The sequence below is a fragment of the Chenopodium quinoa genome, unplaced genomic scaffold (genome assembly GCF_001683475.1).
Source record: "Chenopodium quinoa cultivar QQ74 unplaced genomic scaffold, ASM168347v1, whole genome shotgun sequence".
NCBI classification, from domain to species: Eukaryota; Viridiplantae; Streptophyta; class Magnoliopsida; order Caryophyllales; family Amaranthaceae; genus Chenopodium; species Chenopodium quinoa.
This window is the reverse complement of record NW_018742359.1, coordinates 2,605,003-2,677,091: the sequence shown is the minus strand read 5'-3', so window position 1 is coordinate 2,677,091 and position 72,089 is coordinate 2,605,003. Positions and strand designations below refer to the sequence as shown.

The 72,089-nt window shown below is 39.2% G+C and overlaps 2 protein-coding genes across 2 annotated transcripts; one reads left to right on the top strand and one right to left on the bottom strand.

Moving 5' to 3' along the window:
* Positions 1-25,773: 25,773 nt before the first annotated feature.
* On the bottom strand, positions 25,774-27,781 carry LOC110696317. Its single transcript, XM_021873614.1, has 5 exons — positions 27,621-27,781; positions 27,464-27,479; positions 26,966-27,265; positions 26,745-26,861; positions 25,774-25,992 (listed from the first exon to the last, which is right to left on the bottom strand). The coding sequence occupies exons 1-5, from the start codon at positions 27,779-27,781 to the stop codon at positions 25,774-25,776; spliced, it is 813 nt and encodes a 270-aa protein (XP_021729306.1).
* A 17,755-nt stretch (positions 27,782-45,536) lies between these two features.
* Positions 45,537-46,897, top strand: LOC110696301. The gene is made up of 2 exons (XM_021873592.1): positions 45,537-45,792; positions 46,041-46,897. Exons 1-2 carry the CDS (start codon positions 45,537-45,539, stop codon positions 46,895-46,897), a joined length of 1,113 nt encoding a protein of 370 aa, XP_021729284.1.
* The last annotated feature ends 25,192 nt before the right edge of the window (positions 46,898-72,089 follow it).

Below are 72,089 nucleotides of genomic sequence, written 5' to 3'. Positions count from 1 at the left end.
AAATATCTTTGTTCAGCCCGAGTCAAGACATGGCTGACAAAGTAAACTAGGTGCTGGCTTTTTCCTCTTTCTACAAGCAATGCTGACCCTATCGTCTGTTGTGATGCGAATACGTACATTTGCAGTTTTTCTCCTACTTCTGGGCTTGTCATCATTGGCAGGCTGACTAGATGCTCCTTTAACTTGGCAAATGCCTCCTTTTCTGCTTGCTCCCACTTGAACGTACGATTTCCCATTAAGAGCTGAAAGAATGGCAGGGCTTTATCTGCTGACTTGCTGATGAACCTGGTTAGGGCAGCCAGTCTGCCTGTCAACCTCATGATATCCTTGATGCGTCAATCCCTCTTTCGCTCACCAATAAACCTAAAAACTTGCCTACCCTCAACCCAAAGACACACTACTTTGGGTTCAACTTGATGTGGTACTTGTTCAGCGTGTTAAACGTTTCTTCCTGATCAGAGACATGGCTATGTGTTGTCAAGCTCTTTAGTATGGAATCATCTACGTATACTTCCACATTTCTTCCTCTCTGGTGCACAAAGACTTTGTCCATAGTTTTCTGAAATGCCGCCCCTACATTCTTCAAACCAAAGGGCATTGCCAGATAATTGAATACTCTCCCGTCAGTGATGAAAGCAACTTTCTTTCTATCTGGCTTGTACAGGCTGATCTGGTGGTAACCCAAGAAGGCATCCATGAAACTCAAGAGTGCATGCCCACCCGTCGAATCTACCATCTGATCTATTTTGGGCAGAGGATAGCAGTCCTTTGGGCAGGCGCAATTCAAGTCTGTGAAGTCTACACACATGCTCCATTGTCCATTGGCTTTTTAGACCATTACCACGTTTTCCAGCCATTCAGGGTAGTCACATTGTTCAATGCATTTCGCGGCCAGGAGCTTATCCACTTCATCCTGGATAGCTTTATTCTTCTCAGCGAAAAAATTTCTCAGCTTCTGCTTTACTAGTCTCGAGTCTTCTCTGACATTCAAACGAGGTTCCATGAACTTTGGGTCAATGCCCGGCATTTCATCTGTAGAGAATGCAAACACACGTTCTTTCTAAGCAGAGCTATCAAGTTAACTCTGACATTAGACTCGATATCCTTCCCAATATTCACTATCTTAGATTCATCTCCCTCAACCAATGCAACTATCTCATGCTCTCCCTCTGGTGTTAGACGGGCTACGTCTTCCTTCTCAGGCTCAAAATTTTCCATAGCTAGCTTCTGACTTCCTTTTGCATCCTTGTACTTCTGCCTTTTCCTCTTTCTAGAGATCTTTTCTTCTTTAGCTGCTTCTTTCAGAACCTTAGGCAGAGAACCATAATTCACTAGATTTCGCAGAGTTGTGATGTAGCACTACCTAGCCGTTTTCTGGCAACCTCTCAGCTTGGCCAAGTAGCCTCTTTCGTTAGCATACGTTATTGCTAGATGCAGCATGGACATTACTCCACTTATCTTGGGTATAAGGGGTCTACCTATTATCACTTATAAGGAGATCAGGAGTTGATGACGAGAAACTCTGCCCTCACGTTTCTGGCCTGAGCTCCCTCTCCCACTTGAACTGACAATTCTATGATTCCCTCTAGTGTCATCCCTAAGCCATCGAGCCCTTTAACTTCATAGTTCACCCTCTTGAGGTCTCTTTCATCTAAATGCATTTTGCGGAAAGGTTCCATGAAATTGATATTGGCTGAACTTCATCCGTCTACCAGATCTCTCCTGACTTTCCAATTTGCAATCATTATGGAGACTACCAGGGGATCATCGTGAGTGTAGATGACACCGTGTTGATCCTGCTCGTTAAACACTACTCTCGGCTGAGAAGGTGGCGGTGGCCATTTGTTGCGCTCATTGTAGTTTACTTGGTGAACCATATCTCTGAGGTCAGCTCTAGCTCGACTAATTGTTCCTCCATGCATAGGCCCACCACTGATCACTAATACGTCCCCTAGCTCTCCTTTATCCTTATCTTTTTCTTCACATTTGTCTCTTTCATTCTTACTATCCCTCCATCGCTGATTTCTGGGTCTTTCGTTGCCTCGATTTTCTATCCTGGCCAGAATATTGCTTGAACTGATTCAGATACCCCCTTCTAATTAATGACATCCTCAATATTGTCTTTGAGATGATACACTCTTCAGTCATATGACCCTTGTCTACTAAAATATATGTTGAGAACATTGTTACCTTAAAGGCAATAATAAGGAAGTTGTTCAATGGATAGTTCATTGTTGAACTGTGATGATTGTAGGTTGTCAAGTTGAAGATCTCAAATCATGAAAATGAGTGGAAGCCATCACTTGGACAATAAATTCTAAATCACATATAATCCGTAACACTCTCGAATCTTATCATCTTATTATGAAAGTTTTTTATAATGAAGATGCTAAGATTTACAAAGTAATCATAACTAAACCTTTGCAATATTTGAACCATGACATTCACAATTGCATAAAAGAAATCAAGCATATTAGATATAAGTGTGATTTCTATAAATGTATTGTAAAGAGTATTACTCTTAAAACATTTTGGGAAAACCATTTATCATAAGATGAAACGGTGGAAAATTTCATAGTGGGATAAAATTTTATTAATTATTCCACAAACTATTTAATTGTGGTTTAGAATTAAATAATGAGTCTATTCAATTTGACGACATTCAAAATAGGGTATCAAGACAAGTCTTGGATAAAGAAACACCTATTAAGTGAACATTGAATGTCATATCGAAATTATCCCTAATCGAGGTCATTTGAAACATGGACGGCTAATGACCGCGAGAGATTAATTTGTAGTATGATTTATAGCACCGTTTCTTGTACTATAAGGACAAGAATGTTATAAATCATTTGCACAGGTATTGGTTTGGAACTATACTGGATCGATCGATGAAAATAATTTAAGAGATTTAACAATCTTCATAAGTATATTACCCATTATGGCTACTGGAACCTCTTTCCTCAACCATGAGTATTGTAAGTATTCTTGTTTGATTACTATTTCGTTTTGATGTTGTCAAATGTCTGGCGTATAAGGGGATAATAAAGGCAACACTCAACGGCTAGGGACTCTTAGTAAGGGAAGTTAAAAATGCAAGACTGGGAATGTCCTCGTATTAACAATAGGGAACATGTCTTTGTTGTTTACAAGGCCTCTCGAAGAGCGTGATTGTGAAAATGCATGGTCGTGCTCAGATGGATTTTAGAATCATCTGTTTATTGACGGTAGAACTCGGAAATCGAGAAACACTTCTGGCCTTAATAAGGATGATGTAGAATCTTACCTTACAGTTCATGAAGAGGCATTAAGTGACATAGGAAACAGGCTATACGCAAACATCACACTTTTCCGGAAGGACAAGTGGGAGATTGAAAGGAACGATGTCTTTCGAACAAGAGCATTATTCCGATAGAGGGTTCGGAACTAATTAGGAAAGATAATTATTCAGTGATGTCAAGTAATCGGAATGCCTAGCTGGAGGCCGCTATCAATTAGTAATATTAATGAACAATTAATATTACAGCTTGCTCTTCACTAAACCCTTTGGATCACACCCAATCGTGTAACCGAACCAAGGCAATGAATTAATCCAAGGAATTAATTGAGTCGATAGAGATTTAACGAATTAATATGTCGGATTTCGAGTTTAGAGCGTTGAAGCCGAACGTCGAACGTTAAGTCAATTTATGCAATCGACGAGACGAGAAAATAAGTCAAATGACAAGTTATCGTAAAAGACCTAGCATCGAATTCGCCAAACCAACCGAGGACTAGGAAACATTAGCTAGCATGGATGCTAGCCATGGACTAGCCTCGGCCGCAAGCCTAGCATCCATGCATGTGCGCTGGCTGGGCGTGTTAGCCGAGCTAGCTAGCTAGCAGCGCTAGCATCAACCCCACAAGCATGCGAGCAAGCCTAGAAGCAACCCACTAACGCCTAGCAGCTCTCGTGGGCTTGCGGCGTGATAGCATGCCCGGCCAAGAGCAAGGCCGCCAGTTGCGCGTGCCTTGGAGCCCAAGGCTTGAGGTCGATCTTCCTTACGTTGACCAAGTGTGAGTTGGTGGGTTTATGCTTGATCTCCAAGGATGGGTTTGTGGTCCTTACCTACTCACTCCCTCATGTTGACATTTGTCATTTGACTATTGCATAGCTTATTTAATTTAATTTGGAACTAAATTAAATGCTTACTTTCTCGTTTCACCAACTATCCCACATGGAAAGTTTATGGAAACTCCTGGGAGAATTTCCCTATAAATACCCACCTTGGGTATTAGGAATACTCACTTAAGTTGGTGAACTCTAAGGAATCTCCCAAAGTGTGAGGAAGTCTTAGTTCGTAAACTCTAAGTAATTTTGATCTAGCCCCGTTTAAGCTACGGGGTAGGAGTGGTCGGTGGACAATAGGTCGTTAGTTTATTATCCTAGATCAAAATTACAATTTATAACTCCTATCCTAGCTCTATCAAATTTTGCTTTAGATAGCGGTAAGGTAGGGTCGATTCCCAAGGAAACGGGGGTTTAACACAATTAATACGAAATCGAGGAGAAATTGCTAATAACAAAAGGTGGTATTTGAATTTGTGTTGAAGAATTCTATGGACAAACTAACTACTATTAAGCCTAGAATAAACTAGAAATAAGGGAAATAGATTAAACACTTTTAAAAACAAATAAATGGACAAGATTATAGAGATAACAATGACAAAAGCACTAGGGAAAGGGGGATTCAATCATGAACAAAGAGTACTAGTGAAAACCGAAAGGAAACCGATTCTAGGAGTATAAACTCTACCTAAAATAGTTCATTCTCATGCAACTACTTAAGCAAGTCGACGAAATCATTCACACCTAGATTAAATAATTCTCATGCATTCAATCAAGGGCTAGATTCTTGGGATTAGAGGTCCACACACTAACTCCAAGCATATTATAGCTCAAATCATCAACTCAAGAATAAGTCCCAATCAATAATCAATAGATATTCAAATACACATGATTTTCACCCCCTTCCCTAGCTAAAAACCTAAGCTAGAAGGAAGGGAATGGCCATAACAACTAACATAAGCATGTATTCAATACCAACACAACCAAACGTAATTCTAACTTGAAAGGAAAATCAAAGAAACTAATAAAGCTTGAATATTTATGGAAATAAACTCAAGTAAGAGCAATAAAACAAAGAAGATCAAAAACTAGAGAAACAAAAGTAAAGATTGATATTATAAAGATTAAAGATTACCAAATCATCAAAGTAGTAGCAACAATCTAGAAGAAAGCTTGAATATTTGGTTACAAAGATTGAATCTTGAACACTAGTGTTTTCTCTCTCTAGAAACCATGAACTTCTCTCTCTACCAATGATTTTTGGGGCCAATGGAATAGTGGATGCTAAGAAAATCAAGCAAGGGACTATTTATAGTCTTCTACCAAAAGGAAGAAAAAGGGCAAGGGAGAGGGCTCTCCGAACAGGCAGCCGCGCCCTCTCCAAGCTGGGTAAATAGCCTCGTAAAACCCAGAAAGCCGCGCCCGCGGGCCTAAGTGTCGCGCCCGCGGGCTTCTCTGCCGCGCCCGCGGCACATATGCTCCGCGCCCGCGGCTCGCCATCTCCACTTTCTTCTGCTGGCTTCAGACTTTTCCTGTCCGCACCCGCGGCTTACAAGCCCGCGCCCGCGGCCCATCAGAACAGCGCGCCCTCTCCATCCTGGCATCTCCACTCCTTTGCCAAGCTCCTTTGGCATCTCCACTCGAGCTATTGATTCGTGAATCGCACATAAGCGCTGGGAGCTGTCAAAACACATAAAAAGGAGGTAAAACCTAGAAGAAAATACAAAAAGGGGAGGAAAAATATGGGAGGGGGCTAAAGTGACTAAAATCAAGATAAAAGGGGTTAAAATAGGCATAAGTAAGTGACAAATTCGGGGGAAATCGGTAGTAAAAAAAGGGTTAAAATGGTGGCATAAATGCCACACATCAAGGGGCCGGTTCGGTGATCGAGGGTGTGAGATGTTGGAGGTCTTGCATTTGCGAGGCTTGAAGTTTTCCAAGTCCGAGCTCGATTAGTGAGTGAAGCACGCGTCAAGGGTGAGCTTCTTTTGCTTTCTTCTCTTTATGTGTTTATGTGTTATTTATTTGCATGCTATTTTGTTATGTTGTAATTATTATGCATGCGATCTGGTTTTCAGGTTTTGTTTCCGCGCGATGTCGGACACCGTAAAACCCAACAGCGGTATAAGAGCCTCTTGCAAATAAGTTTTACAACTAAAAAATTAATTTAGGTGATTTAAATGGATTTAAATATCTTGTTGAGCATCCTAATTAGATTAGGACTTCGTTTTTAATAAGATTATAATCGTATTTATGCTATTTTTGGCCTACGAACCCCGATTTTGACCAAAAAATAGTGAATTTTGGGTGGAATTGACGTTTTTAATCATTCCTTACCCACAAAGTGTTTAAAAATGACTATCCAGAAGCCACAATCCACCTAAAAAGTGGTTTTTCGAGGGGTTTTTCGTTTTTGACGAATTTTTTTTATATATTTAAACCTTGATTAAATATGGCATCCAATTGTTGGATTAATATTCTGCAATTTTACTCCTTATTAAGCATGTTTATGAAGTCATATTGGTTGCTTAATTTGGTGAGCTCTTAATTTCACATAAACTTGAAATTTCACATTCTTGCAAATAAATTGCTCGTAGTGTGAAAGTTTATGGTGAATATGATTTTTAAAGCCCTTAAAATATTAAAGATTCAATCTTTAATGGTTTAAATGGTTGAATCTTAACTTGCTAAAATCCATAATAAACAAATATTTGGTTTTAATCATTTTGGAAGTTGATTAAAATCTTAAATGTTCATAATTGTGCTTGAAATATTGTTGTTCTTCATATTGGAAGGCTATATTATTCAAATGTGCATAAGTAACTGTTGGATAAATTATTTCATTGGATGATTGATTATTTATTCAACTATTTTTGTCAAATCTCATTATTAATTTATGTTGGTTAAATTAATTTTGAGAATAGCCCTAAATTTTTGTTGCATCAAGTTGAGCCAAAAATAATTTAAATAATGGTTCTTGAATTAATTTTGGTTTGTGCACTAAAATTGAATTTAATTAAGTTAGACTTGTTTTAAATTACACCATTATTAATTCTAAAATCAATTTAGAATTAATTTTACGTCACACAAAAATCGAAATTAAATTCCGAAGCACACAAGGCAAAAATCGAAGCACAAGGCATCGAGCACCAAGCTCAGCTAGTAAGGCTGCTCAAGCAGCCCACATGTTGCTGCGGAGCCAAGTGTGCGTATGGTGTGAGGCTTGGTGCAGGGAGGGCTTGAGAAGACAACCTCATGGTGCTACAGTAGAGTCAGCGTGCGCGCATCGCGAGGGAGCTGGCTGCCAAGCAACACCCAACAGCATCTCGGCATGCAAGGCCGGGGCTGCTAGGCAGCGCCCAGCGCCTGCGTGCATGCGAGTGGCTGGGGCTGCTAACCGTGGTTAGCCTATGGCCTTAGCCAAATGTTAAAGGCCGGTTTTTGCTTTGCAATTAAGTTTGCTATTATTTTTTTATTTTTGCATTTTGCTTAAAAACGAGGTTAACCTCAATTTTTCATGTATTTGCAAAAAATTATTTTGACAAAATATTGGGTTAACCGGCTTAATTATTTTTAATTGGATTAATTTTAATTAAGTTGGATGTGGAATTTAGTGGGAGCTTCATTAATCGCTTTGAGCTTAAATTAGCCTTGGTTGTGCTATTATTATTGCGTTAATTCACATTATCGGATAATAATTTTACAAATTTTAATTAGGCGCGTTAATTGGATTAACCACCTAAGTTAGTAACTAGTATGCGCTCATTTGATACATTGTTTTGTATTGTTGCTTTAATTATTTATAAAATGCATTGGCCATTCACTTTAGAAGTGAATGGATGAATGGAATAGATATTCTAATGCAGGTTTTACATAATGGCAACAAGTGGGGCCCTTGTAGGATAGTAAATACGTCCTGCGTTCAGTTTTGTATTTTAGTAGTAAATCTAAATACAGACTACGTGCCGTTAGGTATTTTTGTAATTTAATTATTTAGATTATTATTCCTAGTTTTTCTAGTAGTTGCATAACTGGTGGTGATGTCTTAAAGACGGCGTTTCTAAGAAAACAAAGCCAAGAGAATGCAATGAAGGCCCTTGAAGATTTGAAGATTCAAGTTTCAAGGGGTTATGCTAGTTTGCCTAATGCATCTTTATTTATGCCTTACATATTTTGCTTATATATAATTGCAATATCAAATGTATGTTTAGGATTTCGAATGTTGAAGGATTAGTTTAGTTCACTTAAATCAACCAACATAAAAACCCTAAGTCCCAAACAATATTGAGTTAAAATTGTCATTCCAAAATGACACTTACGGGACTAATGAAAATAGTAATGGGCTATGCCAAAGCAAGGAATTACTACTTTCTTAGGAAGTAAGGTATGTTAATGGGTTTGCTAAAGCAAAACATCATATAGACGTTAGTTTTGGTTAAACTCAACGATATCAGTAAGGAGTCCTTAGATGTCGTGGCAAAGGAGATAATTGTCAAGGAAGCATTCGATGCGACAATTTATCGAACCAAGAATAGCTTAGAGCAATTAGCAATTAGATTGCTTACCTTAAAATATTAAGTGTTAAGACAAGCCAAAGCATGCTTAATTACTTAGTGATTTTTGGGATCTTGGAATCATTTAATTCAATCATATGGGACAAATTTTAAATTGAATAAAGCGTTAATAAGTTGATTGAAATTACTAGTTTTGCATGTATTTCAAAGCTTAATATTATGTTATTATCTTAAGAAATGGTTATACTTTGCACTTATATTTGTAAAATTCTAAATCAAATTATACAGTTTCCAATGATTGGTAAAAGAAAAGTTTGAGAATGGTTCTCAAACAAAGGAAAATGCATTTATAAAATACAACTTCTCATAAATGACTTTTGTGGCTAAGTCTGTAAGGACGGTTGGATATCATGTATTCAAAATACTAGGTAGTTTTGAAAAACATGAAGTATTGAGTTGAAAACTCAAATTGTCAATAGTTGAGAACCAACATATATTTTCGCTTTATACACTAATGAGTAAAACCTTGGTGTAAAATCTCGGCCGCATCGTCGCGTTGCGGACGCATTTTAACGGATTTCAGAGCTGCTGTTACGAGATTTAGCGAGTTGTAATGGAGTTTATAGAACAACGAGATTTTCACCACGACAACCGAGTTTTGACCGCGACAACCCTTGAAGGAATTGTCTGCATTCTAAATTTCAAAAAGGCCCAATGAGTACAATTACGGATTTTTTTTACTACTCTTTCTGAGCTAAGATTCCCCTTGTTTCCCGCAAAGGCTCTAATTTTTGTTTTTGTTTGGTCAGATAAAATAAGATGAGGGAAGAAAAAGAAATTTGCATCACCCTTCACCCCTTTATCGGTTTATCCCTAAGACCCAACATTCTTGAGAGTGAATAAAAAGAGAACAAAAGCAAGAAAAACTTACTGTATACAGATTTAAGAGCAAAGAGCCAGGATAGAACATTGGCGCCGGCCGACAAAAGAACCATTCCACCGTGTTTTGCTTGAGCTTGAGGTTGAAGATGAGTTTTATAACTTTAAACTTTAGAGAAAAGAGAGAGAAATGTTGAAGGTTCAATGGGCACTCAAGAGGGGGGGGGTGAATTGAGTGTTAAGTAATCGTTGGCTAATTTTGCTTCTTTTCGGATTATGTGTGAGGAACCAGTTGTGCTGGTTCTCGTATGCAGCGGAATATAAATAAGCAATAAAGAAGACAACAAATTTAACGAGGTTCAGCCAACTCAGGCCTACGTCCTCCTATCCTAAGTTCTTTATTAATCTACTCCGAAAAACAAAGACAAAGAACACTCTGCTGTTTCCCTACTCCGGGAACCAGCAAACCCCACACTCTACTCCGAGTGTGCTCTCGACTTACACTCGTAAGCCCAATGTGTTTGAACTCACAAACACTCACCCAGCCTTTAACCCCTTTGTTAAAGACTCAATACAAGAATCAAGAACTCTCCTTTGATCTCACTTCTACGAAGCTAATTAAGAGAAAAAGTTTAAGTACTAGAATGCTCTTGTATATGACTTGATGAATGGGATTAGTGCTTAAGTATATGCTCTCAAATAATTGCTCTTTTTAATTTCTAGAGAGGCACACGAAATATGTGAAATAAGATGAGTTTATATAAGCTTAGATTCCTAAAACCTAGTTTCCTTAAATCACACAATCTTAGAGAATAAGATATATTGTAATTTTAGGAAAGTATTTATCTTATTTGATTTAATCACAAAGATAGAATCAATTAAGATAAATACTCCTAGTTTTTAGGTAACCAAGAATATTTCATCTTATTTCCAGCTGCACAAAATATTTTCAAAATAATCTTTTCGAAAAAATCTTTTTGTAAAATCTTTTTCCAAAACGGCAGCTCGAATATTTCGTACAGTGAACCTGGTTCCCCGACCTGGTTCCCTGAATTGAAACATGTTATGAAACCTGTTCCAACTTTGTACCAGATTTCATATCATACTTCAATATACTTTTAAGCACTTATATAACCCAAACATGCAAGCATACTACGGAGCATATTACATGAAAACCTAGATAACATATTAAAGCATAAATCGTCTTTTCTTCATGTAATCTTCAAGACTTGAATCTTCCTTGAATACTTCTATTATGAGCAAACAATCTTTCTTCGAAATTTCTTCGAAAGGCTTCTATGCTCCAAGTCTTGGAATCAACTCAACTACTGCACATGTAACATGGTTAATGCACAATAAAGAGTATGTGACTGCTTTTCCGCATAGCAGTCAAGGAAACGGTTCATACTGGTTCCCCACCAGTACATAGCACATTTATCATCTAACTGTTTCCTGTATATAGATAAGTTAGTTCAATAGATAACTCATATAATCAATAACTTATCTAGGAAAACAGTGTTCTATTATAGCTGGTTCCAACCAACTGTTTTCAACACTTATTAAAACCTGTTTCCCATAGCTGTTTGTCATCATTCAAAACCATCATTCAAAACCTAAGGGACTCAAAAAATTCCCCCTTTTTGATGATGACAAACTCTTGAAGTTCTTGAACCTGTGGACATGCTCAAAAAGAAAACCGTCAAAAGCTTCAAGGACTCAAAACTCTTTGGAACAAGTCAGTTAGGCTAACTGGTCCCCTAAACAGAAAATAGAAAATACGAAATAAAAAGACTCAAACTGACTCAATCTAAACTAGCTAAACCTCAAACTGACTCAATCTAAACTAGCTAAACCTTAGGCTTCAACTTCAAACTACTTCCCCCTTTTGGCATCATTAAAAAGTATCCACAAGGAAAAGCAATGTGCACAAGTTAATGTGCTTATCCATACAATGGCATCAACCACCATTCAAGCATTATGCTGCAAAAAGAGATTAGTCAAACAGTTCATACCATAGCAGAGTTAGTAGTTCATACAAGCCAACAAAGTTCAACCAAAGAAGCCCAAATCCATCCAAAAAGAAAGTGCATGGAATGAGAGAGAAGTAGACAGACCAACAAAATCAGTTATTTTAGAATAAAAATGAGGGTGAGGAAACAAGAACAGAAACAGCATCACTCCTCATCATCATTCTCGTTCCCTTCCTCCTCCTCGAACTTTGCAACATCTTCTGTATTATCATCTGATTCCTCTTCATCCTTGTCACCATGCTCTGCTTAAACCAAAATCATTATATTACTAAGCATATTCTTGTGATTCCCCAATCTGTTTCAAAACCACTTCTTGACCTGCTGGTTCCTCTATTTTTTTTTTTTTTTTTTTTTTTTTTTTTTTTTTTTATAAATCATGAGAGATCCGCACTTATTCATAAAGTTCTCCTTGTTGCATAACGAGTACAAGACTAGCATCACATCAATCAAGCAAAGACCTCCACCCTTTTGTGGTGTGAAAGGTTCTTGCTGGTACCCTTTTTCTCTTGGTTTCCGGAAGAGAATTAATGGACTGTTCCTCCTACACCTTCTCAGTGAACTTCTTTAATGAAGATTGAGTTACTCTACTTCGTACCATGGTCTTAACAATGAGTGTCTCCTCATTGTAACCAACAATCTCTATTTCATCCTCTTCACTCTGACTTTTCCGAATTTCCTCCAACTTCGGGCTTAAGGACATTTGAGCTTCCTTCTGATGTTCCCCCTGAGACTGAGCTGGTTCCTTGAGTGAACAGTAACCGAATGAACAATGATGAATTTAAAGCATACGAGAGAGAGAAAGAGAATTTCGAGTGATGATGATTGATGATCTGCACAAAGGGTTAGTGTATAATTTTAACAATGAAGCACAAAGAGAGAAGAAGGAAAGAAAAGAGTTAGTTGAGCCAATAAAAAGCAACTGTAAAGGATATTTTTTTTTATTTTTTTTTTTAAATTGAAATCAAAAATTTGGTAATTATCTTTTACCATAATTATCTCAACCAACTATAAATAAGGCATATGATATGTTTGCCTTTTATATGGGATTAAATAACTGAAATAAGATAAATTCCTTCCAAAAGGAAATATCTTATAGTAATCTTCCGAAAATAAAAGATATTATCGGATGACATATCAGAGCTGGTCTGCTGTTTCCCTTTGCTGGTACCTGTATAGAACCATGTCACGCTGTTTCTGGCAATTCAGCCTGATTTCACCTGTTTCTTACAACAATGATTCTCAATCCTTTTGAGATTTTGAACCATCTACACAACACTTGAAAGATATCAACATAAGTATGTACACACACTATACAAGAGAATACCATTCTAACCAATCATTGAAGGAAGTAATTGAAGCCAATACCTAAAATCTAACTAGACCTAAAAGGACTCTTAACCTACAAAAAGACTCTCTACACAAAGCCTTTGTGAAGATATCAGCAATTTGATCTTCACTTTTACAAAACAACATCTCCACCAATCCTTTTTCCACATTGTCTCTTAAAAAATGATGTCTTATTTCAATGTGTTTTGTCTTGGAGTGTTGCACAGGATTCTTTAAAATATTGATTGCACTAGTGTTATCACAAAAAATAGGGACACTTTTATAAATAACACCAAAATCTTTCAGCTGGTTCCTTATCCACAGTAGCTGGGAACAGCATGAAGCTGCAGCTATATATTCAGACTCTGCTGTGGATAGGGCCACTGAATTTTGCTTTTTAGAACCCCATGAAATTAGACAAGAGCCAAGAAAGTGTGCCATACCTGATGTGCTCTTTCTATCAACTAAGAAACCAGCATAATCTGCATCTGTGTATCCAATAAGATCAATGGTACTGCCTTTGGGGTACCACAATCCCAGATTTGTTGTTCCTACAAGATACCTAAGTATCCTTCTAACAGCCTTCAAGTGAGATTCCTTTGGATTGCTTTGAAACCTAGCACACAAACCAACAGAAAACACAATGTCAGGTCTACTAGCTGTTAGGTAAAGTAGAGAACCTATCATTCCTCTATAAAGAGAAGCTTCAACATCTTTTCCCTTAAGATCAGCATCTAATTTTGTAGATGGGGGAACAGGTGTATCATAAGCTTTGCTGTTCTCCATGCCGAATTTTTTCAGCAACTCTTTTAAGTACTTTTGTTGATGGATCATTATTCCATCATCCATTTGCTTAATCTGCAGCCCTAGGAAGAATCCTAGTTCTCCCATCATGCTCATTTCAAATTCACTCTGCATAAGATTAGCAAATTCATCACATAAAACCTGATTAGTAGCACCAAATAAAATATCATCAACATAAATTTGTACTACAATCAAGTGTTTCCCCTTGGTTCTTATGAACAAGGTCTTGTCTACTGTTCCCCTCTTGTAATCATTTGCCATCAAGAAATTGGACAATCTTTCATACCAAGCCCTCGGAGCTTGTTTCAACCCATATAATGCTTTGTCCAACTTGTACACATGTTGGGGGAACAAGGCATCTTCAAAAACAGGTGGCTGCTCCACATATACTTCTTCCTTTAAATATCCATTGAGGAAGGCAGTCTTTACATCCATCTGAAACAGCTTAAAATTCATGTGAGCAGCATAAGCAATTAAAATCCTAATAGCCTCTAGCCTAGCTACTGGTGCAAACGTCTCATCATAGTCAATTCCTTCTTGTTGATTGTACCCTTGCACCACTAGCCTTGCTTTGTTTCTGACTATAGTACCTAGGTCATCTAACTTGTTTCTAAAGACCCATCTAGTGCCAATGACTGATCTTTCCTTGGGACGGGGAACCAGGTGCCAAACCTGGTTCCTCTGAAACTGATTTAACTCATCTTGCATAGCTAGTACCCAATCAGGATCAGTCAATGCCATTTTATAGTCAGTAGGCTCTACATTAGACAGGAAAGAATAGAAAGCACAAAAGTTTTGAAAAACATTTGTTCTCGTTTGAATCCCCTTATTTATATCACTAATTATTTGATCAGTGGGATGAGAAGATTGATATCTATAACTTTTAAAATTAAGACTGTTTTGTGCTTTCTCATTAAGTTGGAAACCAGCATGTTCATGGATCTCTCCTTCTTCTGAGGAGCCAGGAGGATTCACATTCATGCTGTTTCCTCTATCATTACTTACCTCAGGTTCAGGGGTGGTACCTTCTTCTGTTCCCCCTGAACTCATTACCTGTCTATTATTTGAGGAACCATCAGGACTTGGTTCCCCTTCAGAGTCCTCATTATCTTCATTTTCTTCTCTAGGCACTTCATCATTATCATCTGGTGGAGTATTTGGTAGGCCTAGATCTGCTTGCACTTCATCCGTGGGACCAGTATACTGGTTCTCCGTGAAATCCATCAATCCAATCACTTCATCAGGTTGTACCTGCGCAATCTCATAAGACATGTTAAATTCATCAAAAATGACATGGACACTTTCCTCAACACAAAGAGTCCTTTTATTGAAGACTCTATATGCTTTGTTGTGAGAAGAGTATCCAAGAAAGATTCCCTCATCACTTCTAGGATCAAACTTATCAAGTTGATTCTTCCCATTATTATGCACATAACATTTACATCCAAAGACACGAAAGTATGTGATGTTGGGCTTTCGACCTTTAAGAAGTTCATAGGGAGTCTTATTTAACTTTGGTCTAATGAGACCTCTATTCAATATATAGCAAGCAGTGTCAACAGCTTCTCCCCAAAAACTCTTTGGGAGACCACTCTCAATGAGCATCGTCCTCGCCATCTCCTCAAGAGTTCTATTCTTCCTTTCTACAACACCATTTTGTTGAGGTGTTCTAGGGGCTGAGAAGTTGTGATTAACTCCATGTTCCCTACAATAATCAATAAAGTTAGCATTATCAAATTCAGTACCATGGTCTGATCTTACCGAGACCAGCTTGTAGGTGAGCTTGTTCTCCACTTGTTTCACCAATGTTACCCATTCTTCAAACGTTTCATCCTTTGTGTGTAACATCATTACCCAAGTGTACCTAGAATAATCATCAACCATAACACAGACATATCTATGACCTTTTCGACTTTGTACTCTCATGGGACCATACAAGTCAATGTGTACAAGTTCGAAGGGTCTGCTGGTACTCAAAACAGTTTTAGGCTTAAAAGAGATTTTGACCTGTTTCCCCCTTACACATTCAGAACAAACTTTATCAGCTTCATACTTAATGTTAGGAAGACCTACCACTAAGTCATGTGCTTTAAGTTTGTTTAGAAGTGTTAGGCTAGCATGTCCAAACCTCTTATGCCAAATCCATTGATTATTGTCAGAAACAGCTCTCAAACAGATGGACTTGTCTTGAGGGATTTTATCTAAGAAGGTGATGTAAACATCATGCTTCCTGGTTCCCTCACATACAAGTTCTCCTGTTTGTGAGTTAATTGTGTGACATAGGTTGGCTTGAAACTCAACTATATTACCTTTGTCACATAATTGAAAAATACTCAAGAGATTATGTTGCAAGCCTTCAACATAATAAACATCATCTATTGCGTTAGAAAGTGTCTTACCAACCTTACCTAAACCAGTGATGGTTCCCTTGCTGTTATCCCCAAAGGTGACACTTCCTCCGTCAAAGGCCACTAGTGAAAGGAATTGATCTTTATCCCCGGACATGTGTCTTGAGCAACCACTGTCCAAATACCAATAGGTGTCTCCCTTCACTCTAGCCTGCAAGAGCAAATCAAACATTAGTTTTAGGAACCCAAACATACTTGGGTCCCTTTTCAACAACATTAACATCTTGTTGATCCTTTCTTCTCCACACATATTTTACACCCTTGCTGTTCTTATTAGCACTAATTTTCTTAGCTGGACATTCATGTATCTTATGTCCATTTTTACCACAATGAAAACACACATGCATCTCTTTAGTCATGACATACTTGCCTCGTTGATATTCTTTGATCCAGGTGGTTTCTCTGGGAGACCAGTTAGTCCTGGTTCTCTGTCTAGTATAACCAAGACCAACTTTTCCTCTGTTTCCTCTTGATGAAGTCAGGTAATTTAAGGATTCTTGAGCATTCAATAATTTGTCCACATGTCTATGACTATCATTAAGTTCTTTTTCTCTGGTTTCAAGTGTCTTAGTTAACAATTCGTTTTTCTCTTTAAGAAAATCAAAGTTACTTTTTAAAGCTTCGAATTGTAGATTAAGCTTTGAAACCATAGAGTCAATAGACATGTCAACAACCACTGGTTGCTTGTCCTTTTTCAGTTGATTGATTTCCGCATGCAAATCACAAATATTACTTTCATACTTATCAATCGTATTACTGACATCTACACTGGTACCTGTAGGGGAAACAGTGAACTGTGCAGCTTTAAGTGAAGCAATTTCCTTGTGAGAGTTTTCCAGGTTGTAAGCCAATGTTTCAAAGGCCTTCAACAAGGAAGTTCTAGTACACGAATTTGCTTTACTTATAGCTACTGAAAAATCAAGAGTATCACTAGTGGTTGATAAGTCTCTAGGGAACCAGGAGGTCAGATCCTCTTCACCATCAATTGGTTCAAACGATCTTTCCTTTTCTAGTTCCACTTTACACTTGTCCAATTCAACCTCTAGTTCTGCTACTTGATTTTTTAGTTCATAACAGACTCCTTCTAGATGATCACAACTAGCAATAGCAATATTACATTCACCACGTTTTTCTTTTAATTCTCTTTTGCAAGTTATGTATGTTTCACTTAGTTTATAGCATTCATCTAGTAAGGAATCAATACAAGCAAGCATATTTTCTCTATCATATTCATGCATATCTTCTCTAATTTGCTCTAAGCTTACCTTGCGTTCATGTAGTACATCCTTCTTTGCCATAAAGCATTTGTTGAATGTACTGGTTCCCCCTCTGGTTCCTGGACCAGTGTTGTTTTCCTTGATGTTTGTAAAGGCAGTTAGGCAAACATCTGAGTTGGGTGATCCTTCTTCTTCATCTGACCCTGAGTCAGAGTCTCCCCACATGGAAGCTATCATGGCATTCTTGTATGCTTGTTTATCTCCAGATTTAGACTGTTTATCATTCCACTTAGGACAATCTCGAATAAGATGTCCTTTTTCTCCACACTTGAAACATCCTGTAGAAGAAGAATTAGAGTTAGATTTTTTGTAGTTTTTAAAATGCTTACCTTTGAAATTCTTTCTTTGATCTCGAAGAGATCTCTCAAATCTTTTTGCAATCATGCTAATTTCATCTTCATCATCTTCTACTGTTCCCTTAAGCGCCATGCCTCTTGCTGGTTCCTTCTCAGACTTAGAGTCAATCAGCATCTCATGAGTCATAAGGGAACCAATCAGCTGTTCCAGAGACAAGGTAGACAGATCCTTTGCTTCGTATACTGCTGTTACCTTGGCTGTCCATGCATCTGTTAAACTACGCAATAATTTTCTCACAAGATCCTCGTCAGATAAATTTTTACCAAGAGATCTAAGATCATTTACAATAGTCATAAACCTACGAAAGCAATCATTGATTTTTTCATTTTTATTCATGGCAAACAATTCATATTTAGACATGATTAAATCAATTTTAGACCGTTTTACCTCACTGGTTCCCTCAAACGCAAGTTCAAGGGTGTCCCATATCTCCTTAGCACTACTGCAGCCAGATATACGATTTGTTTCGGTCTCACCTATTGCTTGTTGTAGTATTGACATTGCCTTAGCATTCTTCTCCAGCAACTTGTAATCAGCAGTGACCAATTCGCTATCTTTCTTGGGAACCTGGTTCCCCTCAACATCTGTCTTGAGAATGATATTAGGACCATTTTTAACTACGAGCCAGCATTCATAATCAATACCCATGATAACATTCTGGATCCTGTTCTTTCCACCAAGCATAATTATTTCCATTAAACTTGGGTGACTTGTTGTCATAACCGATTGCACTTAATTCTTGAGTACTCATTCTTAACTCCTCTAGATGTTACTCTTTCGAGAAGCTTAGGCTCTGATACCAATTGAAGGTTCAATGGGCACTCAAGAGGGGGGGGGTGAATTGAGTGTTAAGTAATCGTTGGCTAATTTTGTTTCTTTTCGGATTATGTGTGAGGAACCAGTTGTGCTGGTTCCCGTATGCAGCGGAATATAAATAAGCAATAAAGAAGACAACAAATTTAACGAGGTTCAGCCAACTCAGGCCTACGTCCTCCTATCCTAAGTTCTTTATTAATCTACTCCGAAAAACAAAGACAAAGAACACTCTGCTGTTTCCCTACTCCGGGAACCAGCAAACCCCACACTCTACTCCGAGTGTGCTCTCGACTTACACTCGTAAGCCCAATGTGTTTGAACTCACAAACACTCACCCAGCCTTTAACCCCTTTGTTAAAGACTCAATACAAGAATCAAGAACTCTCCTTTGATCTCACTTCTACGAAGCTAATTAAGAGAAAAAGTTTAAGTACTAGAATGCTCTTGTATATGACTTGATGAATGGGATTAGTGCTTAAGTATATGCTCTCAAATAATTGCTCTTTTTAATTTCTAGAGAGGCACACGAAATATGTGAAATAAGATGAGTTTATATAAGCTTGGATTCCTAAAACCTAGTTTCCTTAAATCACACAATCTTAGAGAATAAGATATATTGTAATTTTAGGAAAGTATTTATCTTATTTGATTTAATCACAAAGATAGAATCAATTAAGAAAAATACTCCTAGTTTTTAGGTAACCAAGAATATTTCATCTTATTTCAAGCTGCACAAAATATTTTCAAAATAATCTTTTCGAAAAAATCTTTTTGTAAAATCTTTTTCCAAAACGGCAGCTCGAATATTTCGTACAGTGAACCTGGTTCCCCGACCTGGTTCCCTGAATTGAAACATGTTATGAAACCTGTTCCAACTTTGTACCAGATTTCATATCATACTTCAATATACTTTTAAGCACTTATATAACCCAAACATGCAAGCATACTACGGAGCATATTACATGAAAACCTAGATAACATATTAAAGCATAAATTGTCTTTTCTTCATGTAATCTTCAAGACTTGAATCTTCCTTGAATACTTCTATTATGAGCAAACAATCTTTCTTCGAAATATCTTCGAAAGGCTTCTATGCTCCAAGTCTTGGAATCAACTCAACTACTGCACATGTAACATGGTTAATGCACAATAAAGAGTATGTGACTGCTTTTCCGCATAGCAGTCAAGGAAACGGTTCATACTGGTTCCCCACCAGTACATAGCACATTTATCATCTAACTGTTTCCTGTATATAGATAAGTTAGTTCAATAGATAACTCATATAATCAATAACTTATCTAGGAAAACAGTGTTCTATTATAGCTGGTTCCAACCAACTGTTTTCAACACTTATTAAAACCTGTTTCCCATAGCTGTTTGTCATCATTCAAAACCATCATTCAAAACCTAAGGGACTCAACAAATGTAATTTAAGATTTTGAGTATTGAGTAGGAGATTGGTAAAAGACTTTAACTAGCTTCCACTTGCTAACTTTCTTGGGAGTCAATGAGTTGTAGCCCACTACTCAAGATTGTCAAGAATCACTCTCGTATTTCCGTAAGTATGCTTGTTTAGGCAATTTTTGTTATTTGTTTTTTAATAGTTAAACTTTTAGATAAGAGTTAAGATTTTTTGTGCTATAATTCTTATACTACGTATTAGTTTAAGTAAGCTATTTGAGAATTATATGTAGAATTGTAGACTTTTATCTTTTTAGAAATTGTTTAGAAAATCTTGTTACATTAATATTTTCTTAATTATCGTATTAGACTAGTAGTTTAAAGTTTTAAACAATTATACATGCTTGAACATTGCTAATTCATTTATTTTTGTATAATTGTTTTTAATGATAGATTATTATCCAATAATTAAATTTTATATTGTGTAAGTTTCACCTTGAAATGTTAGAGTAACATTGTATTACACAAATGAGTAAATAAAATTTTAAATTATTTGTCACTAAATTTTGTGTTAAACAAATGATTTGATTGTAGTTTGGTGTTATATTTATTTGCAAAAGGTTGATTTTATCTACTGGCTCCAAGAGACGAAGATATTGGATAGAGTTTTAGTGAACCCGTTGATGAAAGTAAGCGTATAATTTAGCTCATAAAACTGGTGACGTAGCTCCATGTGAGAGAGTCTTCGTGGAAGTAAAAAGAGATATGATGGGGCGTCAAATGGAGTTTGAAGAAAATTTAATCAAATCAATGAATCGTCCAATTGATGATGATGAGGAGGAGCAGGAAGATCTTGAATTGACATATGCTATGCAACAAAGTAGAGAGCAACATGAGTTTGATTATTATAATCCAAGAAATAATTAATATCACGAAGCTGGTAGTAGTGGTATTCCCTCACGAATGAACCGATCTTCATCTGTTCACAAAGTTGGAGTTGGGAAAGGAAGAGGTAGATACACTCCAGTTGAAGTACCATCAAATGTTATTGCCAGATTAAGGGCACGCGAGATTGAATTGGAAAAGGATTGTCAAAAGAAAAAACAAACAAAAATTAACACTTCGCTTTTGAAGAAGGCAAAAAAATCAATTCTAAAGGCATTTGGTAATTTTAAGATTGATACTATTTACCATTCAAGACAATCGAGTCTCCTTACACTAATCCACTGATGGATACTATACGCGAGTGTCCTAATGTTCGAGCTCCCTCGGCTTATGAATTATCTCAGGTACAATTAACTATTACGCAAATGAACACATTTCATTTGTGCAAAAAAAATATTCAATTTATATATAATATTTTGTGTAACTATTAATATTGACAGTATTTATTCATATATTTGTAGGTGTACCTCCTAGAAGAATGTAAGGAGATGAAAAATTACATCAAATCCTTTGATTCGGAGTGGAATGAAAGAGGTGTCACAATAATGTATGATGGTTGGTCAGGGCCAACAAACATGCACATTATAAACTTTCTTGTGTATTCGGTTCGTGGTACTGTTTTTCACAAATCAGTTGATGCAACAGATGTGTATTGTAGAGATACAAACTACTACTAAAGTTTGATGGAGAAGGTAGTAGAAGAGATAGGGGAAGAGAAAGTTGTTAAAATAGTGACAGATAATGAAGCTTCTGTCAAAGCCGTAGGAAAGAAACTAATGGAGACACTACAAGAAAACAGCTGGATTTCGACGGAATTATTCAGTCGGAAACATCGAAAAATCCGTCGGAATAAGGCTTTCCAACGGAATTCCGTCGGAAGATGTCTGTCGCAAGACAATTCGTAGGAAAATCAACGTTTTTCGAGGAAAATTCCGTCGGAAGGCCCATTTTTGACAGAATCTTTGACGGATTAAGTTCTGTCGGAGCTGGATTTGACTTTAAACGAGAGTCCATCGCAATCTTCTGACGAAAAATAATCCGTCAAAAAATATAAGCTTCCGACGGAATTTTTCGTCAGAATGGTATAAGTTTCCGACGGATTTTTTTTGTCGGAACATATACTATTCCTACAGAAATTTCCGTCGGAAGCTTATACCGTTCCGACGAAAAAATCCGTCGGAAGCGTATACTATTCCGACGAAAAATTCCGTCGGAAGATTATATTTTCTGACGAAAAAGTCTGTCGGAATAGTATAAGTTCCGACGAAAAAATCCGTCGGAATAGTCCTGTATATTTAGCAAAAAATAATGAATTAATTTAATATCCTGCACCTAATTTAAGATTTGATGTGAATCAAGAGGTAAATTCTTTTGAAGAGCCAATTATATTGGTTTTAAGTCCTATAGGGTTTGAAATTGGAGGGAAGAATCAAGAATGGTTAACATGTGTAGCCATTGAAGAACATGCTTAGTTCATTACTTAGTTTTTAGAGTTTTGCTTACAAGTTTTTACCTTTCACTTCAAAGGGTTTTTCTTGTTTTAAGCACATAGGATTTCTATTTCAATTAGAAATTGTTTTCGTTAAGTGAGTTCCTAAGTTGATTAGAACTTGCTTTTGACAAAGTGAGTTCCTATTTGAATTAGGATTCTTCTTAATTTTTGTTATTTTAGTTTAAAATAATTTCTAAGTCAATTAGGAATTGTTTTAAGAAGTTTTAGGACTAGTCTTATTACTAGTTTCCTAGTTCCATTAGAATTGGTTTTCCTATTCTATCTAGGATACTTGGGAATCAAGGCTAGGGTTTTTTCCTAGTTCGAATAGACTTAGGAATAGTTAGTTTTGGTCTATAAATAATGTAATTTTCGTGATTTTTCAATAACATTCGAAAATCATTAAAAATTCAAGTTAATTGTTTGTTTTGCTTAATTGCTTACAAATTTTTTTGCTAATTTTCAATTCAAGGAGTTGTTTTGATAATTAGAACGTTCAATTCTTAGTTCTAGGAGTATTCTAAGTTTTGTTCATCAAAGTACTTAGTTCCAGGAGTGGTCTAGGTAATTTGAGAGGCGTTGAATTTGTTCCAGGAGTGGTCGTTTTCAAAGTCATATCCGGTTCGTTATTCTTAAGTTGTTTGATTTTCTTAGGAAATTCGAAGGGCTTGTGTTACTTGTGTGATTTTAGATTCTTTATTAAGTTAAGGGGTTTAAATCCACATCAAATTGGTATCAGATTTGGGGAGATTTTGATCGTCCCACAACTCGTTCTTACAAGGCGCACTCGTTCTCGGATTTCTGGTATTTTGTAAACTTCAGAGGGCTCGTTCTCCTTCGTTACGAGGTCTTTTGAGGCGATTCGTTTTTTGATTTTGGGTGAAATGTTTTCTATTTTATGCCTGTGAAATTTCAGATTTTTTTGAGTTCTTTTGCTATTAAACTGGACGGTTTTCCGCAACTGTGTCAGTTTTGGTTCGATTTGATACTTAGTGCTCTTTATGTGAGATTTTCTTCCAAGTTGTGTTGCAATTTTGAGGGTTATTCCTGTGTGTTTTGGGGTCTTTTATGTCTGTTTTTTGCACATAATTATGGAGGAAGGGATCCGAAAATCTATGGATGAATTCACAAAGTTACTTCAAGGTCATAAAAAGAAGAAAAAACATGAAGACGATAACGCAGATTTTGGCTTTGGTAACAAACATATGCTTATGGAGCGACTGAATTTACATGAAGAAATTATTTTTCAAGGTCAACAAGATATTTTGTTTCATAATCGATGCAAAGTTGATGATAGAACTTGTAGGGTGATCATTGATAGTGGTTCGTGTACCAATGTTGCGTCTACAGAGATGGTTACTAAACTACAACTTCCTACAAGAGATCATGAAAAACCATATAAGTTGGGTTGGATAGATAATTCTATGGGTTTTCATGTAGAACAACAAGCTTTGGTGAATTTCTCCATTGGCAATTATAAGGAAGAATTATGGTGCGATGTGATTCCTATGAGTGCTGGTCACGTTCTTTTAGGAAGACCATGGCAATTTGATCGACATGTTAAACATGATGGTGTGGCCAACACATATTCGGTCAAGGTGGGAAACAAGAGGTTCAAACTTATTCCTTTAACTACTATTCCATGCCGCGTTAAAGTTAAAGAGATGGAGGAAGATTGTCAAAAGGATAAGGAAGAGGAACATGTAGGTGCTAAAGAGCTCGAAGAAAAGGTGAGTGAAACAATTGATGTTCCAATTGTGTGTGACGTTGTTCAAGATGAGATTATTCATAATGATCTACCAATAGTGGTGTCGGAAAAGGTTTTTGATACTATTGAGGAGACATTCGTGAATTAAGATAATACTTTAATGGTTTCTTTAGAAGTGGTGGATTCATTAGGCATGCATAAAGAGAAGAAATTGTTAGTCATACATGAGAAAGAAATCATGAAGCCTAAAGTGTTCTTATGGTCAACTTCGAAGATCAAGGACCAAATTGAGAATTGGTTGTTTCTAAAATATTGCCTTGCTCGTGGTGATGTTGTTACATTGCCTAAAATTGCTAGCGTTGAGGTAATAGTTCTTTTGGCTAGTATTCGTCGAATTTGGATGGTTTCATGGAATTGTTCTCCTTACATGGATGATTCGAATTTGAGGACAAATTCTTTTGAAGAAGGGGAGAATGATGTGAATCAAGAGGGAAATTCTTTTGAAGAGTCAATCATATTGGTTTTAAGTCCTATAGGGTTCGAAATTGGAGGGAAGAATCAAGAATGGTTAACATGCGTAGCCATTGAAGAAGATGCGTAGTTCATTACTTAGTTTTTAGAGTTTTTCTTACAAGTTTTTACCTTTCACTTGAAAGGGTTTTTCTTGTTTTAAGCACATAGGATTTCTATTTCAATTAGAAATTGTTTTCATTAAGTGAGTTCCTAAGTTGATTAGAACTTGCTTTTAACAAAGTGAGTTCCTATTTGAATTAGGATTCTTCTTAATTTCTGTTATTTTAGTTTAAAATAATTTCTAAGTCAATTAGGAATTGTTTTAAGAAGTTTCAGGACTAGTCTTATTACTAGTTTCCTAGTTCCATTAGAATTGGTTTTCCCATTCTATCTAGGATACTTGGGGATCAAGGCTAGGGTTTTTTCCTAGTTCGAATGACTTAGGAATAGTTAGTTTTAGTTTATAAATAATGTAATTTTCGTGATTTTTCAATAACATTCGAAAATCATTAAAAATTCAAGTTAATTGTTTGTTTTGCTTAATTGCTTACAAATTCTTTTGCTAATTTTCAATTCAAGGAGTTGTTTTGATAATTAGAACGTTCAATTCTTAGTTCTAGGAGTAGTCTAAGTTTTGTTCATCAAAGTACTTAGTTCCAGGAGTGGTCTAGGTTATTTGAGAGGCGTTGAATTTGTTCCAGGAGTGGTCGTTTTCAAAGTCATATCCGGTTCGTTATTCTTAAGTTGTTCGATTTTCTTAGGAAATATGAAGGGCTTGTGTTACTTGTGTGATTTTAGATTCTTTATTAAGTTAAGGGGTTTAATTCCACACCAAGATTACTTTGAATTGACGATTTAATTACGAAAATAGTTTTATATATTTATTTATAATAATTTATACATTTTGTGCAACTATACAACATAATCTAAATCTAAATACATGTACATACTATATACACAAATGCTAAGCTACAGCCGGAGTACCTTAACCTGAACCGCCTCTACCCGGGTCATTCTTGGGGTCTCGACGCTGATGTGGAATGTTGGAACATGGGTCGTTGCTGGAGAATCGACGCATCATCTCTTCATAACTCTCTTGGTTTCTCCTTTTTATTTCGGCCAATCGAGTCTCCATCTCGACTTCTATTTCACTCCGCATAGCTTGCACCCTCTCCTCCAACCTCTGCTCCACCCTCTAGTCCATCTGATCCTGCATCTGGGAAAGAAAGGAAGGCGTGTACTGCTGGGATGACTTAGAACCCTTCTTGTCGCCATAATACAGCTCTGCACCTTGGCCAAGTCCCTTCACACGACCCTTCTTGTTGCGACCACCTACAGTTTCCCAATACAACTCATTTGGACTCTTCTGAATCCCTTGGGTGCTTGCTTCTTCAAATTTCTTCTGGCAGGCCTCCTACAAGATACACATATGTAAGTTAAAATCAAAATTCTTAACAGAATACAACAAATTGAGGGCTATACAACCTATTCTTTGCCCATTATATACATTTTTTACCAAATGAACCATTTCTGCATCATAACATGGCTATTATAGGTAGTTTTAGGTGCACATGCCTTGAAATCACAAAAAAAAACTAACTCCCTAAGTTTTATGAACGATTTGGACCTAAATATAACCAACTGAGGCCTATATGACCTATTCTTTGCCTATTTTTTACATTTCTAACCAAATGAACCATTTCTTTGTCATAACATGTCTATTATAGGTAGTTATAGGTGTACATGCCTTGAAATCACAAAAAAAAAACCTACTCCCTATGTTTTGGGAACGATTTTGAACCAAATTCAACCAAAAGACCCCTATGTGACCTATTCTTTGCCTATTTTCTACATTTCTAACCAAATGGACCATTTCTTTATCATAACATGCATATTATAGGTATTTTTATGTGCACATGCCTTGAAATCACTAAAACAACCATGTCCCCAAGTTCCGGGGACGATTTGGACAAAAATTCAACCAAAAGACCCCTACATGACCAATTTGTTCCCTATTTTCATCATTTCTGACCTAATGGACCTTTTCTTTCTCATAACATGCATATTATAGGTAGTTTTAGATGTACATTCCTTGAAATCACAAAAACAAATAGATCTTTCTTATAACATGCATATAATAGTATTAGGTGTTATTAAAGTTAATACCGCAATATGCTGTGCTTTGGTGTTGGCTGGTACTGTGCCTTTCCCAGGCACTTCCTTGAAGTGCGTCTTCATAAACAGCTCATGAGCTGTTAGGAGCTGGCCTTTATTCTTCGCCGCCTTTGATTATACATGCAGAAAATGATAAACAGTAAATGTTAGAGCATCTGTACATAGTAATACACAATACTCTTCTATTTTACCGGCATATTCAACAAACTTACCATCCGTTTAGCATGTTGTACAGCTGACATCGAACCCTGATAGTGGGTAGCTTCAATCGGATTTTCCATTGAGCCGCCCCTCCTGTTCTTCTTGTTTTGGGCCGACCTCTTCTTGTAAGTTGAATCGGCGGCAACAATATCCATCATTTTCTTGTGGACGTCCTCAATGAGCCAGCCTGGCTTTGCGCCTCTCATCTTGTGCGTGACTGTGTAGAACATGTCACGTAACCTAGTAGCAAGCTTCTTTTCAAAAGTGTGCTTCACATCCTCGGTTAATTGAGGTGCGCACGTGAATTCTTTCTGCAAATGATAAACTTTGTAGGTCATATATTCAACTTCATCTCAGTATTTTCATAAAACATGTTTTCAATTATGTTTATAATCGCTTACGCAGAATAGGTTACACTAGTGTTCCTCGGTTGCTGCATCCACCTCCCCGTAATTCCTCCAAGGCTGTCAATAGTACCCGGTTAGCGTCCCGGAGACCGCATTCCTCACCTTGTTGTCGTCAAACCTACATGAAATGAGGAAACCACAAAGTTAGATGATCATCAACAAAGCGTATTGCAAAACTTGTTACAAGTAATAAATAGGTTAACTTCTCAAAAAAAGATTATAATCCCAATTCATTGAATGTATGTACGTACCAGAGCACAGTAGGGTGTAATTCCGGCAACTGTGAACGCTCATGTGTCTGATCTCGTGAAGAGCTGGAAGTGGGCCTTGAGTAGTACCCAAATCATGTGCATCCTCCATGTCCTCATTGGAAGAGTTGATCTCCATTGTCCGTTTACCTTTGTCTTTACCGCCCGCCATGATCACCTGAAATTGTTGTTAATAACATTACAGCATATTATAAGTTACAAGTGACTCAGACAATCTAATTACATTTCAGCGTAAAAGTAATGATCCATTTATTAAAAGACCAAGTCATTTGTCTATTTTACAATAATAAGCAAATTCAAAGGAGAGTAACATATTCCCCTATTCATTAATGTCATCACTACTACTACCACTACTGGAATCATCACTACTACCATCTAATAATACATCGATATCATCGTCCTCGTCACTATCACTAGAGTTGATGCTAGATTCATCATCTTCATCGCTCGAGATAACAAAGCCATCGTCATCATCATCATCTTGGACATAGTCTGGAATATCATTCGGTGGGCAAAGCGTTGCATGTAATTGTGGGGATGGTGCCTTCAAGAACTCTAAGTCCACCGGAGCATCAACCACTGATCTTGCCTGTGTTTTAAAAACAGCCCACCATTGTATTCGATCCCGTTTCAGGCTAGGTTATGATGCGTAGTACACTTGAGTCACTTGGTAAGATAAAACAAAGGGATCGTACTTAAGGTATTTCTTAGTATGATTCACTTCGACAACCTTGTACTATTCATGTATGTTCATTCCCCTACCACAATCCATCCAACTACACTTAAACAAAATAGTCTTGTACTCTTTTTCGGGACCAGTGTAGACTAGTTTAATAATGTCGTCTAAAATGCCGAAGTACTCTCTACCATCCTCACTTGATACACACACGCCATAATTCATCGTAGATTTGTGCTTGCCATGGGCATGTGTATGGAACTTAAAGCCACCGACAAAAATCTACTTCCAAGTTCGAACACGCTTGAAAGGGTGCATGCACAACGCTCGCAGCACATCCGAGTTTTGTTCGTCCTCAACAACCTATAAAAGTTTTGAATATAACCGTCACACTTCCCTAAATGAGTAAATTAAATAGCAACAAATAGTAAATCATAATTTTCCTAAGTTTAGACAGTGTACATCACCTTACGATGAAACCAATCAGGGAATTCAGCTTCGCATTTCTCCATTACTTCTTCTCTACGCAGATAAGGTCGAGTACTAAGAACGTAGTCCTCGAACTTCCTATGAGGCCAAAATTAATGTAAGTCAACATTGTAATCATTTTAGTTGATCATATCATCCAACTACACTTCATTCCTAAACTAGATTATACCTTTCGTATTCACCAAGAATGCCGGTGTTTCGTAACACGAACAGATGAGCGCACTCGAGTTCTTTTTCATCTAAATACCGAGTTTTGCCCTCATTTGACACACGACCGCTATCCTCCATGAACAACTCTGGAATTTCAGCATCGTCCACTATGGAGTCCACGTCGGCATTCACATTTCGACCGAGATCTCGTGTTTTAATGTCAACCGTCGCCTGAAAGTAGTTACTGCAGAAGTTTGCTATCTCTTCGGTGAGATAAGCATTGCAAATGGATCCTTCAACTCGAGCCTTGTTTCCAATTTTTCGTTTCAAATGATTGAGGAACCTGCAATCATAGTGATGTAAATGTATAAACACGACATGACATTGAATTTGATGTAAAAAATAGGATGTGTATGGGTCTTTGATTTATCTTTCGAACGGATACATCCATCTATATTGAACAGGACCACATAACTTCCCCTCATATGGCAAATGAATTGTTAAATGCTCCATGGAGTTAAAGAATGCAGGGGGGAAGAACTTCTCAAGCTTGCATAGGATCTCAGCTATGTTTTTCTCCAATGGCTCCATGTCACTAATCGATGTTGTAAAGCAACACAAATCGCAAAAGAAATGGCTGATCTCTGTTATTGCATTCCAAACATGGCAAAGGAGAAATTCCCTCAGAGCAGTAGGCAACAACCTCTCCATGAACACGTGACAATCATGCCTTTTCATTTCGTGTAGCTTACATGCTTGCATATCCACGCATCTGCTCAAATTGGAGGCGTAACCATCGGGAAATCGCAACTATTTAACCCACTCACACAAAACATTTCTCTGAGCCTTGTCAAGAGCAAATGGAGCCCTTGGCATGAACTTTTTTCCTCTATCATCCTCCTGAAGATGAAGCTGCGGATGTTTACAATATTTGGCAATGTCATTTCGAGCGGATGGCGTGTCACACGTATGCTTTTTCACATCCATTACAGTGTGAACTAACTGATCAAAGAAATTTTTTTCAATGGGCATGACATCCAGGTTGTGACAAATACGCAGATACTTCCAATACGAAAGCTTCCACAGTATGCTTTGCTTGAACCACCCCTTCTTTTCTTTTTTGAGGCGTTGAAGTGACTCGGGCCCATATGTAGCCTTCGGAAGGTCAATCACACATTCCCACAGTTCCTCTCCTGACATAATATGTGGAGGTGCACCCATTTCGACTTTGTTTCTACAGAACGCAGTTCTACTATTCCGAAAAGGGTGTTCTGTCGAAAGGAACTGGCGGTGGCAATTAAACCAAGAAACCTTACAATCATATTCTAGCCAAAATGCTTTACTTTTGTCCATGCAATATTGACAAGCTTTCTTACCAGATGTGGCCCAACCGGGCAATGTACCATAAGCCGGGAAGTCACTAACGGTCCAGAGGATGGCTGCTCGAAGATTGAAATTTTGTTTCGTGGAAATATCGTACGTATGCGCACCAACTTCCCCAACTGTTTCAACTCCTCTATCAACAGTTGCATGTACACATCCAAGTTGCCCTTAGGGTTTTTAGGTCCAGGAACGAGCAACAAAAGGAACATAAATTGTAATACCCCGTATTTTTTATGTATTTTATAAATTATTTAATTAATTATAAAATATATTTTTAAAGTACTCAAGTATTTTAATTAAATTTTTAAAGGGCTAAAGTATTTAAATTATTGAGTTTTATAAAAGTATAATTTATTTTTGGCTAAACGTTTATTAATCGTTTGAGCTCGTTTAAATAATAGTATGTAAACAACCTTTACATACTCCTTGTGGACCAACCCATTTCATTTAAGTAAGCCCAATTCTTTTATTTGAACCTTTGTGGGTCAAATATTTCATAACTAAAGCCTATTTTTTTTAAGCCCAACCTTAGTCTTTATTCCCTACTCTATAAATACCTCTCAATACCCCAAAGGTTTCCCACACAAGAGATAAAAAATCAGATTTTGGGGTAAGTAATATTTTCTTTTCTTTTCCTTCTTTTCTTATTCTTTCCTTTTTTTTTATGATGCTGTACGTGAGGGTTTTGGGAGAAACAAACCCCCACCTCACGCCACCTTGCACCACCTTGCTGCCGCCTCCAACATCCCGCCGGCGAGCCACCTCCGGCCGCCCAAAAATCGCCGGCAACCACCTCACCGTGAGCCACCCTTATCTCCCCTCTTGTTTTAATTATTATTCCTATAATTATATACTATGGATTTTAGATTTTAATTATTGAAACGTGATTAGTATGTTTTATAATTGATTTTTAATGATTAAAGATTATAGATTTCATATTGTAAAGTGTTTTAAATTATGATTTTTTATAAAGTATTAAAAGTTAGGGTTTTAACTATTAAAGTGTTGATTTTTAGGGTTCTAATAATCAACTAAATTAGGGATTTTATTCGTATTGAATTTATAAAGATTTATTAAACATAAAAACGAATTTTAGGTAATCAAATTCCGATCTCCGTTCTTAATTATTTTTTATCCCGTTTTAATCACGCTGAGATTATAACTTGTCCGATTTTTACAAACAAATAGTGTTTTTCGTGTGTAAACAACGTTCTAATCATTTTAATAGTTAATGTTTTAAAAATAATTTTCAGATTTATTTGGGGGGTTTAAATTTTAAAAAGTGTGCTGGAATTTTTATTTAAACACCATGAATGAGTTTTTACTTTGTGGTTTTAATTACCCACTTAAAGAAAGAGTTTTAAAGGTTTTAAACCAAAATTTCACCTTATTAGAGAAGGTTTAATGTGTTTAAAAGTTGGTAGAAATTTGTGTAATCAAGGAAGTAATTGAGTTTATGTATTTGGTATTGTAGGAGACTTAAGTTGAGTAATTTCTAGCATTGTGGCTAGTTGGAAAGATGATTTAATTAAGGTACGTATAAGAATACGAGAAACTTGATTTTAGGAGCATGTTTAGGGACTTGTAAAAAACCTAGAATCATGCTAGGGAACTTGTGGCTTGGTTGACATTGTTTGGTAATGAGTTGATCGATGATAAATGTGATGATTGGTTTAATTTATGTATGAGAAAATTTGCATTGATTTTCCTTATGAGCATTATTTATGCAATAATTTGCAAAGTGAGCTTAGAGTCAAAAATACAAGGATATATAGAATGAATCATTTTAATTACTTATTCATTTGTATTGAAATGGAATGAGTAAAGGAAGAGTTAAAGTCTTATAAGACAAGATTGTGGATATGAGGTGTCTTATGCATTTAAGGTGTTTATATACCGAGGTAGTTAAATGATTCAATAATAAATGTTGTTTGTCACTGATAAATTAAGAATTGAATTGGAAACTTCAATGATTTGAATGATTGATGTATGATTGGTTGTGTTGTTTGCATATGAGTCATCACCAAATTTAAACTGGTAAATCACGTAAAGTGCAAGAAGGATGAGCAATAAAACTCTGGATTTGTGCACATCTAGAGTAATGACAAACAGGGGTTGGGGTCTACGAGGTATTAGCCGTGTACTTTTCAGAGGCCGTCTGATCTACAAGTCTCTTGTTTTAAATTCTCTTAAAATTATAATGAGTTAGATGAGATCTCATACTAGCTATGACCACGGAGTCGCGCCCGTCTGCCATTGGATGTTTATTAATGTCTTCTGAAAGGAGGCATAGGATTTTCTTATTTAATGTTCCGGAATGGAGCACAGGGGGACAACCTGGTCTATTGCTTAATCCAATCAATTAATGAAGTGGTCAATGCTACTTAAATAAAAACTTTGTAATAATTATTAATTGAATCATGTGTTCGAGTCAATGGTTATATTGAGTGTATGGAATGCTTGTTAGTATCATGCTAAGGCTCTTTACTGTGTTTCGTAGCTTGTATGTACTCAGCGTTGCTGATGACGTGCTTTTGTGTGTTTCTTTTGGTCATGGCCTTCGCCTTCAATGACCCTGTAATGATCCAATTCTTATACTGGTAATATTGGGGAGCAGATTAATCACAGGTTTCTGCATAAACTGAACTTGCATCAGGGTGATGGGATTTGAGTGGAGCGTTGGTTAACCATTTAGCTTATTTCATTTCATAAGTTGATGTTATTTTGACTCTAATTCTGCTCGCTTCCTACTTAACTGGGTTTTGAATAAGGGCTATTATGGTTCCAACTTGTAGGACTAAATTGAGTCTTGACTTTTTGGTTTTGAAACTTATATTCTTTTTAAAACTAAGTTAGTTTTCCGCTGCTCAATTTCTGAAACTAGCCTTATAACGTTTTAACACGTGGCTGTAGCACACCAGTAATTCTCTCACAGGTTATTAAAAGTATTTACAGGTGATTACAGGTTTTAAAGAGAGAATTATTAGGGTGTTACATAAATTGTCTTTTCATACAAATTGAGGGAGGCAGGTTGTAAAGGGTCAAAATGACAGGCCAACAAGAATATTGTCCCCCAAACTTGCCATGAGGAGAAAAACCATCTATACACAAGCCAAGCCAAACATTACGAGGCTCGGAGGCAACTATCGAGGTGTTTTTAGGCTTCACTATCACTTGGGTGTGCCATAGTGCCTTGAACTCGAGGATTTTTCGAATGCCATGTCATTTCCTCCGAAATATTCTTTGTTGTAAACAGCCTTTGCAACCTGGGTGTGATCGGGAAATAAAACTAAATGTTCAAAGGCACTAGGCTACCCTTGGAAGTCTGCTTGTATCGATCACTGCCACACGCCCTACATGTAGACTATTGAGCATCATCCTTCCAAAACAACATACATCCTTTCGGGCAATCGTGAATCCTTTCATGAGGCAGTTCCAAGCCCTTCACAATCTTTTTCACCTCATAGAATGTGTCGACCATTTGATTATTGTTAGGAATTGCTTCACTTAGCAAAGAAACAAACCCATCAACACATCTGTGGGGCAGATTATACTCACACTTTAGACTGGTGATTCTAGCGGCCATCTCTAACATAGAAAACAAACTCCCTTCGTATATTGGCCTTTCATAAGCCTTCAACAAATCCAGAAAATGCTTAGCTTGTGCATTAGGCTCCTCCTCTGATGAAACACTAGCCTGCTCGAAATGCCCTTGATCCTGACTATGACCAAAAGCATCGAAAACCATTTCACGATATTCATTGGACCCCCGTTAAGGAATTGCCGGAAACCCTTCCCCGTGACACATCCACTCATAGTAATTAGGTCTAAACCCGCGCGAAACAAATGAAGTTTAACCGTGTTTGGATCCCAAAGCCGTTTGTTCTTACATTTAGCACATGGACACCTAACTTCGTTCGGGTTACCACTCTCGGGATTATCTTTGACGTATTGCATGAATTCATCAACCCCTTTCACGAACTCTGGATTAACATATTGCTCAACCTTCCTTTCATACATCCAGCTACGTTTTGTTCGTTTCATGATTGCAACTTCTACACAACTCACGCATATGTATAATTACATTAGTCACAAAGCGTATTTCCTAATCATTATCCATCAAAGTGTTATGGAAATGAAAATGAGATTTGAAATGCTTCCAAAGGGTCCTTATCACTCCAACCTAACCCATCCTTGGGCGTTTAATCCCACTAGTGAATGTAAGCCAGGTTTTCAATTCTACGAAAAATCCGTCAGCATTTCCCTACAGCTCTCCAAGTACACGATGTAGGCGATTAAACACACCTACATATGTACCCAGAGAACACTGTAGAGAAATGAAAAGGCAGGATTTTCCCTAGAATCAAAAGCAAGGTTTACATTCACCACCTAAGTGAGAATAAGCGTATAAGGACAGTCCTAATCGGGGACTATTCAAGACATACTCCTAATGTGTATGCCTTGAACGGGTATCTAGGCAAATGATTATGCAAATGATTCATTTATTATATATATATATAAAGTGAAGGTCACATACATTGTACTACACAAAGATTTATTATAATTAAACTAAACTAAGAAAATAAATAAGCACAATTACTAAATATTGTATTCAACATTATATCAAACAAAAATATTAAACTAAATACACTAACAAACACTACATCAAACTAAACTAATCTAAAATAAACAAAACTAAAATAAAATAAACTAAACTAACATACATTATTATAATGAACTAAACAAAACTATGTTAAGATGTTATAATACAACAATTAAAAACTAAACTTAAATAAATTAAACTAAACTAAACTAACATATCATAACACAAACACATTCATTTCAAATATTTCAACATATTAAAATTTAAATACAACAAATTGTATACACTACTTAAAAACAATAATAAACTAACATATATCTAAATACATTTACTGACTAACATGCCAAGTATAAACTAAACTTATAATTTTAGGTTTTATATAGTCTCTAACCTGTAGATCTGCACTTGTTATTGCTAAAGAACCAAGTAAATCTACAAATCCTACAAAAAATTTCAAATTAAACAATTAGGAATTAAGTTTGTGCTGCCTATGTATATAAAAAAAAATAAATAAATGCTATAAAGTTAATATAATGAAAAAAAGAAAAAAAAAAGGGAAAGACAACCTGCTGTCGGCGGTGGCTGGGCGTCGTTCTGGTTGCAGACCGGCGGCCGGCTGGTGTCATGGCTGTGGGGGTCGTGGCTTTTAGTAAAAATTCCAAAACAAAAAAAATAATAAAAAAAAAACATAAAAACCCCCAATAAACCCCAAAACACTGTATTTAAAAAAAAAAGGGGGTAAACACTTACCACTATCCAACGACGGCGCTTATGGTGAATTCCGGTGAAGCCTTGGTGTTTGCGATGAAATTTGGCGCTACTAATGGTGAATTCCGGTAAAGCCTAGGTGGTGGTGGTGGTGGTTAGGGTTTTCCGCAATATTTAAAAAATAGAAAAAAAAAAATCCCAAAAAAAGACACTTACCTACACCGGCGGCAACCAACGGTTGGTGGTGGAGGCAAGGTCTCCTTCTCCCTTTCTCTCTATCCTCTTTCTCCCTTTCTCTCTCTTCCTGTTTCGGCTTTTTTGTTCTGTCGCAAAAATCGAATTAAAATGCAGGTTTTTTTTTTAATTTGCTGTAACATTCCGACGGAATATTCCGTCGGAAGAGGTTAATTCTTAAAGAATTCAAATCCGTCGGAATTATTCCCACGAAATTTTCCGTCGAAAGGTACCTGTTCCGACGGATTTTTCCTATAAATCCAATTTCCGCCGGAAATTTCAAATTTTCCAAGGGAATTTCAGTCCGTGGGAATTAAGCCTATTTCTAGTAGTGAGAGATTCCCTCATTTGTACTAGATGGCTTGTGCAGCACATTGTTTAAATCTTCTTTTGGAAGATATCGGAAGAAATGTTCAATAAAGCCTATTATAGATAGAGCAAGGAAAGTTTCCCAATTCATCTACAAGTATAAATGGGCAGTTGATTACATGAAAAAGTTCACTAATGGTAGAGATCTCACACTACCCGGACTCACACGATTTGCAACGCAATTCATCATGTTAGAAAGTGTTGTGAGACATAAGACTGCCTTGCAAGATATGTTTGATTCTAATAGTCGGGTGACTTCAAGATTTGGTCAAATGAGTGACGCATTAGAGGTTGAAGTTCGTGATACTTTGTCTAAAAATCCGTCCATTGAGGTTGCCAAATTTTGGGATAAGGCTAATGAAATAATAAAAATACAAGAGCCCATCTTAAAAGTATTAAGGCTTGTTGATGGAGATCTGAAACCAACAATGGGTTTTATATATGAGGCAATGGAGCATTGTAAGTTACAAGAACTATTGGAAGATGATAGATAAAAGATGGAATTTTCAATTACATACGGATTCACATGCAGCAGGTAATGTTCACAAATCATGCTTTTATTTTATTCGTGGTAATTATACTTGTGTTTAAAAAATACTTAAAATAGTTTTGTTTATTTGTGTCATGTTCAAGGATGTTTCTTGAATCCTCAATACATGTATGGAGAGAATGACATTGGAAATGACCATGAGCTTTTAGTAGGTTAGGGTGAGAAAAGTAATCACCAAACTTGAAAGGGATCAAGATAATGAAATCATGGTAACCTAACAAGTAAGTAATTAGTTAATACATTTTTAAAAATAATTTGTAAGATTACAATTAAACATGTACATATATTAACTATGTTAAAAATCACAGATTTACATGTACCGCGATAAGGCTGGAAGTTTTGGTAGTAGCTCGGCATAAAGGGCAATACAACAAATGTACCCTGGTAATTATATATATATATATATATATATATATTTATTTATTTAAACGTCAAATTAATTTAATAATACACAATTTATTAAAATAATTATAATATTACGTTACGTTCAAATGATGTTTGCAGCTATATGGTGGATAACGTATGGAGATAGCGCTCCAGAATTAAGGAAAATTAATGTGAGAGTATTAAGTCAAACCACAACATCATCAAACTGCGAGAGAAATTAGAGCATGTAGAGTTTGGTTCATACTAAAACAAGAAATCGATTAAAGTATGGTAAGCTCCATCAAATCGTCTAACTTCGATACAACATGAAGTTAAAATTGAGACATATGAGGAGGCATACTGCCAAAGAACTGAAAACTACGTATGATCCAATTAATTTGGATTACATATTTGATGTTGATGATCCTTTAAACGAATGGTTAGAGGAATCAAAAGCTCCAATTTTCGAAGGATATGATCTCAGTTGGCTAGATGATGATGTTGGAAAAGGTGGTGACGGATGTGGTGGAAGTCAAACCGGCAACAATGTTCAAGGTTCCTCTATTCATCATAACTCTGAGCAAATTAAGTCGGTAAAGTGCTGGTAACAATCAATCTGCTTTGACACCACCAAGTAGGTGACGATGGAGATAATGGAAATGATTTCATCCCTTCTTACTCATCGCGGCAATCAAGTAGGAACTTTCAACTCCCACAATCATCTATTCATCCTCCAAACTCTTAATTTGAACAATATTACTCCCAAGGATTTCAAAGGCGTGCAAGGGAAAGACAACCTTCAATTCAACCTATTGATAGTGATGCATCATGGAATGGATTATCCACAAATGTTTTTCTATCTGAATCAGTAACTTCAAACCCCCAAGATTACAACTATCATGGTCCTTTTTCATCATATCCTCAATCTACAATAGGTATGCCGTTTACAAGAGCGAGTAAGAGTGGATTTGCCTACCAAGAACCACAACTTGACCCTTTCAATCAAGAAGGTCTTCATATTGTCAATCATGGCACCTAGAATTATGGTGGTGTGCACTATCATCAACCTACATATTATTGTGGTAGTAGCGCTAACTCTAGTCAAAATGAGACCACATGGATGGATGGTGCAGGAGCATACTTTTTCGGGGAAACTAGAAGAAATAATAACGATGTAGATGCCTAATAAGATCCTCCATGCCAATCATTTTGGTATTGAGAATTTCAGATGTAATATTTGTAGAATTTATGGCTTTATGCATCATTTTAGGAACATGCAATGGTTTATTGAATTTATCTTATTAAAATTTATAAATTTTTTCTGTGTTAACTAAGTTATGTGGTTATTATTATTGTCATTTAAATAATAATGATTTTATTTTCTTAATAAAATTTATTATATATTATTTCTCTATATCTATTCATAATAAAATCATTACAATAAAGAATAATATGTTTAAAAATAAAAATAATACGTAAAAATGATACAAAATTAATAAATACATTTACTAGTCATAAAGATATACAATTAATTTAAAAAATGGCTATAGATGTATGAATTACAATTGTAGCTCATATTAATTACAAATTTACATATTAGGCTTCAATTTGGTAAAAAAAAAAACCCTTATAATACTCTAAAACTAAAATTCTGCCGTGACGATAGTTACCTAGTCCGTGATGGTCGCTCCAATAGCGGTATTGACCGTTCCCTCGATCGCGACCGCGACCGCATTTTTATTCTATGAGTAAAACTCATTGATGTAGTAATTCAAGTACGAAATAAAGGAAAAGATGGAACTTTGTTTTACGGCGCATTAGATGCTCAATTATGTCTAACAAAGTGTAAAAGTCAATACATAGTGGTTTATAAAGTTATGAAATGATGTATGATAAGAAATATAAGAAACAAGGAACATAGAAGAGGAATATGAGATTCCAATTCTACCTATGAGTTCATGTTATCGTTGTTGGGTTTCGTAGTGTCTGATACTACGTGGAATGAAACCCTCCCAAAATACGCACACAAATTAAAGTAGCTAAACATGCATATTAATTAATTAACAATCACATAATTAATTAACAAGGAGAGAGAAAGAAGAAAAGATGATCTTACCCTTGACGCGTGCTTCGATCTTTCTAAGAGATCGTACTTGAAAGCATTAGCTCCGCAAATGAATAAGCCTCCAACGGGTATCACCCTCGAGACCCGACCCGAACGGTCCCTACCCCTAAGCTTAGTTGGGGCTAGACCAAGAAAACTTAGAGTATTAATTTTAAGGTATTCTTTTCTTAGAGATTGATGAGTGACATATATGTCACTCTTAGGGTAGTCTTTTCTAGTAGTTTTAGTAATAATTTGGTCCATTTTAGTTAGTTTTTTCTATGATTCGCCTAGTTTGAGTATTCTGCCTTTGTGATGCGTAATGTGTATTCATGTGGTTTAGGTAGTCTATACTCCCCTCCCCTTTCGTTGTATTACGCTTTGCCTTCCTATTCCATGATTGTAGGTGTATGCCATTGATTCGGAGATGGAAGGAACAAGGGCAAAACTGGAGAATTCCAAACTAGACAAATGGCGCGGGCGCACCACCGGAGGAGCGGGCGCACCACCGGAGGAGCGGGCGCACCACCGGAGGAGCGGGCGCGCCTCCCTTGAGCGCGGACGCGCTGATGAGCTGGACCAACCATTAAATACCCACTTTGGAGTAGCGCGCATTTCGAGGAGCGGTCGCGCCATCATTTAACGCGCGGGCGCGCCTTTGTTGGGCGCGGGCACGCCTGTCTGCTGCGGATTCAAATCCCGAATTCAGTCCAAACAAGACGAGATAGGAAAAAACGGCTAACATTCAACAACATTCTATCATTAGCATACTTTAGCATAGAAACCTTGTACGAGAGTTTTTGAGGAATATTTCTAGATTATTGTTTTAGCCACTTTTGTATTAAAGAATCTTGATAGTTTTTAGTGTAATTTCATTGCCCATCAACACTAGTTTTGCTCTTATTTTTTGAAGAAGTATTTTGCAACATTGGTGTATGGTCAAGCTTGGAGCTTGGGTGATGTATGGTTCTTTACTTGGATTTCAATAATGGTTTTGGTACATTTCTCTATATTCTCTTGTATTTATGATTAAAGTTTAGTTGATAAAAACCTTGTCTTTCTAACTATTTCATTGGTTGTAATGTTGCTTAGCATGATCGTAGTTGTAGTTATGGATAGTGACTAGTTTCTTGTTGCTAGGGGTTTGGTGAACGTATGCTTTGAGTTTGATGTATGTTAGGCTAGGTTATTTTGGAATATTTGTGATTAACTCTTCCTTGTGCTTATTCTTATTGGCCACTCCATGTTTATGGCCATATGCATGTTGTGGTTGAGTGACTTGAACTAAATCATGACGATAGTGTGATTTAGGAATAGTTATTAGGTGATTGATTATTGCATGACCTTAGTTTGTATGCCTTACGACGATAGTGTTAGTGTATGCTAGCTAGGAAAGCTCTTAATCCCGATAGGTGATTAGAGAGTATTCTCGATATTGCCTTGTATGAGTTGCTTGGTTTGCATGTAAACCTATTTCCCGATGCCTAACATTGTTGAGTTCATAGCATGTTTGATCCTTTCCCCCTAGTGCTTGTTTTAATTGTTATTTCATTCCCTTTAGTCATTGCTTTACCCATCATATTTCTTGACCGAACTAGATTGACATTTGGAGATAAATAGCGGTGTTCGACCCTTGACTTGCCTCTATACTCTTTTAGTTGCATGTTTAGGACTAAAAATATCATTTGATAGTGGTATCCTAGTAACGACCTAAAATACTGCCTGTCAAATTGGCGCCGTTGCCGGGGAAACGGTTTCTATTGTGTGTTTATTTTCTTGTTGAGACTAGTTCATCTATTCCTTTCTTTTGTTTTTATGTATCTTGTCAGTGCTCACTTTCTGCTTAGCTTTGTATATGCACAGGAGACATAATTGCTCTAAGCCTTTGGTGTCCATAGACCCCGAGCTAGAGCGCATTCTGGCCCAATTGAGGAGACAAGCAAGGGAGAGAGGTGAAGACCCACTTCAAGAGGAAGTGAGAAGTTCCCCTACCCCATCTTCACCTACTTCAAGTGAGGAGAGTGAACCATCTACAAGCTCAATTCCCAACCCATTTGCCAATAACAATAATCAACAAAGCATTGGTGATCAAGGAAACATGGGTGATCAAAGGTCACTAAGGTAACTTGGATCACCCGAAGCATATGCCTCTCAAAGTGGGATCTTAGCCCCCACCACTCAAGCAAACAATTTCAAGATAAAGCCTAATTTCATTTTAATGATAGAGAAGAGGCAATTGACCAGTGGGAAATTTGAGAATCCCCATGAGCATCTCAAACAGTTTCTCAAGTATTGTGACACTATCAAGATCAACGGAGTCTCCCAAGAGTACATAAGATTGAAGATGTCCCGTTCTCACTCATGGGAGCGGTGGAACATTGGTTGACAAAGGATGTTCCTCCCGCGGTTCCCTTACAACTTGGAATGAGGTAACTACGGTGTTCCTACGAAGGTTTTACACTCACAAGAAAACCACCGAGGCTCGCTCAAAGAGACAAAGTTTCCGCCAAAGAGGTGGAGAGTCTCTTTATGTGGCATGGGAGAGATTTAAAGAGTTACAAAGGCAATTCCCACACCATGGGATTCCTAAGTGGCAAGTTCTCCAAACATTCTATAGAGGACTCTCCCCTCAAAGCAAGACTGGCCTTGATGCCGGAGCCGGAGGCCCAATCATGAACAAAAGAGAAGATGAAGTGGAGAGTATCATAGAAGATGTTGTGCACAATTATGAGGATTGGTACGAACGTGAGAGAGAAGCCACTTCTAGCAAAGGTACGGTGCAATCCATAGAGAAAATAAATGCAATCACCAACCTTTCGAACCAAATGGCCCAAATGGCTAAGCAAATAGAAGAGTTTATGAAGATAAATTCTCAAAGTTCCTCCCCTTCTACCGCGGGAGGCCATGGCCTGGTATGAGCCCTTCTACTTCTTCTCCTTCTAATTACAATGCTATGCCTCCCGGTTGTATGTTTTGTGATATATGTTGAAACTATGATCATAATTCTCAACAATGTATGTCCATAAGTGAAGGTCCCCCTCCCCATGAAAATGATGATAATGTTGAAGATGTTAATGCCATGAATTTTGCGCCCCGTGAGGGAAATGTTGGAATGCGGCCAAATTGGAATTAAAACGAAAACCGTGGTTGGAATCAAAACTATGGTTGGAATCAAAATCAATGGAATCAAATTGGTGGTGGTTATGATAACCAAGGCCAAGGTAGGGGAAACTCTTTCAATTACAATGGAAGAAGTTACTCAAACCAAAGGCCCAATTGGAATCAAAACCAACAACACTATCCCAACAACCAACAATGTTTAAATTCCAATCAGGGTTCCAGAAACGGAAGGCCTCAAAATATCCCTCCCAGCATTGAGCAAGTGAGACCGCAAGCCCAAAATTCCAACACACCTCCTCCTCAAATGGAAGCTGCTCCGGATTCTATGATGGGCGTGCTTTAAGCATTCATCAAGAATCAAGAGAGCTTTAAAAAAAGTCAAGAGGAGGAAAAGAATCAAATCAAGGCGCATATGAAAATTCTAGAGACCAAAATCTCTCAAATAGCCCAACCTAGTTCTTCATCCTCCCCTTCTTCCTCTTCCTCTTTTCCAAGTCAAGGTGTCAACCCCAAACCTATGTATGCTATCACTACTAGGAGCGGGAAATTCCTTGAGAGTGAGTCAAATGATGAGAAGAATTCCAATGTGAGGATAGAACTAGAAGATGTGGATGAGCCACTTAAAGAGAGTGAGGTCCTAGAAAAAGAAAATGAGAGGGGTGAGAAGCAAAAAGAGAAGGATCTAACAAAAGAGAGTGACAAACATCAAACACCTTTGCCCCTAAATCAACAACCTAGGAATGAGAAATTGCCATTTCCCTAAAGGTTTGCTAGGTCAAGGCTTGATGCCCAATTTGGAAAGTTCTTAGAAGTAGTCAAAGGTTTGCATGTTTCATACCTTTTGTGGATGCCAAGAAGGAGATGCCCCACTACATTAAGTTCCTAAAAGACCTACTGAATGGGAAGAGAGAAGTTAAAACCGTAAACTTGACCGCAAATTGTAGTGACATTCTCTCTAGCAAGCTTCCAACAAAATTGCAAGATCCCGGTAGTTTTTCCATTCCTTGTTCCATTAATGACATTCACTTAGGAAAGGCATTGTGCGATCTAGGCGCTAGTGTAAGTCTTATGCCCTTCTCAGTCTACCAAAAGCTCAATGTAGGAAGCCTTACACCTACCAACATCACCCTCCAACTAGCGGATAGGTCCACAAAATTGCCCATAGGGAAAGTTGAGGACATTCCCCTTAGAGTTGGTAAATTCACATTTTCGGTGGACTTTATGTTCTAGAGATGGATGAGGATGAGAGGATTCCTATAATTTTTGGTAGACCATTTCTAGCTACCTCTAAAGCAATCATTAATGTTAAAGAAGGTAAAATGGCTTTGAAGGTTGATAATGACTCTATTGAATTTGATTTGAACAATGTCATGAAACAACCTTTTGAAAGTAATGAATGCTTTAGGGTAGATACTTTTGAAAATTTGATGAATGAATTTCGATACCCTCATGTGCATGCCTCTAACGATCCACTTGAGAATGTTTTGTTGAATGAGAATGAGATAGGTGATCAAAAGGAGGAGATGCAAGTATATGAGGACATGCTGGATGACAAAGTGGAAGCAACCACCGATCAAGAGATACTCCCAACTTATGAAGTCTTCCAAGCAGAAGAGGAAGAGGTCTCCAATGGTAAGGGACCACCGAAGGTAGACTTGAAACCTCTACCTTCGGGTTTGAGGTATGCTTTCCTAGATACAAATGAATCTTTCCCGGTCATTGTCAATGCAAGCCTCACGGATGAGCAAACCTCCCTATTGCTTAATGTTTTGAAAAAGCATAGAAAGGTTTTGGGTTATACCCTTGAGGACCTCAAGGGTATAAGCCCCTCTCTATGCATGCATAAAATTAATTTGGAGGAGGTTTCTAAGCCGTGTAGGCAAAGGCAAAGGAAACTTAATCCTTCCATGCAAGAGGTTGTAAGGGAAGGAAGTTTCTAAGTTGCTTGAAGCAGGGATCATCTATCCAATCGCTCATAGTGATTTGGATGACGGTAATGGTCAATGAAAAGCAACAATTGGTCCCAACCCGCCTTGTGACGGGTTGGCGTATGTGTATTGAATATCGCAAATTGAATGCTAATACTTCCAAAGACCATTTCCCATTACCGTTTATCGATCAAATGCTTGAGCGGCTTACAAAGCATGCATTCTATTGCTTTCTTGATGGTTATTCGGGATTCTTCCAAATCCCAATAGACCTAAAGGATCAAGAAAAGACCACTTTCACTTGCCCCTACGGTACCTTTGCCTACCGTAGGATGCCATTTTGTCTTTGTAACACTCCGGCTACTTTCCAAAGATGCATGATGTCAATTTTTAGTGACATGATTGAGGAAGAGATGGAGGTTTTTATGGATGATTTTTCTGTGGCCGGAGGTACATATGAGATGTGCCTCTTGAATTTATCTTGTTGTCTAGAAAGATGTGAGAGTGCCAACTTGGTGCTCAATTGGGAGAAATACCACTTCATGGTGGAGAATGGTATTGTGCTTGGCCATAAGGTCTCCCAATCTGGCATCGAAGTTGATGGTGCAAAAGTTGATGTGATTGAGAAGCTTCCTCCTCCCACAAATGTGAGATAAGTGAGGTCTTTCCTTGGTCATGCTGCCTTTTATCGTTGCTTCATCAAGGAATTTTCTTTGATTGCTAAGCCCCTCACATCTCTTCTACAACAAGATAAAGATTTTGTATTTGATGAATCTTGCTTGAGTGCTTTTCTTAGGTTGAAGGAAGCCTTGTGTTCCGCTCCAATTGTCTAAGGACCTGATTGGTCGCTACCGTTTGAATTAATGTGTGATGCAAGTGATAAGGCCATCGAGTCGATTCTAGGGCAACGAAAAGAGGGTAGGCTACATGTGATTTCCTATTTGTCCAAGACTCTCAACGACGCCAAAAAGAACTACACCACAACCGAGAAGGAGTTCCTAGCGGTTGTTCATGCTTTTGAGAAGTTTAGGCCCTATCTCATTGGGTCTAGGACAATAGTGTCCACCGATCATTCGACTCTTATGTACTTGATGAGAAAGAAGGAGGCAAAGCCAAGGTTGTTGAGATGGGTTTTGCTCCTCCAAAACTTCGATTTGGAATGAAGAGATAAGAAGGGAGCCGAGAATGTGGTAGCCGATCATCTTTCAAGATTGGGAAGCACAAGAATGATTGAAGACGACCTCCTGATTGAAGATTCTTTAAGGGACGATGTGTTATATGCTCTTGATGCCAAGGAAACCCCTTTGTTTGCCAACATCGTCAATTACCTTGCATGTAGTGATATTCCACCAACTTTCACTTTTCAACAACAACGAAGGCTTAAGTATGAAGCCACGAAATACATATGGGATGATCCAACATTGTTGAAAAGAGGGGTGGATGGGCTTTTGAGGAGGTGTGTTCCCGATGAAGAATTCCAAAGTGTGCTTTCAATGTGCCACTCATCCCCTTGTGGTGAACACATGAGTGCCCAAAAGACCGCCTCTAAGGTCGTGCAATCGATGCTCTTTTGGCCGACTTTGTTCTAGGACGCTTGGTCCTTTGTGACAGGTGCCAAAGGATGGGAAACATCTTAAGGCGTGACGAGATGCCTCAAAATCCGATCCTTGAGCTCGAAATCTTTGATGTTTGGGCAATTGACTTCATGGGCCCTTACATCTCATCTTAAGGGAACCGGCACATTCTTGTTGTCGTTGACTATGTTTCCAAATGGGCGGAAGCCGTGGCATCTCCCACTAATGAGTCAAAGGTAGTTGTCAGTTTGTTCAAGAAAGTCATCTTCCCAAGATTCGGTGTTCCTAAGGCAATCATAAGTGATGGAGGTTCACACTTCAAGCACCATACATTCAACAAGCTTCTTTCAAAGTATGGTGTATCGCACAAGCGAGGCCTTGCTTACCACCCCCAAACAAGTGGTCCAGTTGAGGTCAAAAATAGGAACTTGAAAGTCATCTTGGAGAAGACCGTTGCTAGAACAAGGAAGGATTGGTCTAGTAAGCTTATTGACTCATTATGGGCTTACAGGATTGCCTTTAAGACTCCAATTGGGACAACTCCCTATAAGCTTGTGTATGGGAAGAATTGCCATCTCCCGGTTAAAATGGAGCATAAGGCAAATTGGGCCATCAAGCAAATCAATTTTGATCTCCATGCCGCGGGTGAACAAAGGTTGCTAGATCTTCATGAGCTAGAAGAGCTCCGCATGAATGCCTATGATAGCGCAAGTTTGTATAAGGCTAGAACCAAAGCATGGCATGACGCACAGCTCTCCAAGAAAGAGTTTGTGGAAGGACAAAAGGTCCTACTCTACAATTCAAGGCTCAAGCTTTTTCCCGGAAAGCTACGATCTAGATGGAGCGGCCTATTCCAAGTGTCCAAGTTCTTCCCATACGGTGCAATTGAGATCTTCAATGATAAGTACCCTCCATTCAAAGTGAATGGACACCGTCTCAAGCCATATTTTGAGGGTCAACCAATCGCAAAACCAGAAAATTTGTCACTTATTGATGTGTTCAAGTCCCCTTGATTTCATTTCAAGAAAGTCGAGCTAACGACGTGAAACAAAGCGCTTACGGGAGGCAACCCGGTCTCTAACTTAGTTTGATTTTATTTTCTTTTGAAACACTTAAATTAATCAATCTAACACTTTTCTTGCTCTATTGTGATGTAGGTGTGATTGTGTGTGTTTTTGAAAAAAGAAAGTTAAGAGTTGAAGCAAAATGAATTTTTTTTGAGAATTTGAGGTCAAATGCAAACCAAAGGCAGAGAGCCTGCGCGATTTGGTCGCGACTAAAGAGTGATCCGCGAGAACAAAGTGGCGCGAGCGTGCAAAATATGGAGTGGGCGCGCCTAATTCAAGGTCGGAAAAGCTCCACAATCTAGAGATTTGGAGCGATTTTGTCGCGATTTAGGAGCGGTCCACGAAAGCAAGATAGCGCGGGCGCGCCAATGTTTTGGTCCAAAAATTCACGCAATCTAGAGAGTCTGCGCGATTTTAACGCGCTTTAAGCGCGATCTGCGATAACTGAATACCACGAGCGCGTTTGAAGTGGAGCGCGCGCTGCTATTTAAGGCGCCGACGCTCCTATCACGGGCGTGGACGCGTCAATCTTGGTTCCCAAAATAAAGGTTTTGGCTTCGTCTCCTAAACTCCCTCATCCCTCACAAACATAACCTACCTCCCATATAACCTTCCTCTCTCTAACACACACGACCCATTGTCAAGATCCCGTTCATCATCATCATCACCGTTCTTCATCATCCTCTACCATCCCCATCATTGAACAAGCATCAGCCACGAATCATTCATCATCATCAAAGCTTCAATCTTGCATCCAACAGTTCGTTCATCACCAAAAAAGCAAATGGGCATCATCAACACCAACCACAACGAATTTCTTTGCTATTCAAAATCTTCAACATCAAAACAACAATTTTTTGCATAAAGGTCAAGGTATTAAAAATCCCTTTGTTATTTTATCTCTTTTAATTAATTTTAAAGCAAGGATTTTGGTTATCTTTAGTTATTATCGAGATTTCATTGATTATTGTTTAAAATATTGCTGGATATTGTTGACTATTGTTGAAATTTTTGTTGGATATATTTGGTTATGGTTGTTGGATTATTATTGCTGTGAAACAGGTACATTGTGGTTTGTGGAGGTTAAGGTTGGAAATAGTCAGGAGTTGACTTTGAAAAAGGAGTGAAAACAGAAAAAAAAAGAGGGTAGTCATGAGTACAAGGATTTGGAAAAAGAGAAAAACCTCAAAGTCGGGACGATCGTCCCTAAACCCAGAGTCGGACCAACCCAATACCCTGCCCACCTTAAAGTTCTTAAACAAAAGCCACTCCCTAATATACTCTGATATGAAAAAAAGAAAGTTGCGACCTAATTCTAAACACTATTATCGGGTAGATATGATAATACTTGGGATAAATGATGACTTATGGATTCTTTTTTATAACCTTCGAATAGGATCATTCGTAGACTCTTCATTTATGACCTACCAAGAACCCACCTTAGAGTTTTTCTCGTCTTTCCAAGTTGTTACACTAGAAGATAATGACTTTCGGATAACTTTCCAACTCTTTAACGACCAACAAACCATGTCACTAGCACAGTTTAACCAAGCCCTGGACTTTCACTCAGATGTAGACCTTACCCGCTTTATGAGCACTTTGGGGATTATAGTGAGTTCGCTTGGTGGCGTTCCATTTCAGGCAAAGATAAGTTTCATACCAGGCATTACATAGCCAGTGAGATTTGGCACCCTACCCTTAGGATCCTGCACCGTTTATTAGGGTATTCCACTATTAATAAACAGGACCTAGGTAAGCTGACTAAGGAAGAGGTCCTTTGCCTGTGGATATCCACAAAGGGAGAGTATGCACGGAGATTGAATTTGGGTTTCCCCTTTATGCAAACTTGTCAAGCCATAGCAAAAGGGAAAAAGTTAGGGGAGATACATTGCAGGGCGATGGTCACTAGATTGGCCACCAAGCTAGGTTACACAAACCTTCTACCTCTATGCACGGCCGTAGGTAGTAGTGGGGATATTTACCTTTACTTGGACCAGCTTCGTCGTTTTTATCATGCCCACAGCAAACCCCAATGCTTTTAGGTGGTTAGTTATAGGGGCCCACCATTGTTTCATCCCTAAGCCTCACTTCACTTCCCTCACGCGTCAGTCCCCTAATGTGTGATGAGTTCTAAGAGATAGCGGGCGAGTGCCCGGTGTTGATGGGGATGATGCGGTAGAGATGGGTAATGAGGAGGTGGTTTAGGAGTAGCAGCAGCAGCAGCCACCGGTTACCCAACAGACTACGGGTACATTCGAGCTTGCTGATATTGCAAGGCAAATGCAAGAGCTAAGCCTCGGTGTATGAGGCTATTATGAGTCGCAACAAGGCCATTTCCTGCAGCAGCAGGCCCTATATGACTCCGCTGTGAACAGAGGTGAGATTGCCCCCCTGTTAACTATCCCAATAAGCCACCTCAGCACAGCCCTGTTCCTTCTTGGGGGGGACAACCTCCCTACCTATCCTTACTGGCAGGGTCCTCCCGAGCCCGGTAAGGAGGTTCGCAGCTTCCCTGATGAGGATGGGTAGTACGATTATCGTGTGCCCGCGCGGGAGTGACTATAGAGAGGACCCAGCTTACCCCTATGTTGATCCTGCTCACCCCGCCCCCCTCTATCCCCAAGACGCTCCCCATGATCGGCTGCCCATTTGGCAGGAGGATTTGTATCGAGGTCATTACGGATGGCCACTGGGTTTTGACGGTGGCTGGGGTACCTTCGGTCCCATGGGTGACTTCCATTATGACGTGGCCCCTCAGGAGCCTGAGCCTGGTCCTAGCGGCCAATAGGCCACGTCCCTTGAGCATATCCCTCTCTCTTGTTTTGCATTCCTATTTTAATGATTAGGGGAGATATACTCTTGGTGGGGAGTGACTTGGCAGGGATATTCTCCTGCTCGTCTGCTGTGTATTCACTGTCTTCATGCTTTATGTCTGTCTGCTGCCTCCTTTCCTTGGTTATATGTGGCTGTTTTTCTGTGCTTGGTGTACTGATGTTTCTTTTCTGATGAGTTGTGATGATGATGCTGCTTTAGGGACGTTTCTCTCGATCTGCTGGATACCGGTGAGTTCGTCCTTCTGATTGTTGATGATGATTGGTACTGATCTACGCCAACGTGGCACTTGATCAGTAGAGGTACGTTATTTATTTGATTGATGAGTTGGTTGTCTATTGAGATGACTTATGATGAGGTTTTTTATGACAATTTTTGACGATTCTCTTATTGAAATAGGTGGATTAAGAAAAATTTTTATGATTGATAGCAGTTTAAATGATTTTAGGTGTTAAAAAGAAAAAAAAAAAGAAAAAAAAAGAGAGAGAGAAAAACGACTGAGGGTTGCATTTTATTTCTTTATTTCATTTTTTCATTTTCAGTTCTATTTTTCATTTTCTACCTTCATTCGTACTAACCCTTTTGTGTATATAGTTTGTTTTCTCTTTTGTGTGGATACTCACCCTTTTAGGACGCATGCTCCCACTTTGGATATGCTTACTAGGCGTCATTTCGGTGAGATATTTCTTTTATCCTTTTTTTTTTCTTCTTTTTATGTTTCCTGGTGTGCTTTAGGATAGTTTTAGTTTAGTGGAAGTTGAAAGGTTCGAGGATGTTTGCTACTAACACCCAGTGTGTTTGGGGCCGGTGATGTTGATATCGAACGACCATTGGTTGACGATTGGAAATTATTTGCTTGCATGCCTTTTGCCTTTTATTCTCCTTCCTTTTGTCTAGGATTTTTCTTTTGCTCAAGACTAATCATGTGCTTGTTGTATGTTTTGTGTTTATGTTGAGCAATACTTGATGGATTTGCATTCTTGAATGTCTTTCTTTCTAAGGATTAAGAGTTTCCACGTTCTAGGATTGCCATTGGTTGACTCTAGGATATGTCTATGCTAAGGTAGTTGTGCTAGAGCTCGTAAGGCCCATCGAACCAAAATTCACTTGTTTGTGGTAAGAAGGTGTTGCTCTCATTAGGGGATTTGAAACCCTCAAGGTAGTTTTTATACCCCGATGTGAGCTTTATTGTTCAAGCCTCCAACACTTCTTGTATGAGCTGCATAGGATCCTTACCAAGGCATGCTTAGATCGAGAACTTGATGTCTAGCTACCCGAGATCGCAACCGAACTAAATCTAGGGAGGACAAAGGCATTTTCTTCGGTGACTATTTTGCTTTTCTAGGTTTAGCTTTTCTTTTGTTGCTTCTTTGTAATTTCATTTGCATTTTCCCCTTGCTAGCCATGTTGAGCCTACACCTCCTTGTTTGTAGAATATTATATTACAAACACTATGGCCCTTCTATTTCATTTTTCACCTGTAGAATTGTGAGTTTGAGCCATGAAAGTGTGTTGTGATTTTGGTCTGATAAGTTGGAAGGTGATGGTTTGATATGGAAGTAAGGTTGTGTTTTCTATATTTTTGTGTTTAATAAAAGCAATTGTGAATTTAAGAAAAAGTCGTCCATAGTTATAAAAGGCAAGGACAACGTAATAAAAGTTGACAAAAGCATTAGCTCAAAAAAAAAAGGAATGAAAATTTGCAAAAAGATTTTGATGTAGTGTCCTCCCTAGTTTGAGCATTGAGGACAATGCTCAATTCCAGCTTGGGGGAGAGGTTCTACGCATTTTGTTTATAGTTCTGTGAGATTGTGTTGAATAAGCTTGGGGGAGATGTATTTTTGTTTGGAAATTGGTGATGTTCTACGTTGTTTTTGAGAATTATTGGCGCCATTCTTTGCTTCACAATTAGGATTTACCACCAAATTTTCATATTTTTACTCACCTTTACCTCATAGCCTACCTTACAACCCCTTTTAAAGTCCTTTTGACTTGGATTAGTTGAGTCACTAGTCGGTGGAGGGGTATAGATTTCAAGCATATGGAGTGAGCATGACTTGGTAAGATGTCGGGTCACCCTTGTCTTATTGTCTTATCTTTGTTCCGGCTCCTTCGTGGAGTCATGAGATGCTACCTTGAAGGGTGGATTTGAATCTAGATGAGGGAACGTGGTAAGAATATATGGAATGCGGGGGAAGTGGAGCATGTTAGAGTTCTCTATGCTTTGCATAGCTTATCATTCAATCAACCATTGGCATATAAAAGCGTGTTTACTCTCATTGCTTAGAAAGATTGTCATCCATCTATGCTTGTCCTTTAAATTCGCTCTTCTTATTCACGTTTTGTTTCGTGTTTTTAGTTGATTTTCTTCCTAATTTTCTCCTTTGTTTTGGGTTTGTTTTGAGCATGATTCCAAGAGTTGTGGGTTTAATTCTTTGGAAACCCCCACGAGAGCATACTCGTCCTCATTGGCAACTTTGAGGTTTAAATGGGTTGTTGTTTATGCTAAAAACAACCGTGGTTCCTACGAAAGTGAGTGAGTGTAAATTCCTTTCCCTCCTTTTCTATTTTTCTTGTGTTTGAATAATTGTGTCTTGTTCTTCTTTGTCCTTAGCTTTGCTCAAGGACGAGCAAAGGTTTAGCTTGGGGGAATTGATGAGTGACATTTATGTCACTTTTAGGGTAGTCTTTTCTAGTAGTTTTAGTAATGATTTAGTCCATTTTAGTATGCTTTTGCTATGATTCGCCTAGTTTGAGTATTTTACCTTTGTGATGCGTAATGTTTATTCATGTGGTTTAGGTAGTCTATCCTCCCCTCCCCTTTCGTTGTATTACGCTTTGCCTTCCGGTTCCATGATTCTAGGTGTATGTCGTTGATTCGGAGATGGAAGGAACAAGGGCAAAACGGGTGAATTCCAAACCAGACAAATGGCACATGCGCGCCACCGGGGGAGCGGGCACGCCTCCCTGGAGCGCGGGCGCGCTGATGAGCTGCACCAACCATTAAATACCCACTTTGGAGCGGCGCACATTTCGAGGAGCGGCCGCGCCATCATTTAACACGCGGGCACGCTTGTCTGCTGCGGGGGTTCAAATCCTGAATTCAGTCCAAACAAGAGGAGAGAGGAAAAAACGGCTAACATTCAAATACATTCTATCATTAGCATACTTTAGCATAGAAACCTTGTGTGAGAGTCTTTGAGGAATATTTCTAGACTATTGTTTTAGCCACTTTTGTATTGAAGAATCTTGATAGTTTTTAGTGCAATTTCATTGCCCATCAACAATAGTTTTGCTCTAAGTTTTTGAAGAAGTATTTTGCAACATTGGTGTATGGTCAAGCTTGGAGCTTGGGTGATGTATGGTTCTTTACTTGGATTTCAATGAAGGTTTTGGTATATTTCTCTATATTCTCTTGTATTTATTATTAAAGTTTCTACCTTTGTTAGTTTAGTTGATAAAAACCTTGTCTTTCTTACTATTTCATTGGTTGTAATGTTGCTTAGCATGATTGTAGTTGTAGTTATGGATAGTGTGTAGTTTCTTGTTGCTAGGGGTTTGGTGAACGCATGCTTTGAGTTTGATGTATGTTAGGTTAGGTTAATTTGGAATATTTGTGATTAACTCTTCCTTGTGCTTATTCTTATTGGCCACTCCATGTTTATGGCCATATGCATGTTGTGGTTGAGTGACTTGAACTAAATCATGACGATAGTGTGATTTAGGAATAGTTATTAGGTGATTTATTATTGCATGACCTTAGTTTGTATGCCTTACGACGATAGTGTAAGTGTATGCCCCTTAGTGCTTGTTTTAATTGTTATTTCATGCCCTTTAGTCATTGCTTTACCCATCATATTTCTTGACCGAACTAGATTGATATTTGGAGATAAATAGCGGTGCTTAATCGTTTCCCTGTGTTCGACCCTTGACTTGCCTCTATACTCGTTTAGTTGCATGTTTAAAACTACAAATATCATTTGATAGTGGTATTTTAGCTACGACCTAAAATACCGCCTGTCAAATTGGCGCCGTTGCTTGGGAAACGGTTTCCATTCTGTGTTTATTTTCTTGTTGAGACTAGTTCATCTGTTCCTTTCTTTTGATTTTCCGTATCTTGTCAGTGCTCACTTTCTGCTTAGCTTTGTATATGCAAAGGACGCATAATTGCTCTAAGCCTTTGGTGTCCATAGACCCAGAGCTAGAGCGCACTCTGGCCCAATTGAGGAGACAAGCAAGGGAGAGAGGTGAAGACCCACTACAATAGGAAGTGAGAAGTTCCCCTACCCCATCTTCACCTACAATGGTTGGGCTTGCGAGCCTGCCCGCATATGCATGCGCACAACAAGCAGGTCACGCACGCTATGTAGGTTGCTGTTGTTGCTGCATTGCGTATGCTTGTGCTAGCCGCTGCCTAGCATGTATGCACGCACATCCCATAGCACCAGCACGCATAACGTGCTGCTACTGCTGATGCGATGCTCGTACTAGGCGCAGCCTAGCTTTTTCTTTGCTTGCGGCTGGGTGCGAGGCCCAGCACACTAGCACGCTGGCACGCATGGCGCGCCAGCTGCAAGCATGCTTGCGACTAGGTGCACCAGCCCCGTAAGCATGCCATGCCAGCAAGCTTAGCATGCACACGCATGCTTGGCTTGCTGCATAGCAATGCGATGTGGTTGGTGCCCTATGCTAGCCTAGCATTCGTATGGCTAGGCCAATGTGAGGCTACGACTTAGCTTGAACTTGTCGTTTGCTTGATTTCTCGTTTCGTCGAATTCTAATTTCGACTCGACTTATGACACTCGGTTTCGACGCTCTAAGCTCGATATCCGACGTCTTTGTTCGTAATACTCAAATGAGTCATCTAATCATTCAGATTAATTCGTGGCTTCGGATCGGTTACTCAATTTGGGTGTGACCCGAAGGGTTCAGACAAGATTAAGCTGTAATATTAATTATATATTAATGTTACTAATTGGAAGCGGCCTCCAAGTTGACAATCCGATCACTTGACCTTACTAAATAATTGGCTTTCTAATAATTCTAAACCCTATATCGGAATAATACACTTGTTGGAAGGACACCATTCCTTACAATCTTCCACTTTTCCTTCCCGACAAGTGTGTAGTTAGTGTATAGCCCATTTCCTATGTCACTTAATGTCACTTCATGAACAATAAGGTAAGATTCTTCGTCATCCTTATTACGTCCAGAAGTGTTTCTCAATTTTCGAGTTTAATTGTCAATAAGCGAATGATTTCTAAAATCCATTTGAGCACGGCCATGCATTTTAACAGTCTCGCTCTTCGAGAGGCCTTGTAAACAACTAAGACATGTTCCCTATTATTAATAGGGGGACATTCCCAGTCTTGTATTGTTAGCTTCCCTTACTAACAGGACCTAGCCGCCTGAGTGTTGCCGTTATAATCCCCATTTACGGCGGACGTTTGGCAACATCAAAACGGACTAGTACTCAAACAAGAGAACTTAAAATACTCATGGTCGAGGAAAAAGTTTCCGATAGCTATAATGAGAAATATAATTATGACGATTTTAAGTCTCATAAAGTATTCTCATAGGTCGATCCGGTACAGTTCCAAACCAATACCTGTGCAAATGATTTATGACAATCATGTCCTTGTAGCACAAGAAACGATCCTATAAATCATACTACACACTAATCTCAAGTGGTCATTAATCGTCCATCATTTAAATGACCTTGATCAGGGATAATTTTTTATTAAAATATTCAATGTTCACTTAACAAGTGTTTCTTTATCCAATAAATGGTCTTGATACCCTGTTTTGAATATTTCTAGAAATCGAATGGACTCATTATATAATTCTAAACCATAATTAAATAGAAATGGAGTGATAATAATTTTGTAGAAAATTATATTACTCCAAAAACGTATGGTTCAACATAGTGTTTTACATTAAAACCTCAAATCTAATTAAAACACATAAACAGGGAAATCAAAGCCAATCTCCAACATGCCTAATTCTCATTGTTTCAACGTGCTTGTTGTGCTTCACTTGAGGCAAAGGTTTAGTGAATGGATCGGCTACATTGTCGTCCGTTCCAATCTTACAAATTCTGATTTCATCGTCGGACTTCTATTCTCTTATCATGTGAAATCGTTTCTTGACATATTTGACCTTTTGATGTTCCCTTGGCTCCCTAACCTAAGCAATAGCTCCATTGTTATCACAATAGAGGTCTATCGGACCCTTGATGGAGGGTACAACATCAAGTTCACTAATGAACTTACGAATCCAAACTGCCTACTTAGCTGTTTCTAAAGCTGCCAAGTATTCGGTTTTAGTTGTAGAATCTACAATAGTGCTTTGCTTAGCACTCTTCCAACTAAATGCTCCTCCATATAGACAGAATATGTACCCTGACTACGACTTGGAGTCATCTCTGTTAGTCTGGAAGCTTGCGTCGGTATAACCTTCAACAACCAAATCATTACTTCCACCATAGACCATGAATTTATCCTTGTTCCTTTCTAGGTACTTTAGGATAGTTTTGGCCGCAGTCTAATGCGCTTCGCCTGGATCTGATTGGTATCGGCTCGTAGCGCTTAAGGCATACGATACATCCGGCCAAGTACATATCATGGCATACAAGATCGATCCAATAAGCGAAGCGTATGGGATCTGATTCATCCTCTCTCGCTCATCAGGTGTCTGTGGACACTGCTTCTTTCTAAGAGTTATATCGTGTGACATGGGTAGGTGCCCTCTCTTGGCCACTTCCATGTTGAATCGTGCCAGTACCTTATCAATATAAGTACTTTGGCTCAATCCAATCATCCTTTTAGATCTATCCCAATAGATCTTGATGCCCAATATGTATTGTGCCTCTCCCAAGTCCTTCATTGAAAAGCACTTTCCAAGCTAGGCCTTTACGGACTCTAACATTAGAATGATGTTTCAAATGAGCAATATGTCATCGACATATAAGAAGAGGAATGCGATTTCATTCCCACTGACCTTCTTGTATACACAAGACTCATCTGGATTTTTGATAAAGTCAAACTTACTAATGGCTTCATCGAATCGCAGATTCTAACTTCTGCTTGCCTGCTTTAATCCATAAATGGACTTCTTAAGGTTGCATACCTTCCCAGCATTGTCTGGATCAACAAAACCTTCCGACTGTGTCATATACACAATTTCTTCCAAAATCCCGTTAAGGAAGGCGGTTTTTACATCCATTTGCCATATTTCATAATCATCATATGCGGCAATTGCTAAGATAATCCGGACGGACTTAAGCGTGGCGACTGGTGAAAAGGTTTCATCATAATCAACGCCGTGAATTTTCCAGTAACCTTTTGCCACCAATCTAGCTTTGTATATAGATACATTTCCATCTTTGTCGCTTTTCAACTTGAAATCCACTTGCAAGCGATAGGTGTGTAACCTTCGGGAAAATCAACCAAGTCGCAGACTTGATTTCCAAACATGGAGTCCATCTCGAATTTCATGGCCTCTTACCATTTTATTGAGTCGAGGCTCGTCATAACTTGTTTGTATGTCGCTTGCTCATCTCCATCCATAATTAGGATGTCTTGATCTTCAATTAAGACAATACCGAGGTATCTGTCTGGTTGAGATCCTGGCCGTTGCGACCTACGCAGGGTAATAGGTTGAGCATTTGCATTGTTGGTTTAACTTTACACATTTTCGGTTTGACTCTTACCAATGTCAACAGCTGCTTCTAAAGCACTTTGATTGTCAGTTTTGTCAGGTTGACTTTGTTTCTCGTCCTCTCGAACTTCATCGAGTTCGATTTTCCTCCCACTTGTCATTTTGGAAAGGAGCTCCTTCTCCAAAAAGACACAATCATGAGCAACAAACACTTTGTTCTTGGATTTGTTGTAGAAGTAATACCCCTTAGTTTCTTTTGGGTATCCTACAAAGAAACACTTGTCTGATTTTGGGTGAAGTTTGTCAGAAATTAATCTCTTGACATATGCTTCGCAACCCCAAATCTTAAGAAAAGACAACCGTGGAGGTTTCTTCGTCCATAATTTATATGTAGTCTTTTCGACAGCTTTTGACGGAGCTCGGTTCAAGGTTAGTGTCGTGGTTAGAAGAGCGTGTCCCCAGAATGAGATAAGAAGATCACTAAGACACATCATTGATCGAGCAATGTCTAACATAGTTCGATTTCTCCTCTTAGACACTTCATTCCATTGTGGAGTTCCGGGAGGTGTCAATTCTTAGAGAATACCATGTTATTTCCAATGGTCGTCGAATTCGTAGCTCAAATACTCGCCACCTCGATCCCATCGAAGTGCATTTATTTTCTTACCAAGCTGATTTTCCACTTCACTCTGAAATTCTTTGAATTTCTCAAGAGATTCAGATTTGTGCGACATAAGGTAGACATATCCATATCTACTATAGTCTTCCGTGAAGGTGATGAAATATCGATAACCATGCCTTGCAGGTGTACTCATTGGTCCACATACATCCGTATGTATAAGACCCAATAAGTCACTAGCCCTCTCTCCTAACTTGGAGAATGGTTGCTTTATCATCTTGCCTAATAAACATCCTTCGCAATTTTCAAATGACTCTAAGTCGAATGAGGCAAGAATACCTTCATGAAGAAGTTTCTTGATGCGCTTGATGTTAATGTGGCCAAAACGACAAGGCAACAAGTAGGTTTGATTCGACTCGATGGTCTTAGATATTTTGGCGATATCATCAACATTATAAACTTGTTTGTCTAGAGAAAGCACATAAAGACCATTTGAATATGCCTTACCATATAAAACATTATCGAAATAAAACAAACAACTATTGTCTTTTATCTGAAATTCAAATTCCTTGGCGTCCAACGCCGAAATTGAAATGATGTTTTTGGTATCACTTAGAACATGATAACAATTGTCAAGTTCTAAAACAAGCCTAGAGGGCAAAGACAAACTTAGAGTTCCAACAGATACGGCTGACATCTTGGCTCCATTGCAGACCCAGAGTTTGACCTCTCCCTTCTGTAGCCTCCTATTTATCCTTAGTCCCCGATCATTGGAACAAAGGTGTGAGCCACATCTAATATCTAATACCCATGATGTTTTGCTAGCGAAGTTTAAGTCTATAACAAAATTACCTGATACAAAAGCAACGGTGTCGGTCTTCTTATCTTCCTTGAATTTGAGGCAATCCCGCTTCCAATGTCCCTTCTTCTTGCAATAGTTACATTCGGAGTCGGATTTAGAAGGGGCTATCTTCTTGTCCTTGTTGTTCTTGGTAGCGTTTGACTTAGACGGAAAAAGTCTTCTTCCTTTTCTCTTTAAAGCCTTTCTTCTTCCCCGAGCTCTTGAATGACTTGCCCTCTTTGATCATGAGCATGTCATGCTTCCTCTCATCCTTGAGCATTTGCTCGGCCTGCTTCAACATCCCATGAAGCTCGGTGAGGGTTTTCTCCATGTTGTGTATATTATAGTTCATCTTGAACTAATCATAGCCTTTGTGCAGCGAATAGAGAATAATGTCAATTGCCATCTCAGTTAAATACCCAGCGTCAAGCCTTTCCATGTTCTCAAATAATCCGATCATTTTAATTACATTTGAGCTGACTAACTCTCCTTTCTTGAGCTTGCTCTCAACGATCTACCTATCGGTTTTGAACCTTTCAATTCGGGCCTGCTCTTGGAACATGTTCTGAAGTTTAGAAATGATCTCAAAAGTCGTCTCCCTTTCAAAGAAAGTCTTTTGGAGGTTCGGAGACATCGTGGCCAACATGATGCACCTTGACATCCCGATTGGCCGTTTGCCATCGGTTAAGGGCAGCCTGAGTGACCTCCTCATTGGGAGTGTCGGGCATTTCCTCATCAACGACGTATTCCTTTGACTCTTGCATGAGAACTATACGCAAGTTCCTTTTCCAATCATGAAAATTTGGCCCACTCAACTTCTCCTTATAGAGAATTGAGCGTAATGAAAATTGGTTGTTTGAGTTATTTGCAAACATGTTTCTTCAATTGAAAAAATTTGAAGTGAAAAACCAATTATAAAGACAATAAGTTGAATTTTAAAGCATACATGCAAATTTTCAATCTTATTTAGCGTTTTATCCACGCATTAATATTTGTCCCTTTTAGGCAAGAATAAAACGATTCCATGCAAGATCCCAAAAATCAAAAAAGTGATAAAGCATACTTTGGCTTGTCTTAACACTTAATATTTCAAGGTAAGCAATCTATTTGCTAATAGCTCTAAGCTACTATTGGTTTGATTAATCGTCACATCTAATGTTTCCTTGACGTTTTATCTCCATTGCCACGACATCTAAGGACTTCTTACTGATATCGTTGAGCTTAACCAAGACCAACTTGTATACCTAGTATACCTTACGTTCCAAGGGAAGTAGTGATGCCTCGCTTTGATGTAGCCCATCACTATGCGCATAAGGTCGGTAAGTAATGTTCTTGGAATGACAAATTTGGCTCAATATTATAGGGACCTAGGGTTTCTATGTTGGTTGATTTAAGTGAACTTAATTAATCATCGCAACATTCGAAATTCTAAACATGCATCTAACATATCATTTATATATATAAGCATAATTATATATAGAAAACATAAGTAAAAGATGCATTTGGCAACTAGCATGACCCCTTGAGTCTTCGAGTCCTCAAGGGTCTTCGATGCATCCTCTTGACTTGTTTTCTTAGAAACGCCGTCTTTGAGACATCTCCACCAAAATTGCAACTGCTAGTTATTATGACTAGGATAAATCTAAATATTAAGGTACAAAAATACGCAACGGTACGCAGACCGTATTTAGATTTAAAAAAATACATAACGGATCGTATTCCGTATTTACTATCCTAATCAGGACCCACTAGTTGCCATTTTTATAAAACCTGTGGTAGAATATACATTCCATTTATCCATTCACTTTATGTGAATGGCCCATGCATTTTACAACGAAAAACATGTAACAATGCATAACACGCGCAAAGTAGTAACTAACTTAGGAGGTTAATCCAATTAACGCACCTAATTCAAACAAGTCAAAGTTGTTAATTGATCATCTGATTAAACGCAATCAAATTAGCTAAATTAATTAACGAAGCTCTCACTAAATTCCGCATCCAACTTAACTAATCCAATTAATTAATCCGGTTAACCCAAATTTTGCCAAATTAATTTTGCAAGTGCCGGAGGAACCGAGGCCTAGCCTCGTTAAAATAATTAAATAAAACAATTAAACCGGCCCAAAAAACGAAAAATATAATAACCCACCGACCGGTCGAGTGCCTAGAATCCGAGCCATGGGGCTAGGCTTGCTAGGCACCAAGGCCTTGGCTTGCGCGCGTGGGTGTTGACAAGCCCATCTATCGGCTCATGCCACGCTTGCTGGCACCAGCAGCCTCGTAGCATGCTACGCATGCTTACACGTTGTTGGTGCTGGGAGCGTGTGGCTGGCCTGCTAGCACTCGCAAGCCATCACTGCCCACTACCGCACATTGCAGCACCAAGATCGAACACATCACACACTAGCGCACCATCGTAGCATGAGCAGCTCATACACGCACCTTGGCAGCCACATGTAGGCTGCGTGAGTAGCCCATCTAGCCGAAGGGTGTTCTTGGCATTTTATGCCTCGATTGACGTGCTCTTAGCTTGGGATTTAATCCCGATTTATGTGTGATATAAAAATTGATTCTAAATTTATTTTAGAACCAATATTGAGCAAAGAATGAAAATAAAACAACTCCAACTTAGATAAATTCAATTTTAGTGCACAAACCAAAATTAATTCAAGAACCATTCTTAAAATTATTTTTGATTCATTTTGATGCTACAAAATTGAAGGGCTATACCTACAATTAATTTAACAATACATATATTAATAATGAGATTTGACAAAATTAAAGGGGTTAGGGAAATAAACACAATCATCCAATGATAAATTTCCAACAATAACTTGTGTAAACTTGAAAAATAATATCTTCCAATATGAAAATTAAATTTAAATTACAAGTTTTTGAACTTTTAAGACTTTAATCAACTAAAAAATTATTAAATCCAAAATTAGTTCAATATGGAATTTAGAAAGTTAAGTTCTAACCAAATAAACAATTAAAGATTGGATCTTTAACACTTTTAGGGACTTCGATATTACAAAGTCACCACAAACATTCACACTTGAAGCAACTAATTTGCAAAAAAATGTGAAATAGAAAATTTATGTGAAAAATGAACTCACCAAATTAAGCACCAAATATGACTTCATAAAACATGGTTAATAAGGGTTATTATTGCAGAAGATTAGTGCTGTAAAAATTTTCGTCAATAACGAAAAACCCCTCGAAAAACATGTTTTTGGGTAGATTTTGGCTTCTAGGCAGCCCTATAAAAGGGCCAAAACTAATTTAGAACATTGATTCCACCCAAAATTCATTGTTTTTGGGTCGAAATCTAGGTTCTTGAGCCAAATTAGTATAAATACGAGATTAAAACTAATTAAAATGAGCTTCTAATCTAATTAGAAAGCAAAACCAGAAATTTAAATCCATTTGAATCACCTTAATTAATTATCAGTTACAATAATTAAATGAGCGCGGCTCCGATACCGTTGTTGGGTTTCGTAATGTCCGACACTACGCGGAATGAAACCCTCCCAAAATCCCCACACAAATTAAAGTAAGTAAACATGCATATTAATTAATTAACAATCACATAATTAATTAACAAGGAGAGAGAAAGAATAAAAGACGATTTTACCCTTGATGCGTGCTTCGCTATTTCTAAGAGCTTGTACTTGAAAGCGTTAGCTCCGCAAATACGTAAGCCTCCAACGGCTCTCACCTTCGAGACCCGACCCGAATGGTCCTTACCCCGAAGCTTAGTCGGGGCTAGACCAAAAAAACTTTTAGTATTAGAATTAAGGTATTTTCTTCTTGGAGATCCCTTAAAATTCACAACTCAAGTGTTCCTTCCCAATCCCAAATGATGGGTATTTATAGGGAAGGGAGCCTTGAATTCAAATCTCCCATAAATGTGGGAGAGTTCGAAAAATGCGCTTTATTCAATTTATTTTAATTCAAAAATCAAATTGAAAATCCAAGTGAATCAACAAACGTCAAATGTCAAGAGGTAAGCAAAGAGGTTAGGTGAGGACCATAAGGGGGGAACCAAACTCCCCTTGCTCCCCAATAAACCGACCAAAATCGGTCCCCTCTTGAGAATGTGCTGGCACACGCATGAGCTGGCTGGCAGCCTGCCTTGGCTGCCAAGGCTGCCTCGCTGGCGCCTAGCACCATGGCTAGGCTTGCCAGCCAGCTCGCATATGCATGCGCACAGCAAGCAGGCCACGTACGCTATGCGGGTTGTTGCTACTGCTACGTTGTGTATGCTTGTGGTAGCCGCTGCCCAACATGCAAGCACGCATAGCGTGCTGCTGCTGCTGATGCGATGCTCGTGCTAGGGGCAGCCTAGCTGTTGCTATGTTTGCGGCTGGGTGCGAGGCCCAGCACACTAGCATGCTAGCACGCATGGCGCGCTAGCAGCTAGCATACGTGCGACTAGGTGCACCAGCCCTACAAGCATGCTCGGCTAGCAAGCCTAGCACGCACATACATGCTTGGCTTGCGGCATAGCCATACGATGCGGTTGGTGTCTTATGTTAGCCTAGCACTCGCATGGTTAGGCCAATGCGAGGCTACGACTTAGCTTGAACTTGTTGCTTTCTTGATTTCTTGTCTCGTCGAGTTCTAAATTCGACTCGGCTTACGACAGTCGGTTTCAACGTTTTAAACTCGATATCCACGTCTTTGTTCGTAATATTCTAACGACTCATCTAATCCTTTGGATTGATTCGTCGCCTCGGTTCGGTTACTTGATTAAGGTGTGACCCGAAGGGTTCAATCAAGATTAAGCTGTAATATTAATCATACATAATATTGCTAATCGGAAGCGGCCTCCAGCTAGACATTCCGGTCACTTGACCTCACTGAAGTTAAGCTAAGTTATTGACTTACAAGCTTGGAATGAAGCAAGTGGTGCTACATTAGTTGTAAGGTCATTAGTTTTGTTTAAAGACCTTTTAAAGTTAAGGCTGGAACAAATAATGGTTGTTGTGTTCCATAATTAGCAAATAATCCGTTTACACATAGAAAAACTCACATTCAAAGTAAAAAAGCAATAGTTATTTGTTTTATTTGAATGGCATGGTTGTCTAAGCCATAAGTTAAGGATGCTTGATCATAAACAAACATTTCTTTAACATGAAAACTCACAAGGCTCAAGTCATGAACATGATTTATGTTTCGAACATCTTTAGCAATGTCACATTGACAAGAACGTACTCAAGCTCTTATTAGATAGACTCTTGATCGATTCAGAATCGTTCTAAGACAAGAAAGTCTTACTTGTTGAAACCGACAAAGAAATGAGTTATTGTGCTTGGTATAGACAATTGACTCCACAAGCTAAAGAGGATTCCATTACTTCAACGTTTCAAGAATTTGAAAGAACATGGCTATATTCATCAAATGTGAACAAACAAGATCTTGAGTAGCTCAAAAGTTCAGTGAAGTATAGAATCGACTTAGGATGACATCAATACGTCTAAATTAGATCGAGCAATAATGTTTGCTTGAGCCAAGAGTGATCATCTCAAAGTTATGAAATTGGAATTTCATAAATAGCTCCACAAAGAATATAGTATGTCTTGACGGAGACCTCGATGTCATTTGGAAATGACTCAAACGATGATGGATCACATCCCTTCCTATATAATTCTTAAAGATTTGTACAAATGACTAATGTTACACTAAACAAAATTGTTGAAGCTAAGAAAGGACACCATATTCAGTTATGGATAGTTATTAGGGGATTTTGCTCCTCCCAATCGGAATGCGCCACGTGGACCAATCAGGTCCTGCCAAGTGTCCCCCAGTTGGAACAGTCAGGGCTTCCCACGTGGCACGCGCTTATTCGTCCACCTTGGACCTGTTATGTCAAGACATGTGGCATACTCCATGCCTAATGGAGAAACCGGCCACTTAGGCCCAACTTCCGAGGGAAGCCCAATCGGCCCTAGGTTTACCTAAACCTAGGATGGGCACGTTTTCCAAGGTTATAAATACCTCCCTTAATCCTCATTAAGGGGGAGAACAGAAACATTACGGAAAAAACACATTAATTACACACAGTAATAACCGGCTGATCTCGCTAACAAAGCAGATTACCTACATTAAACACTCTCACCTAGAGAGACCAAATCACTTTAATTTCCGCATTAATTACTCCTTAATCAGGTACTAACTTGACCGTTGGAGGCGGAGCTCCCAGGAGTCTCCGTTATTTTGCAGGTACAGGCGTCCGGTTCCAGTCTCGGAATTGTAACTCTCCCGCAGGACATCAGAAAACCCCGAAACATTTGGCGCCGTCTGTGGGGAGAGTACTTCTGAGATGGCATCCAAGTCTGTACCGACTCCTGAAGAGAGGCGTCCCCTAGACGACCCTCAAGTTCAGTCGGACCATGATACCGAAAGTGAATTTGAAGTTGAAGCTCATACAGCTTCAGACGGGACCCTAAGGGCCCGACGTACCCGTCATACCGAAAGGAGGGAACGGGAGCATCTTCAAACAGGAAGCGAGCCAGCAGGCGCACTGCCTGTTCGGCAACAGCCGACTGATGGGTCTGCTCCCATCACAAGGAACGAACTCATGACCTTCATGAGGGACTTCAAGGGAGAGATTCAAGAGTTGATCAACAAGAAGTCGCCTGCTCCAGTCAAGGAACAGTCGGCCAAGAAACCCTCCACTTCACTGAAGAGGAAGCTAGTTCAAGGGCGAGAGGCGACTCCTCATCCTAAATCTAGGAAGCGGGAGCCACCTGCCCTTGATTTCACAAAATTCCGTTATCCTACAGGAAATAGGAAACATGTTCGTCATATTCAGGCGGACGGGTCGAAGCAAACATTCACAGATGCTCGGCTACTGCTAGAGCAGAAGAAGAGTGACCGATTGTCAGATTCGGCCTCTACTTCAAACTTTCAAGACAGTTTGCGAAATGCCTCGATGAGGCATACTCAGTCGTACCATGAGAGTCAGTCAGGCGGCACCTCCCGTCAGTCCGGCTTTCATAGTGACCAGGCGGTACCAAACTTACCATTTGTGCCGCAACAACATTATTTTTTGCAGCCACCTCCGTTTGGTGGACCTGCAGCTAAAAACGTCCAACCTATGGACTGGCAGCTACGGTTGCTTAGACTTGGTGAACAGCCGTCGGCCTTCTCCAAGGAAATTACTGAAGCCGCTCAGCCGGCCAAAGTGAAAAATGTACTAGTAGGCGCCTATGACAGCACTACTAACCCAGAAGACCATCTGATGGCATTCGCCAACCTGATGTACCTTCAAGGGTTGGATGATCCCACTTGGTGCAAGTGTTTCCCAGCGACTCTCAAAGGAATCGCACAGCAATGGTTCGGCAACCTGCCGACAGGTTGTGTAAATAGCTTCAGGACGCTTGCTTACTTATTTGCCTCCAACTTCGCCATGAACATCCCTGCAAAGAAAACGACCCTTGATTTGGGAACAATTCACCAGAGCGAGAAGGAGGGGCTTCGTTCTTACATCAGGCAGTTTAACCTGATGAGAATACAGATTCAAGGGTTACCGGATGAGGTAGCTTATACTGACTTTTTAAAAGGTCTCAAAGACGGGTCTACCTTCAAATTTGATTTGGTTCGAAAAAGGGTGGCGACTATTCAAGAAGCCTTGATTGAAGCAGAAGCCTATATACAGGCGACTGATCTTTGTACGATAAAACAGTCGGACGGGAAAAGGTTCGACAAAAGAGAAGGACGACAGAAACAGTCGTCTAACAAAGATGAGAAAAGAAAAGAGGTCTGGGCGGCTGATTCCTCTAAACAGCCGGCCCAGAAAAAGAAAAAAGAATTCAAACCACACTCCCCAAATAATGCGTTTAACAAGGATAACCGGTTTATCCTAAAAGAAATCAAGGGACGGATCTCAATTGAGAAGCCGGTCCCCATGAAGGGTTCTGCAAACAACCGGAACCAAGATAAATTTTGTGCTTATCTTGATGATGTTGGTCATCACACCAATGACTGCATCAGTCTCATGCGGTACCTAGACCGCCTGGCTGAGCAAGGTGATCTTGACACTTATGTCAAGAAATCTACGGGGAACACTTCCTCAAAAAAGCAGTCGGCCAAAAAGAATCACCAGGCCGACAGCTCTGATACAGATGATGCAGTCGTCTACACCATTGCAGGCGGCTTCTCAGGAGGCGGCCCCACTATTCGGGGCAACAAAGACAATATCAGGCGGTTAGATGTAAATTCCGTTCACCAAGAACGGCCGTCCAAATATTCATTTCCTGAGATTGTCATCACTGAAGAAGATCTAGGAGGGGTAAGGGGGCCGCATGACGACCCTCTCGTTATTGAATGTAAAGTGGCCAACCAGAGAGTTGGCCGAATCCTCATAGATACCGGAAGCTCCTCAGATTTCATCAGTAGAAAATGTCTGTCGAAACTAAAATATCAGACTGATTGCATACATCCGGCCTCCTACCCTTTAGTAGGGTTTGGAGGAGGAGTCGTCCACCCACTGGGACGAGTAGATTTACCCATCCGCTTGGGCGAAAAAGGGGAAGAACGACACATGGTAGTCCGGTTCCTGGTAGTAGAGGAACTCTCGGCCTACAACATGATTCTGGGTCGACCTACCCTGAATAATTCCAAGGCTGTTATAATCCCATCTCTTATGTTGCTCAAGTTTGAGAGGGATAATGGAACAGTCGGCTCCCTAAGGGGAGATTAGAGGATGGCCCGAGAGTGCTATCTCTCGGATGTCAAGCCCACTGTTATGGCTACTGGGTCAAGCGGTGAAAAAACAGACCTTGACAAGGAGAGTGCGCCTGTTCAAGAAGCAGGCGGCAAAAAGAGAAAGGCATCCCAGACAGAGGCCGCAAGAAAAGAAAGAAAATAGCAATCATTGGCAGAGGAGCGGCCGGATGAGTTCCGCCCTCAGCCGGCTGGTGAGCATGCGGACCTGATCTTAGACGAGTCACGTCCTGACCGAACAGTCAAAGATGGGACGACTGCTCTGAGAAACCTTGGTGACAACTTTCAATAACTATTGAAAGAATACAAGGACATCTTTGCATTCGAAGTCCATGAAATGCAAGGCATTAGTCCTGATCTGGCGGTACATAAACTGGTCGTGGATCCGAAAAAGAAGCCGGTACGGCAAAAGAAGGGAACCATGGCGAAGAAAGAAGTCAGGCGGCAGCCGCCGAAGTTAAAAAATTACTTGATGCAGGGTTCATTTGGCAATGTTACTTCCCAGACTGGGTTGCAAATGTGGTGCTTGTTAAAAAGCCAAATGGCACCTGGCGAATGTGTGTAGACTACACAGACTTAAACAAGGCGTGCCCCAAAGACAGTTACCCTCTGCCTAAAATTGATAACCTGGTCGACTCAACAGCCGGCCATGCCTTGATGAGTTTTATGGACGCCTATTCTAGTTTCCATCAAATTCCTTTATGGAAGAAAGATCAGGAGAAGACGGCCTTCGTCACTGATCAGGGGTTATACTGTTACACGGTCATGCCGTTTGGTCTTAAGAATGCCCCGGCTACCTTCCAACGAATGATAAACACTTTGTTCTTTGACCAGATTGGGAGAAACGTCGAGGCATACATTGATGATATGATTGTCAAGACTAAACTTCAGAAAGATCATTTGTCGGACCTCCGAGAAGCTTTCGCCACACTCAGGTGGCACCATGTCATGCTCAATCCCAAGAAATGTGTATTTTTAGTTGAGTCTGGGAAATTTCTCGGATTCCTTATCAATCAGAGAGGAATAGAGGCGAACCCTGAGAAGGTGCAGGCGATCATTGACATGCAGTCGCCTCGTACCATCCGAGAGGTTCAGAAGTTAACAGGTTGTCTGGCGGCCTTGGGAAGATTTCTAAGCCGATCAGGCGACAAATTCCTATACTTTTTCCAGGCAATTAAGAAAAAGGCAAGGTTTGAATGGGGGCCGGATGCTGAGGCCGCCTTCCAGAAATTAAAAGTTCACTTGCATTCCTTGCCGAGGCTGGTCAGCCCTTTGCCCAAAGAGGTACTCTACATGTACCTGGCCGTCTCTGATCATGCGTTAAGCGCTGTTCTCCTTGCTGAAAGAGACGGCTGTCAGCTCCCGGTCTACTTTGTCAGTCACGTACTGAAAAATGCCGAGTTGAGGTATCCCCTAGTGGAGAAATTTGGTCTTGCACTCTTCATGGCTGTTAAAAAATTGAAGCCCTACTTTTTGGCACATGCAGTCGTCGTGTATACAGACCAACCTATCAAGCGGCCACTTACCATCATGGAGTCGTCAGGCCGAATGATCAAATGGGCCATAGAAATACAGAGCCTCGAAGTTACATTCGAGCCTAGAAAAGCAGTGAAGGGGCAAGCCTTTGCTGATTTTATTGTAGAGATGACTCGTCCTCCTGACTCTCAAGTTCCAGACCAAGTATGGAAGGTATATGTGGACGGAAGCTCTACTTCAAATGGTTGTGGAGCAGGCGTCATATGTCAGTCGCCAGAGGGCGCCAGGTACGAGTATGCTCTACGCTTTAGTTTTCAGGCTTCAAACAATGAGGCAGAATATGAAGCTTTACTAGCCGGGATCCGCATGTGCAAGGCGGCAGGGGCAAGAAAAATAGACGCCTGTTCCGATTCACAATTGATAGTGAGTCAGTACAATGGCGAATACGAAGCAACCCATCCGGCCATGATCAAGTATTTACAGGCGGTCCGACAAGCAGTCGGCTCCCTTGAGGATTTCCATCTGATCCAAGTGCCGAGATCAGAAAACAACCAGGCGGATGCACTGTCAAAATTAGCATCATCCGCCTCCTCTGATACTCCTCGAACTGTTTTTTGGGAAGTAATGGAGAAGAGAAGCATCGAGGAAAACCCTATTGGAATCCTAGACAGAAGCTCAACCTGGATGGATTCAATTAGGGCATATCTGACAAACGGTACACTGCTGGATGATACTCAACAGGCGGCAGCACTGAAAAAACGAGCCACCTGTTTTAAAATGATAAAGGGAGAACTTCACAAAAAGGGGTACCTTCAACCCTTCTTAAAGTGTGTTACTCCAGAAAAGGGACGAGAGATACTAGAAGATCTTCACTCTGGTTACTGTGCTTCTCATATAGGTGGTAGGACGCTTGCTCAAAGGGCAAGGCGACAGGGCTACTTTTGGCCTACTTTGGAAGCAGATGAAATGGAGATGGTGAAAAAATGTGACAAGTGCCAAAGGTTTGGCAAACTAATTCACCGTCCGGCTACTGACCTCACTACCATTCACAGCCCACTACCGTTTGCTAAGTGGGGCATGGACATTCTGGGTCCATATACGCCTGCTACAGGCGGAAGGAGGTACATACTTGTTGTCGTCGACTACTTCACTAAATGGGTAGAGGCGGAGGCTGTAAAGGGAATCAAGACGAAAGATGTAATTTCATTCATTTGGAAAAATGTCATCACTCGGTTTGGGGTTCCCATGTCTATGGTTTTTGATAATGGTCCCCAATTTGAGACGCCTGTTCTCAAAAGTTGGTTGGGTGACCAAGGAATTGCAAACTACTTTGCATCTGTCGGCCGTCCACAAGCAAACGGCCAGGTAGAAGCCTTTAATAAAATCATCTCAGACGGTCTCAAGAAAAAGATTGAACGAGCAGGCGGCCTATGGGCGGATGAACTACCACATGTTCTCTGGGCCATTAGGACGACTGAAAAAGGGGCGACTGGAGAAACTCCATTCCTCCTAACTTACGGTGCGGAAGCTGTTCTTCCAATAGAACACTACGAGCCGACTGTTCGAGTAATGCTATATGACGAAGAGGCAAACTGGGAAGCCATGCGCCTGGCATTAGACTCACTTCCTGAAAAGAGGGGCAATGATGTCTTGCGCCATGAGATCTATCGCTTGAGAATGACTAGATCATACAACAAAAAAGTACACAGGCGTCCACTCAAAGTAGGGGACTTTGTACTTAGAAAAATGGAAGCAGTTGGTAGGGCTAATGAGTCTGGCAAACTAACTCCCAACTGGGAAGGACCCTACCGAATCTATGAGGAAGTCAGGGACGGTACCTACCGTCTGGAAACACCAGACGGACAACCGTTGCCTCGAACTTGAAAAGTAGATAATCTTAAGAAATATTTCTTTTGAATGATGTAAATAGTCAAGAGCTACTTAATAAAAGTTTGCACTTACTATTCAATTTTGTACTAAGAGGGGCATGCCGTCTGTACTTTTACAGTCGGCTACTCTCCATTGAGTATTTTTACTTCAGAGGGGCATGCCGTCTGTACTTTTACAGTCGGCTACTCTCCATTGAGTATTTTTACTTCAGAGGGGCATGCCGTCTGTACCTTTACAGTCGGCCACTCTCCATTGAGTATTTTACTCTATTTAGGGGCATGCCGTCTGGACATATAGTCGGCTACTCTCCATAAGAAGATGGCCGACTGGTTCCAAACACATAGCCACCCCCGTAATACTTAGCTAAAAATATTGGGGCCTGGTCGACCCTGTGCCTAACAGGCGGCTACCCTCCTTTTACTTAGCACCTACGTTCACCAAGAACTTACCAAGGCCACAGGCCGAATGATCAGACAAGGCGCCAAGGCAACTGATCAAATTTACAAAACTAATACGACCTGTCCCAACATCATAGCAGGCGTCCGGCGGCATCCCTCCGGATGAAATTCGTCGCAGAGAGCAGCTCCCTTTTGGGTGGAACATTGTTCTATAAACTAATTACACGGCACCTATACAACTGTCCCCAAGGGCAGCCACGTAGCCGTTTTTGAGACAAGGATACCTCTATCACTAACCAAACCGGTTGTAGCAGTTGACATCTGAGTCAGATGACCGCTTGTATTACTTGGGATAAATGCAGGGGGTACCTCTTGAGTTAATAGCCAACAAACATTGGCGAATTAAGGGGTCTAGCCGTCCTCCGCCGCCTGGTACCTCTACTTCTCAAGCAAGAGTGACGGCGATTGAGTAACTCCAATGTTAACTCATAGTCACTCCCTCAAATTTGGTATGGAACCTAAAAGGTTTGAGTAGACCGCCTGTTTTTTGGCAAACAGGGGCACTCAAACCCCTATTCCTATTAGGTAACTTATTGAGTTAATAGCCAACAAACATTGGCGAAAATCAAGGGGATCAGCCGGCCTCCGCCGCCTGGAACCTCTACTACTCAATCTAGTGTGACGGAGACT

Coding starts and splice junctions, on each gene's coding strand:
- LOC110696317 (XM_021873614.1), bottom strand. CDS start 27,781: ATGGCGGGCGGTAAAGACAAAGGTAAACGGACAATGGAGATCAACTCT. Junction 26,862..26,965: donor TACAACATGCTAAACGGATG/GTAAGTTTGTTG, acceptor GTATAATCAAAG/GCGGCGAAGAATAAAGGCCA. Junction 25,993..26,744: donor CCAAAGCACAGCATATTGCG/GTATTAACTTTA, acceptor TGTATCTTGTAG/GAGGCCTGCCAGAAGAAATT.
- LOC110696301 (XM_021873592.1), top strand. CDS start 45,537: ATGATTGAAGACGACCTCCTGATTGAAGATTCTTTAAGGGACGATGTG. Junction 45,793..46,040: donor TCCCGATGAAGAATTCCAAA/GTGTGCTTTCAA, acceptor TCTCATCTTAAG/GGAACCGGCACATTCTTGTT.